This window comes from Sinohyriopsis cumingii, chromosome 5 (assembly GCF_028554795.1).
Source record: "Sinohyriopsis cumingii isolate HCF-2022 chromosome 5, ASM2855479v2, whole genome shotgun sequence".
NCBI lineage: Eukaryota > Metazoa > Mollusca > Bivalvia > Unionida > Unionidae > Sinohyriopsis > Sinohyriopsis cumingii.
In genome coordinates, this window is record NC_142965.1 from 136,549,940 (window position 1) to 136,622,028 (window position 72,089).

General features: G+C 36.0%; 1 protein-coding gene across 5 annotated transcripts; it reads right to left on the reverse strand.

Annotated features, from left to right (window-relative positions):
* Window positions 1–40,748: 40,748 nt before the first annotated feature.
* Window positions 40,749–54,006, reverse strand: LOC149800312 (heat shock 70 kDa protein 12A-like). Of its 5 annotated transcripts, none has more exons than XM_089959900.1 (6): window positions 53,782–54,006; window positions 45,560–45,600; window positions 44,991–45,240; window positions 43,600–43,824; window positions 42,490–42,640; window positions 40,749–42,198 (listed from the first exon to the last, which is right to left on the reverse strand). In XM_089959900.1, exons 3-6 carry the CDS (start codon window positions 45,162–45,164, stop codon window positions 41,135–41,137), a joined length of 1,614 nt encoding a protein of 537 aa, XP_089816026.1. In that variant the 5' UTR covers window positions 45,165–45,240; window positions 45,560–45,600; window positions 53,782–54,006; the 3' UTR covers window positions 40,749–41,134. The 5 variants fall into 5 exon arrangements, with proteins under 5 accessions (XP_089816026.1, XP_089816024.1, XP_089816025.1 ...); XM_089959898.1 differs by having other exon boundaries at window positions 44,991–45,302; XM_089959899.1 differs by lacking the exon at window positions 45,560–45,600 and having other exon boundaries at window positions 44,991–45,302.
* Window positions 54,007–72,089: the final 18,083 nt, after the last annotated feature.

Here is a 72,089-nt window from a genome sequence, read left to right on the forward strand (position 1 = left end):
TATGCATTCATGCATGGTCAGCACAATAAGTGGTTTTAGACTGGTTTATAGTAGGGCCTAATACTGGCATAGCCTAATACTCACCAGACTTGTTCATCTGAGACGACCCTTAATTTATATGGTATATTTCACTGGTTAGCTGTGTGGCTATAAAAAAAAAGATTTGGGTTAGAGCAGAGTGGTCCAAGTAAAGGGCAGGAGGTCATTTTTTGTGTGGCCCGAGTTTATACAAAAAGCCAGTTCAATAATTATGGTATAATTACTATATTACATTGTTACGACTCATTAATCTTAAACTAAGTAACATAAAAGAGCAATAACCAGCAAGTTTGTAAATTTCTCCAAATAATTTATTTCTCTATAATAAAAAGTGAAAAATTAAAATGAACTTACAGTCTTGTGAATTAAATCCCAAATAGTTCTAAAACTCTATCAAAAATCCATATATTTGAAGTTCCAATTGCATTACAATAGTGTACCAAATAGCTCTATAATTTTGAATGTGTTAGTGTGCCATTTGGCATGGATACAATTTATGTGTCTTTTGATGTATCACAATAATACAATAAAACAATTCCCTGTCTAAATTCACTATAATTCCAATACTGAATTAGTCCAAAAATAGTATTGAGCACTCTGTAATTCGTGTGAGAAGTGATTTGAATATATAAATCCACTTAAATTAAAATCTGAACACAGCAAAACTGATTTTGCTTCGGATGCGAAGACAAGAATGAATAATCCTAATGTATACAATATTATATACCCCTCCAATTTATCTAGGTCATTAATATCATTTCTTGGAAATACTCTGTCCACTTAATAGGAAATTTCTTAATCGGAATTTTCTAATTTCAGAATCAAGACAGTATAGATATAGGAAAGAAAGTAAACATATTTATAAGTGATAATTAGCTGAGTATACAAACTACAATCATTGAAAAATATTGGTTATATATCATGTTGTTTACAAAATAAATGTCAATAGTATGGTACACCAGAAACTTACTATAGAAAAAGATCCAGTACAAAATACAAATATATATATATATATATATATATATATATATATATATATATATATATATATATATATATATATATATATATATATATATATATATATATATATATATATATATATATATATATATATATATACATAACATATAATCACATATAAAAGCCAACGAGCGATACAATTTAACACCCATAACACATCCCCTCATAAAGAAAAATAACAATTTATAAAATAAAGCTTTCTTTAAAATTTTGTCAAATTTACATATGATTAAACATTACCTAAGACGAGGTCTTATGAATGACACAAAACTTGAAGCAATATAATAATTCTATACACGTTCAAGTGCCTCTGCAATCTAATTATCTTCTCTTTTGATGTGCCAGAAGTGAACATCTATTCCTGCAACATCAATCTCCACCTATTTAATACACTAATCTGAGAAGGAATTGAACTCATTAATATACACTTCAAACTGTTGTAGAGCCAACATGAAAGCCAAATGCTCATTCTCGGTTGTGGAATAATTTCTTTGATGCTCATTTAAAATTTTAGAAAAACGGAACACTGGATAATTTACACTATTTTTGTCTTTTTGAATCAATACTTTACAGACCTCAACATCAGCTGCGTCAACATACATTTTAAATGATTGGCTCAAATTCGAAGCTGAAAGAAATGTTGCACCCTTAAGCATGGCCTTTAACTTATCAAAATGCTCCTGACACTTTTCAGAGCAATGGAACTTAGTTTTCGTATTAAACAGATTAGTAACGTGTCTATCAGTCATGGGAAAAGAGAAGAATTTCCGATAATATCCAGCCATGCCCGAAAATCGCATAATCTATGTTTTACTGATAGGCACAGGAATTCAGAGATAACCTTAATCTTACGTTCTATAGGTTTCCTTTTACCGTGATCAACGATATATCCTAGAAATGTAAGAAAAGCACGGCAAAACTCCATTTTACTTAAAATAATTGTCCAATCTACATCACTGAGTGTATCAAAGAATTTTCGAATGGTTTCAAATGTTTTCTATAGGTGTCCTTGTAAACTATGAGGTAAGCGTAACTCTTATCTAAACAGATTCAGTCATGTTCATTATAAGCTGGAACGTACCAAGCAAATCTTTCATCCTAAACGCCATCTCTTGATTGTTGGTAAGTCCATCTGGAGTTACGAAGGTCGAAATTTCCTTTGTCCTATCCTTCAGTGGAATTTGCCAGAATTTCTTCAAAAGGTCAAATTTGGTGACATTGTTTACATTTCCCATTTTGTCAATAAAGTCATCGATTTTTGGCAATGGCAATTAATCTGTTTTGGTCATACTATTCACTTTGCTATAGTCAGTACACATGGGGAAAGTATTATCTAGTTATGGCACGAGACGATATGGTGAACTCCAGTCACTTTTACTTTGCTCAATGAAATAATTCTCTTGCAAATACAGAATTTCTTTTTCTAAACATTCATGTTTGATAAGATTCATCCTGTATGGAACCCGTTTTACTCATGTGTAATCTACAATTTCAACGTCAACGTATATTGTCTTTGGAACATCTCGAAACATGTGTTCATATTTAAATAATAAATGTTTCAAAATATTTCTATTCGTGTTGCTGAGGGTCCAGATTGTTCGATATTTCTGAATTCCGACGAATGATTACACCAAAAGTAACTACATTCCGATTGTGTCATTTAAATCTTCACAGTGTGGGACAAGTACAACTAAACTGACTAGATGATTAACATCCTCCTTGGACATCTTTATAGAGGTAAAGATGTTTTTTGTTTTCATCTCCCAGGAATGTTCATGATGTAACTTAAATCACTTTCTTGTCCTCTATGTAAGGACCTTGGTACATAACCTAAAATGGATTTTGAGGTATAAGCAAGAGAGATAGAACTCTATAACCAGGCTGAAAACTCATTTCCTTTATATTTTTTGTCATCCCTTTATTTCGTTTTTTGACTGAGCAAATTGAAGATAAGTTCTCACAACTTGACAATCCTTTGACAACTTATATTTGAAAAGGGAAAATAGCCAAGAAGATTAATTTCTGAATCTTAATTTGAAAGACGTTTCCGTTTCAACAACTTCAAAGGTGCGCGGATAGTATTGTCTAACTGTTTCCCTAACAGCAAACAACAGTAATGAACACTTTTGTCTCAGTCTTCTTCGGTCTCAAAAAAATATGGTCCAATCATATTTTACAAAGTTAAATAAAATCTTTCTTAAGCTCCCTAGCTTTAAATGTGATAAACAGAAGGCTTTAATTTTTAATTCTAAAATCCTAATTCACGTATAACGTACTGAAAATATTAGGCATAAATGTCGGCTCCTGATCAGATTGGACATACTTGGGAAGGTCAATTTGTGTAAATAATAACAATAACAAAAGCAAAACAAAACAAAGCAAGGCAAAATAAAAACAACATCAAAGCCTTTAATCTGGTTTTAGTTTTAGCATTTTTCAAAGGAATTTCCTCTGGGAATCTTGTGGACACACATTATGGTCAACAAGTATTGGTTATCTCACTTGGTCTTAGGCAAGGGATATACTCATTCTGCCATAATGTTACTAAATTGTTCGTCAAATGCAGGATAGTTCGAAAATGAGCCTTAGGTGTCTTTCGATTGGATTTTCCTACCAACTTACAAATGTGACAAGATATACTGTATTTACAAACTTTTTGGTAGATAAAAGTGATTTATAATCTTATAAATCGTATTGACCCTTAAATGACCAGCCAACGGAGTTTGATGGGCTAGACTAGGAATTCCCTTTCTATACGAATTGCGAACAACATTACGATAGCTCAATAATTACTCGTCATCAGCGAGTACCTCAGCTGGTCTGCATTTTCTCATTTGGATACTATTCGTCGCAAAATATCAGACCTGAACATTAGTGGTTTCCGGTTCGCAATGAACCTCATGAAGGAAACAGGAGATCTCAGGATCATATTCCTGTTCGACAGTGGACGATAGTCTTTTGTCACCCTGAATAGGATAAGGAGAATGAGTAGCAAAAATAGGATCACGGTGATAAAAACTTTTTGACTGATCCATACCAGGAGCAAAATTGACCTTATAAAATTCTGACCAATACATGTGTCAGCTAAAGAACTAATGTTCTGGCCAACATCATGGTTAGGAGCTTTCGTCGCCATAGCTCAAGTTATTTCACAAGCTGGGTATAATTCAGGGATTTTATTTTTAATAGGATCGATTTTCTGATCCAAACTAGGCTTGTCAGTTACTAATGGATTAACCACAATGTTATCTCCAGCTACGTCATGAATGTCTTCGATGGGTAATGGCGGCGCTTTTACGACTGGCTTGGGTCCTGAGACTAAGACTGATATTATATTTACACAAAGACAAGGAACAATGGCAAAGCCACAAACCAATTCCTGAAAAAGAAAATTTTCATTAGAAGAAGAATACTCAGAAAAAAGCAAGGTACCTGATAATAAAAGACTCAGAGAAGTTCACGTGTCCCTTAAATTTTGAATAGAAAAAGGATTGGCATAATCATTCATAAGTGATACAAAACCTATCAACACGAATGATTTATAATTCTCCGTAATAATATGCGACTGGGGTTTGCTTAATCGAACAAATGTATTGCTTTCAGTACATGACTGTGACCGTGACCTCATAAAAATAAGAGCATTCGGATTAGCTCTGTATTGATTGTGTTGCATATTTTTCTATTTTTAACAATCGGAAATAATGTGCCTTTTCATGTTGCAATAGGTGCACGTAGGAACAGACAAGGTTTTCTGATCAGTCTTGTCAGGAACGTGATTACTAAAATTTGCGCCAATTAGAGAGTTGGAAGTGCTCGCATGCGACTGAAATGGCTTTTTCCCAAGAAACAAATGAGTGGAAGAAATATTAACAAAAGAAACAGTGAGAGTCATGGAATAATAGTCTAATTTTAGACCTTTTATGTCATCATGGTAGGTCTTAATGTCACTGTGAAAGCAATTCTTGAGTTATGCAATTAATATGAGTTGTTTGAGATTATTGTAGCATTGTCCAACTTTCGTGGTAAAGAACCATCTATCAAATAGTATGTATTCATCTCTTCCAAATTCGACATTGTTATGCTTAACTTTCTTTTTGTACTGTTCCTAAACCATTGTCGATATGCCTTAGACATCAAATCATAACCCTTCGAGATAGATTACTTAACCATATCGAAATCAATACTTTATTGTATTGACAGTGAAGAATAGACTTCATAGCTTTGTCAATAAGTACATTTTGTAATAATAACGTACAATGTTATCTTGATCATTTCAAATCTTCATACTAATCTTTTCAAACCTCAAAACCTGTATAAAGGGGAGTGTTTTCATCTTTCCATCCCTAATTCTTTTAATGTAAACCGAAATTCCCTTCTTCCTTATCTCTTTCTCTCTGCATCTCTAATTCGCTCTTTTATTTTACTATTTGCCTTTGCATTAGTATTTACCGATCTTCTCTCTGTCTCTCAATCTTAACTTTATTTCGGTCTTGTATTTTAATTTCATTTCCATCTATTTAACGTCCGATACAGACTTACTAATCATACCTAAAGTGCTTTTATCCAAATAATTCTTTTCTACCAAATATTGGACCAAAATATTTTTATTTCTTCCTCTGTTAAAGACGCTTTCACCTCAAATAGATCATATCGTCTGGCAAACTGGAGCAATTTCTCATTTTTCAAGAAATGTATCGTTTCTTGGGTTGGATTTAAAGTAAAGTTCTCCACTTTAGATGACATTGTACAAGCGTGTTCGTTTCACTATTCATTTCTCAAATATTGAAACTAATACCTGGGTCTCAGTACGTTCAGAAAAAAAGTGAACTGAAATTTCAAAAACAATGTTTTCTTAAATATTTTAGAGAACTTCGTAAACCGTACACGACCCTCCGATCCTCGTTTTGGACTGTATGGTCAGTAGTTAAGTGGGATACCCTAGCGTCAATGGGACTTAGCATTAAAAAACACCCTGGGACACTCTAGCGTCAATGGGAAATTTAACATTACGGAAAACCCAGGGACACTTTAGCGTCAAGGGGAATTTAACATGGGAATAAATCGTGGGACTGTCTAGCGTCAAGGGGAATTTAACGTATGGAAATTGAACATGGTGGGTCTATATAGCGTCAAAGGGAATTGAACATGGTGGGATTGTCTAGCGACAATGATGGTAGAGGGTCAAACACAACAGAGACAGAGACATACATACACTAGTACAAGCGTGAGATTTATATATAAAGCATTACCAAGACCTGAAATCTTGCTGGAGTGTTCTAAAATTTGCATAATTGTAATGATGCTATAAATAGCTATAATCAAGGAAATGCTCAAGGACAAAATGGATGTGACTAAAAGTAACGCTAAAATGACGAAATTGTCCCAGAATTTAAAGGAAAATAAATATATCCCCGAAAATTAAGTTACAATGGTTTAGACTAAAATGGATAAAATTAGTAACTACTTACAATATCAACTTGTGTGATGATCGTGGATAAATACCTATGTATCTATGATCAGCTGAAATTCCTATGAAATCCCACTATCTATTTATAGCTCCAACTTGTGGGTTATTCCTTTGGAAAATCCCACTATCTTTTTATAGCCTCAGCTTGAGTGACGTTCCTGTTTATGAACTCTAGTATATATGTATAGCTACAAAATGTGGAAATCCCCAAGTCCATATTTATAGTCTCAAAATTTCCAGCGTCAGTGACGTCACTGTACTCAACACTAGGGGATAAATGGCAACAGTGTTGCAAGTGGCTGACCTGAATACGCGCTACTGTAGGTAGGTAGGTAGAGTGTATCTGATAGGGATAAAGTGGGGTTTATAGGGACAAACAGAGACCAATACACACACCTACACACACACAACGTACCCACGCAGACACACGCACACACACACGCACACAGACACACACACACACACAGAGGGAAGAGGAAAAAACAAACCCCAAATATACTATCAACACAGAAGGGAGATAATACAAACCCCAAATAAACTATCCACACAAACGTACGCGAACGCATACAAACCCCAAATATACTATCCACACAAACGTACGCAAACACATAAAAACCCCAAACATACTATCCACACAACGTCGCTAACGCATACAAACCCCAAATATACTATCCACACTCGGGAGGAAGAAGAAAAAACCAACCAAATATACGATCTACACAACGTACGCGAACACGCACACACACACACACACACACCACACACACACACACACACACACACACGCACACCACAGAGGGAAGAAGAAAACCATTATACACTATCCACACGGAGTGAAGAAATAACCCTTTATATATACTATCAACAGAGAGTGAAGAAAATAGCCCATTATATTCCATCAACACAGAGTGAAGAAGAAAAAGTTTTTTGAAAGCACCTAAGCCCTCACATGCAATGACCAACTCTGCCAAACACCTACACCCCACCCCCCACACCCAACACTACAAAGCCCATTTAACCCGTTATTTTATGGCATCAGTGTGTGATTTAGGAAACATCAAGACACAAAATGTTGGATGAATAGACTGACTATTGTTTACGGACTTGCATGCCTAAAGAGCGTGTGTGAAGGAAAACATCCTTCCATTTCAATTCTAACTAAAACATGATCCAAAGGGATAGACAGAGGTGAAAGAGTACAATTTCATAAAGTGTGAGTAAAAACAAAACACGCCATCCTTATTATACAATGTCAAGACCAAGAGACACTTACGTTTTCTTTCTGGTCTATTCTCTTTCAGAAGGTAGTATGAAATTTCACATCAGGGCCAACGCATCGGCTCACATTGTCAATTTTTCCATTTCCATGTCTTTACTGGCACAAGTTCTTCATCATCTTCAATTTCTTCTTCTTCTTCTGAATCCCTCTTCTCTGTTTCGTCTTGTTTCTGTTTCTTCTCTTTTCTCGTAGGGCACTCTGAATTCCAGTGTCCTTTCTCCTGACAACGATATTAGGTATCTTGACTTTTGTCTCTCTTTCTTAGGCGAAGCAGGTATTCTGGAGACAAATACCCATTTACCTTTGCAGATATAGCAAACTTCATTAGCACATACTTTCGTATGACTCTCATCAAATCAACGACCAAAAGAGTAAGTTCTGTTGCCACTTTCGCCTGTGAATTATGCTTTCGTATGACTTTTAGCAAATATTTGACCAGCAGGTCGATCTGTGCTGACTCTTCCATCTTCTTGATCGTTTGAGAGTGGAATGAATACTCTGACGCTAAGACACTCTCCTTATATATAGGGACCTGCTGCGTATGAAACCTAGTCAAATGTAATTTTGCAATAAGATGAAACGATTTCATTGAGGAAGTAAAAGGCAATGATGTACCGTATCGCCTCACACAAAACCTGAAGTGTTAGCTCAGATCCGTGTCAGCGATTTCGAAGACGACATAACTGAGCTTTCATAAATGCTCTCCAATTATGCCACAAAACCACGAGTCCTGATTCACGCCAAAATAAATTTCTTTCGGTCCATAAAAAATAGTATCACATCTGAGAAACGCAAAAACGAAGTTCCAGAAAACTGAGAACGACGGCTTACACCTACAACGTGAAATGTATGAGTTCAAGTAGTGCGTAAAACTTAGTCAAATTAAATTTTTATAGTCAAGACGAAACGATCTCTTTTCGAAGAAGAAAGCAGACACCAAGAGACAATGGCGATCCGTGTCACACAACACTTTTCAAAATGTATATGATCAGAGGTTTGTTCTAGTGATCTGCACTGTTAAATTAAATGTTGATATATTTTGCAATAAGACGGACACAATTTCCATGAGATCGCCCATGGAACCATTGTTCGTGCATTAGTTTAATTTTTTAAAATTTTTTTTATATAAGTCGCCTATAGGATAGACCCAGTAAAGCATGGCCATTCTCGTCACTGTGTGAATAGCTACTCAAGTCAATTTGAAGTGAACGCGGTAAGAAAATAAGTATAGCCAATGAAATGGCTTACAACGGGTGATGCATTGTTTTGTTCTAGGACTGTGTGGCATAATAATCCCTATGTTCTTGCGTTGTTACCATTACAGTGCAGACAGACTGAAATGTGAACTTACAAGCCCTCTTTGTGTGTGTTGTACCATTTCTTCTTACCACATCAAAATACTGAGCGTCACAGTATTGGTTCGCGTTTTCAAGCTGACCATTTTTGTATATCTCACTTAAACATTTTAACATAAACACTCACACTCACATCGGTAGAGTCAGAACAGACGTGTTACAGTATTGAGTGGCATGTTATCTTTTTTTTTTCAAACTAATAAATTTGGGGTTTGTATGAAGTAAAGAACCGAAAGTACAGTGAAACTCAAGGATGATGACCCAATCTGTCTGTCTATTGATGCATGTATTTACTTAAGAAGAAATATGACCTCTAAAACACAAAGAGATACGGCAAGCATGATTAGAATGAACATAACGATGTTTTCCTTCACGCCCGTGTAATTTAGAGTTTCAATCCTCTTTGAAGACAAACTTGGTCTCCTTTTGTAGGGCTTGAAATAATAAAAAACCTAAAAAAGTCTTAAGCACTTTGCTATAGATAATTTCATCAACAGACTAAACAACATAAATACCGTTACAACACTAGAAAGCCTTAAATCTTCTATCAAAAAGAAATGCATCAAAAAATTAAAGATTAACGATAACTAACCAATCAAAACGAATTTAACAAAGGCAGTGACATGTGAAGAAATGTCTCTCACTTTGGAAAGGTAGGCGAATGTACTCTGTCATGCACCATCAACTTGAAAAAAAAATTATAAACAGAGAGAAACCTGAATTCAAAATTCAGTTGTTTTATTCTTCAAAATTATTTCGTTTCTTTTTTTCTTTTTTTTGGAACAAATCTAAGCACTAATATAGAGTGGAAAAGGGAAAATGCACATACAAGCTTTGATATTTCTGAAAAAATGAGGGGATATTCCTAACGTTCATAACCACCTATGGACTTGGACTTGTCTGTGACTTATCCACAAAACAAGATGTACATATTTCTGGTCAGGCTGCAAGTGTGTGCGTGTTTTTGAAAATGGTAAAAATTGGATATACAATTTTCTCGTGACACTTATAACGTGAAGAGTCTGTGCAAGTGTCAAAAGCCAAAGTTATATAAGTTTTGTATTTTGTACGGCTTGTAAAGATTTCCACTTTAGAAAATGTGAAGTATCACAAGTCATTATCACAAACAGAAGTGGAACATAGGGGCTTGCAAGAAAGAAAATAACCCAGACAGTTGGTGTCATCAAGAGTGCTAGAGACGGTACCCGAACTTGCTTGCTTGCTTACTTGAATTAAAGTGATTTTCGCTCTAATAGAGCATATATCACTGGTTTAATAACGCACCGCGTGATTTTTAATTACTCCTGGGGAAGGAAAGAGAGCCTCATCCCCCAGGCTTTTATGTACTCACAGACTACTTTTAAATTTAGCCACTCAGGTGTAGGACTAACTAGTCCTTAACAACCTGACTGAAAGGTTTTAAACATGAGTGGGAATAGCCTCACCACACACTCATTTTTCTGTCCGAGCGTGGTAAAGGAGGAAAAAAGTGCTCAAAAAGACAGCCATGGGTGTTAAGTACTCAACAAAACGCTAGCTCATACTTATTTCAAATCAAGTCCCGTTTTTGCTAATAGACAGTAAAAGGTACCAATAATGTGTTAACCACTTGTGTAATTAGTTCAAATCTAACGAGTCTGTTAAATTTCCTACTTCCTAACATATCTGTCTAATATTAGTACTTAGTGTACATAAAAATAGCCATACTGATCTTATTTAAATTATTATGTCTAAGAGACATATACCAGTTTGGTCACTGCTAGGTTTAAAAAGTTAAGTTTGTTGCGGTGTTCCAATGGGTCAAGTTTGTTTCGAGAATAGTTTAGTCAAGGAGGGATACCAAGCCAAATATGGTTCCCTATTTAATAAAAAGCAATCTTTTGGAGCCCTAAAAAATGCTGTTTTTTTCTGTTAGAAGGTAACACGTCTCTCTTTTGCTTTCACGTTCTTTCCCGCACTCCTAGTCTCATGATTCTTGACATCAGGAAATGCGTAGCCATGATGGGCGGCAATGTAAGCAGCGGCTTCTACCACTTGACTGAGGGGGTATCCAGTGTAGGTTTCTCTGCAGAATTGGGGAAGAACTCTGACCCTAGTCCCCATTGAGAAGGTCTTGGTTTAAAGGTGAGATTTGTAGGCAACGTATTGTATGGCTCTAATAAACTGCCCTGCTTTGTTGACGTCATACAATGCTTGATCTAGTCCCATTTCGGTGTACTTCTCAACGAGGGTCAGCGTCCCCCTCCTCCTCAACCGCCTCAATTTCCTCTTCTGGTTCTGATGCTAATTCTTTAGTTGAGGTAGATAGTTTCAAATCCGCTGCTATGGTGTCTGTCGCTGTTATTGTTGTTGTGGTTGTTCTTTCAGCTGAGATTGCTTGTAGTATCGAAGTGAAAAAAGAACGTTCTTGTTGTTGTTGTTGTAGGGTTTAACGCCATTTTTCAGCACGCGATAGGCTATACATGGCGGCCAGCATTAATGGTGGAGGAAGAACCCGGGAAAAACCCGGAAAGAACCACCGACCCACGAGAAGCTACTGGCAAGCTTTCTCACATACCCACATTAGCCGAATCCGAGACTCGAACCCACGCAGACAAAGGTGAGATGACAGTGATCCGTAACGGAGAGCGCTTTAGACCACTCGGCCACTCGGGGCCACAGAAAAGAACGTAGTGCCTCCGATAATTACATTTGAGTTTGCCATACCGTTTGTCTAACATAATTGGCCCTTTGTTTTGCCACCACTCTTTCCGGGGCAGGTTGTTTGTTAGGTATAGTCGGCTGTTGACTAGATGTTATTTGTGTTCTCGAGGTGGGTGGAGTGCTAACTGGCTAGGTCTGCATTTCTTGCTCCCGCTACTGTTGCGTATATTTCTTCCCTCCACACCGAGTTCTGGGCCTAATTCTTTTAATTTCGTTGTACCCGAACTTACATTATCCATATTATCACCAACAAAAAAACCGCACAAACCTAAAAGAAACACTCACTCACTTTTTTACAGAACATTACTATTTTTAAAATTTTGATAAGCGACGGAAACGAACAACTTAGAGTCTCACTTTCTAACCAAGATAAAGAAATCATGTGCTGATAGACTCACTTCTGTATTTTTTCTTCTAACCGACTAACATATCAAAAGCAATGGAATGTTATTTCTTTTCGAGAGTATGGGGTAGCCCTGAATTTTTTTTTTGGAACTTGGAGCTATGGCGATCGCTTAGGTTATAAGATGGCGGCCTCCTCTGACGACAGGCTTTCTCACAGGATAAGGTCTGCTTCTTCGGAAAAGAGAAGAAGAACTCTTTGGTGTCGATACAACTGTTGACAAAGCCTCTGTCAGGTTCATGCTGCTGCTGTTGCTGCTCTCTCTGCTGTTTATGAAGTCTGTACTTCTGCATCCATTCTTCTTTCTCCTTCTTGAATTCCTCCTTGAAGAGCTCTTCTTTCAGGTCTTCAGTGACTTTCAACATTATGATATTGTCTATCTCTTCAGGTCTCGGTATCAGACTTGTCATGACCCTATGCAAATTCACATAGGCTTCGTTCAACTTGGTTAATCTTGAGCACATCTTCGTAGGAAGATAAGTTGACAATGGATGGGCAGACTGGAGACTGCCCCGTTTTTATGGTCAAAGCGCGGACGTGAAGGAAAACATTACTACACGGTTTTCGAGCCGGAACGTTCAAATAGTGTTATGGGAGGGATAGAGAGAAGTCAAAGAGCATGAATCAAGATTCCTATAGCCAAACCAACCACAAAGGCATTTTTTTCTTCAAAACACAACATTTTTTTATTCATACTAGCAAACAACTCTAACATTTTTAACAATAATCCAACACTATAACATCAAACATTTTTTTCAAATACCAAACATTTTTTCAACTAAGACATTATTTTGGATAGGGCTGACAACGTTGTGAATGAAATTGTGATTTCCACTGTTGGAAGTCATTAGGCCATTGATGGACACTACGTTTCCTAGTTAGAGACAAAAGATAAGCATACTGGTCACAAAACCATCGATGTACTTTCACATCGTTTCTAGAAGAAGAACGAGGATCAAAATGAGTCACTAAATGTTCTAAAGAATAGCCCAGGCTGCAATGATGCAGAAAATAGACACAGTACTGTCCACACACCAAGGAATATGTGCCTTGTAATTTCACATTATTGAATCGTGTGGTCTGAGCATTTCTTCTCATAAAGTCAATGATATCGTCTTCCAAAGGGGGCAGTCCATAGGAATCAAAATATTCCACACATCCTTCTTGAGGAAAGTAGACGGCTACCCAGTGGGTTCCTGGGAGATGACTGTCGTCCGTGTTGATCACGTAAGCTTGATGGTTTTGAGGTGTGCAATGAGGGAGTTCATCTTTATCACAGACGACAGGATTCCAAGAAGCAGTGTACAAACTGTGGTTCAAAAGGTAATAAAGTCCTCATGTATCCATTTTTTGTTTTTTTTCTTCTTCACAGGTAATGATAAGTGATCAATTCGATCCTGACTTTTTGCTTGAAAATGTCTGACAAGTAACCGTTTCTTCGCCTTGTCTCCCAACTCTGATCCAACAGAGCTTCGATGCGATGGATCTCTTGAGTTGTTAATGGAGGACAATAATGTTCACACAAGCTTTTATACCACTGTTGTAACACGTCTTCTTCCGAGATGAGACTCCAAGCTTCGTCCAGATATTCGTCCAATTTTTCTTCTTGACTCAGCATCAGGCATTTATCGTGTTGAATTTGACTGGGATGATCGTTATGACATCCATAGCAATCTTTCCTGATCAATTCCTTAATTTTTTTTCTGTCAAGACTATAGCATAACAGGAAACTAAATGTGATTCTTGTTCTGGCCATCTAGACTTCATCATGATGACTTGTCTTGGGGTTCTCCTTCCTCAGGATCTTCACATTCCATGTCCAAAGAATCCCTACTATACAAACATTGATAAAAGTCTTCCATGACTTCTAATAGTCTAGAATGACTTCTCTCAAACTGTTGGTTTATATCGTATTGTCCAATTCAGCATACAGGATGACGTTTACCGTATTATCTGCGCGTAGATTTTCTGCAAACTGAAATTCCACACGCATCTGGCCGGATTTTATACGGTGAAAATGTCCCTCCTCGCTGTCTTGACTTACAATTCGTTAGAGAACCGTTTTCGAAAATGGAGTTTCACTGTAACTTTCCCTTTGGAGAATGGAATATTTTGTCCCAGATCTCCTTTTATAGCAATGTTGACAGTGTCTAAATACGACTTACTGACGGGCAAATAGGGAGGATGTACAAATTCACGGTGTACGTGATAGGTGTTTGCACCTACCTGGTCATTGTTTGTGGTACTATCAACTTTGAAAGGAATGACACGCAGTAACGGAACAGAGGTGTGTCCCACCACGTTGTACTCCACCACATCGGAATACACAAAGATCAAATTAAGTCCTTGGTTCAGTTCTACGGGTTTCCAAAAGCTCTGTAAAAATCCATATTACTTTTGATCTTGGGGCTCATATTGTTTGCGACCATTTCTGCATGTCCACCCAAAATTTCAAACAAACTACCATTGAACCTGAGGGACAATGTGTCCGTATCTTGAAATTTGATCACGAGACGATGAGCCACTTTATGGTACTCAATCTTCACACTTTTTTTGGCTCTGTTCAGTGCTTTGCCAAAGGCTAAGTTGAACCTGTCCGCAATAGTGTCCACCAAATGTTCACCACTAAAATAATAACCTCAAGGAATTTTCAAGGTGTAGATAATGAAGGCTGGATCGCTGGCTGGTCTTGTGTCCCCTAAAAACCCGATTTTGTTGATTTCTTCCTCCAATTGGGCATTCAGGATTTCCACCTCGAAAGTGTTTTGTTTTTCGGTGATGTGGCTAAATTTAAAAGTAGTCTGTGAGTACATAAAAGTCTGGGAGATGAGGCTCTCTTTCCTTCCCCAGGAGTAATTAAAAATCACGCGGTGCGTTATTAAACCAGTGATATATGCTCCATTAGAGCGAAAATCACTTTAATTCAAGTAAGCAAGCAAGCAAGTTCGGGTACCGTCTCTAGCACTCTTGATGACACCAACTGTCTGGGTTATTTTCTTTCTTGCAAGCCCCTATGTTCCACTTCTGTTTGTGATAATAACTTGTGATACTTCACATTTTCTAAAGTGGAAATCTTTACAAGCCGTACAAAATACAAAACTTATATAACTTTGGCTTTTGACACTTGCACAGACTCTTCACGTTATAAGTGTCACGAGAAAATTGTATATCCAATTTTTACCATTTTCAAAAACACGCACACACTTGCAGCTTGACCAGAAATATGTACATCTTGTTTTGTGGATAAGTCACAGACAAGTCCAAGTCCATAGGTGGTTATGAACGTTAGGAATATCCCCTCATTTTTTCAGAAATATCAAAGCTTGTATGTGCATTTTCCCTTTTCCACTCTATATTAGTGCTTAGATTTGTTCCAAAAAAAAGAAAAAAGAAACGAAATAATTTTGAAGAATAAAACAACTGAATTTTGAATTCAGGTTTCTCTCTGTTTATAATTTTTTTTCAAGTTGATGGTGCATGACAGAGTACATTCGCCTACCTTTCCAAAGTGAGAGACATTTCTTCACATGTCACTGCCTTTGTTAAATTCGTTTTGATTGGTTAGTTATCGTTAATCTTTAATTTTTTGATGCATTTCTTTTTGATAGAAGATTTAAGGCTTTCTAGTGTTGTAACGGTATTTATGTTATTTAGTCTGTTGATGAAATTATCTATAGCAAAGTGCTTAAGATTTTTTTAGGTTTTTTATTATTTCAAGCCCTACAAAAGGAGACCAAGTTTGTCTTCAAAGAGGATTGAAACTCTAAATTACACGGGCGTGAAGGAAAACATCGTTATGTTCATTCTAATCATGCTTGCCGTATCTCTTTGTGTTTTAGAGGTCATATTTCTTCTTAAGTAAATACACGCATCAATAGACAGACAGATTGGGTCATCATCCTTGAGTTTCACTGTACTTTCGGTTCTTTACTTCATACAAACCCCAAATTTATTAGTTTGAAAAACAAAAAAGATAACATGCCCCTCAATACTGTAACACGTCTGTTCTGACTCTACCGATGTGAGTGTGAGTGTTTATGTTAAAATGTTTAAGTGAGATATAAAAATAGGTCAGCTTGAAAACGCGAACCAATACTGTGACGCTCAGTATTTTGATGTGGTAAGAAGAAATGGTACAACACACACAAAGAGGGCTTGTAAGTTCACATTTCAGTCTGTCTGCACTGTAATGGTAACAACGCAAGAACATAGGGATTATTATGCCACACAGTCCTAGAACAAAACAATGCATCACCCGTTGTAAGCCATTTCATTGGCTATACTTATTTTCTTACCGCGTTCACTTCGAATTGACTTGAGTAGCTATTCACACAGTGACGAGAATGGCCATGCTTTACTGGGTCTATCCTATAGGCGATTTATATAAAAAAAAAATTTTAAAAATTAAACTAATGCACGAACAATTTTTCCATGGGCGATCTCATGGAAATTGTGTCCGTCTTATTGCAAAATATATCAACATTTAATTTAACAGTGCAGATCACTAGAACAAACCTCTGATCATATACATTTTGAAAAGTGTTGTGTGACACGGATCGCCATTGTCGCTTGGTGTCTGCTTTCTTCTTCGAAAAGAGATCGTTTCGTCTTGACTATAAAAATTTAATTTGACTACGTTTTACGCACTACTTGAACTCATGCATTTCACGTTGTAGGTGTAAGCCGTCGTTCTCAGTTTTCTGGAACTTCGTTTTTGCGTTTCTCAGATGTGATACTATTTTTTATGGACCGAACGAAATTTCTTTTGGCGTGAATCAGGACTCGTGGTTTTGTGGCATAATTGGAGACCATTGATGAAAGCTCAGTTATGTCGTCTTCGAAATCGCTGACACGGATCTGAGCTAACACTTCAGGTTTTGTGTGAGGCTATACGGTACATCATTGCCTTTTACTTCCTCAATGAAATCGTTTCATCTTATTGCAAAATTACATTTGACTAGGTTTCATACGCAGCAGGTCCCTGTATATAAGGAGAGTGTCTTAGCGTCAGAGTATTCATTCCACTCTCAAACGATCAAGAAGATGGAAGAGTCAGCACAGATCGACCTGCTGGTCAAATATTTGCTAAAAGTCATACGAAAGCATAATTCACAGGCGAAAGTGGCAACAGAACTTACTCTTTTGGTCGTTGATTTGATGAGAGTCATACGAAAGTGTGTGCTAATGAAGTTTGCTATATCTGCAAAGGTAAATGGGTATTTGTCTCCAGAATACCTGCTTCGCCTAAGAAAGAGAGACAAAAGTCAAGATACCTAATATCGTTGTCAGGAGAAAGGACACTGGAATTCAGAGTGCCCTACGAGAAAAGAGAAGAAACAGAAACAAGACGAAACAGAGAAGAGGGATTCAGAAGAAGAAGAAGAAATTGAAGATGATGAAGAACTTGTGCCAGTAAAGACATGGAAATGGAAAAATTGACAATGTGAGCCGATGCGTTGGCCCTGATGTGAAATTTCATACTACCTTCTAAAAGAGAATAGACCAGAAAGAAAACGTAAGTGTCTCTTGGTCTTGACATTGTATAATAAGGATGGCGTGTTTTGTTTTTACTCACACTTTATGAAATTGTGCTCTTTCACATCTCTCTATCCCTTTGGATCATGTTTTAGTTAGAATTGAAATGGAAGGATGTTTTCCTTCACGCACGCTCTTTAGGCATGCAAGTCCGTAAACAATAGTCAGTCTATTCATCCATCATTTTGTGTCTTGATGTTTCCTAAATCACACACTGATGCCATAAAATAACGGGTTAAATGGGTTTTGTAGTGTTGGGAGTGGGGGTGGGGTGTAGGTGTTTGGCAGAGTTGGTCATTGCATGTGAGGGCTTAGGTGCTTTCAAAAAAACTTTTTCTTCTTCACTCTGTGTTGATGGAATATAATGGGTTATTTTCTTCACTCTCTGTTGATAGTATATATAAAGGGTTATTTCTTCACTCCGTGTGGATAGTGTATAATGGTTTTCTTCTTCCCTCTGTGGTGTGCGTGTGTGTGTGTGTGTATGTGTGTGTGTGTGTGTGTGTGTGTGTGTGTGTGTGTGTGTGTGTGTGTGTGTGTGTGTGTGTTCGCGTACGTTGTGTAGATCGTATATTTGGTTGTTTTTTTCTTCTTCCTCCCGAGTGTGGATAGTATATTTGGGGTTTCTATGCGTTAGCGACGTTGTGTGGATAGTATATTTGGGGTTTTTATGCGTTTGCGTACGTTTGTGTGGATAGTATATTTGGGGTTTGCATGCGTTCGCGTACGTTTGTGTGGATAGTTTATTTGGGGTTTGTGTTATCTCCCTTCTGTGTTGATAGTATATTTGGGGTTTGTTTATTCCTCTTCCCTCTGTGTGTGTGTGTGTGTGTGTGTGTGTGTGTGTGTGTGTGTGTGTGTGTGTGTGTGTGTGTGCGTGTGTCTGCGCGCGTACGTTGTGTGTGTGTGTATGTGTGTATTGGTCTCTGTTTGTCCCTATAAAACTCACTTTATCCCTATCAGATACACTCTACCTACCTACCTACAGTAGCGCGTATTCAGGTCAGCCACTTGCATCACTGTTGCCATTTATCCCCTAGTGTTCAGTACAGTGACGTCACTGACGCTGGAAATTTTGTGACTATAAATATGGACTTGGGGATTTCCACAGGTTGTAGCTATACATATATACTAGAGTTCATAAACAGGAACGTCACTCAAGCTGAGGCTATAAAAGGATAGTGGGATTTTCCAAAGGAATAACCCACAAGTTGGAGCTATAAATAGATAGTGGGATTTCATAGGAATGTCAGCTGATTATAGATACATAGGTATTTATCCACGATCGTCACACAAGTTGATATTGGAAGTAGTTACTAATTTTATCCATTTTATAGTGTGTGTGTGTGTGTGTGTGTGTGTGTGTGTGTGTGTGAGTGTTCGCGTACGTTGTGTAGATCGTATATTTGGTTGTTTTTTTTCTTCTTCCTCCCGAGTGTGGATAGTATATTTGGGGTTTGTATGCGTTAGCGACGTTGTGTGGATAGTATATTTGGGGTTTGTATGCGTTCGCGTACGTTTGTGTGGATAGTTTATTTGGGGTTTGTATTATCTCCCTTCTGTGTTGATAGTATATTTGGGGTTTGTTTTTTTCCTCTTCCCTGTGTGTGTGTGTGTGTGTGTCTGTGTGTGTGTGTGTATTGGTCTCTGTTTGTCCCTATAAAACTCACTTTATCCCTATCAGATACACTCTACCTACCTACCTACAGTAGCGCGTATTCAGGTCAGCCACTTGCAACACTGTTGCCATTTATCCCCTAGTGTTCAGTACAGTGACGTCACTGACGCTGGAAATTTTGTGACTATAAATATGGACTTGGGGATTTCCACAGGTTGTAGCTATACATATATACTAGAGTTCATAAACAGGAACGTCACTCAAGCTGAGGCTATAAAAAGATAGTGGGATTTTCCAAAGGAATAACCCACAAGTTGGAGCTATAAATAGATAGTGGGATTTCATAGGAATGTCAGCTGATTATAGATACATAGGTATTTATCCACGATCGTCACACAAGTTGATATTGGAAGTAGTTACTAATTTTATCCATTTTATAGTGTGTGTGTGTGTGTGTGTGTGTGTGTGTGTGTGTGTGTGTTCGCGTACGTTGTGTAGATCGTATATTTGGTTGTTTTTTTTCTTCTTCCTCCCGAGTGTGGATAGTATATTTGGGGTTTGTATGCGTTAGCGACGTTGTGTGGATAGTATATTTGGGGTTTGTATGCGTTCGCGTACGTTTGTGTGGATAGTTTATTTGGGGTTTGTATTATCTCCCTTCTGTGTTGATAGTATATTTGGGGTTTGTTTTTTTCCTCTTCCCTGTGTGTGTGTGTGTGTGTGTCTGTGTGTGTGTGTATTGGTCTCTGTTTGTCCCTATAAAACTCACTTTATCCCTATCAGATACACTCTACCTACCTACCTACAGTAGCGCGTATTCAGGTCAGCCACTTGCAACACTGTTGCCATTTATCCCCTAGTGTTCAGTACAGTGACGTCACTGACGCTGGAAATTTTGAGACTATAAATATGGACTTGGGGATTTCCACATTTTGTAGCTATACATATATGCTAGAGTTCATAAACAGGAACGTCACTCAAGCTGAGGCTATAAAAAGATAGTGGGATTTTCCAAAGGAATAACCCACAAGTTGGAGCTATAAATGGATAGTGGGATTTCATAGGAATTTCAGCTGATCATAGATACATAGGTATTTATCCACGATCGTCACACAAGTTGATATTGTAAGTAGTTACTAATTTTATCCATTTTAGTCTAAACCATTGTAACTTAATTTTCGGGGATATATTTATTTTCCTTTAAATTCTGGGACAATTTCGTCATTTTAGCGTTACTTTTAGTCACATCCATTTTGTCCTTGAGCATTTCCTTGATTATAGCTATTTATAGCATCATTACAATTATGCAAATTTTAGAACACTCCAGCAAGATTTCAGGTCTTGGTAATGCTTTATATATAAATCTCACGCTTGTACTAGTGTATGTATGTCTCTGTCTCTGTTGTGTTTGACCCTCTACCATCATTGTCCCTAGACAATCCCACCATGTTCAATTCCCCTTGACGCTATACAGACCCACCATGTTCAATTTCCATACGTTAAATTCCCCTTGACGCTAGACAGTCCCACGATTTATTCCCATGTTCAATTCCCCTTGACGCTAGACAGTCCCACGATTTATTCCCATGTTAAATTCCCCTTGACGCTAGAGTGTCCCAGGGTTTTCCGTAATGTTAAATTTCCCATTGACGCTAGAGTGTCCCAGGGTGTTTTTTAATGCTAAGTACCATTGACGCTAGGGTATCCCACTTAACTACTATGGTCTTAAACTTTGTAAAGGAAAAGAGCGAAAACAAACACGTTTTTGAAAAATTCAATAAATAATTTTTATCTTTAGAATACAAAATAAACAATTTAAAAACATCCAGCAGTAATGCGAATGAAATCCCAAATAATCCGAAATATCCTAATTCCAGTCCTAACGAATAAAGTTCTATTTTGATTCTAGTGATGTACAATAGGATAATGATAATAATAATAATAATAATAATAATAATAATAATAATCGTCACGGAATTGTGTACGAGTTATATCAATATGTATATGTTGTCAAAAATGTACTCGGGTTTCGTTGCCGCGTACAGAGTCATCCGAGGGTGGTATATTTTTTCGGCTCTAGTTATTACCAAAAAGTGAGCGAAACTCAGACCATATATATATATATATATATATATATATATATATATATATATATATATATATATATATATATATATATATATATATATATATATATAATATATATAGTCTGTCAAGGCGAACAATTAATAGAACTAAAATACCCAAACCTAAATTGGACATTAATATGGAAAAACTTTGCAGGAAAAAAATCATCCTCTATACAAGGTAGACTATTTTTATACCTACACGAAAGCTGGATGAAAGGTGAGACTGCTTCTGTTAGACATGTAATAAATGCGGTACCACAATGTAGACTATGTAACAAGCATATAGATTCAAAAGGACACCTGATAATACGATGTCCTAAAAATTATGCAGGAAAACAACTTTTAAAAAATAAAATCCTAACTAAATACGGAACAGTAAATGATTCACAATTTTTATTTACAAATAACATCAACGACAAGAAAATATATAACGAATTAATACTATATATCAATTCCATTATGAAAACGAGAAGGGAAGATTTTTTAACTTAAAATCTCAGAAATTATGATCTTAACCTAACACTAATATTTGAATTTTTTGTTTTGGCACACCTAAGAAGATCCATGTACGACAGTATATACTATTATATATCTATTTATTCATCTTTCTAATGCAACAAAATAACAATTAAAAGAACATATTCAACACATATATACCTACTGTCTTCCAACCTACTACCTAGACTAAAATGCTTCTAAAACTCCAACAAAGTAAAATAAGAACAACTCGAATGGAATTTTATCGTATAAGCCAGTCCGTACAAAAACACAAAGGGATAAAAACATGCAAACAATATAGCAATAAATACATAGCACATACTGTACACCATTGATCCATTGGCCTGGATCACTTGTATAATTAACTCCAAAAACCAGCCTAGGTTGAGGAGAAATGATGCATTAGTTAGGCAGGTGTAGAAACCCTAGATCAAAATCTTTCAAAATGAAATTTCTAAAATAAATAAAACAAACAGACACAGTATGGAGGGAAAAACAAATAAACATAAAAACCTTTTAACTTTCAGAACTAGGGGGTCCGTCAAATGAGGTTAATTCTGAGACGGACCACACAAATAAACCCTTTACGGGAGCAAATCTCCAGCTGTAGAGGTAATGAAATTTAAGTATTCTTTATTATTATTCGGTTTATGACAGAATTTTTTCATGCTTTAGATGTTTTAGAATTTATTATAAATTCTACAGAGTCAATACCTAGGTTATACAACGCCATATTATAAATACTATAGTCTGGTTTGAGTTAGCTAGTTGTTGTGACTGAACAGGCAAATTGAAATTTAATTATATGCTGCATACATTGAATGGGTAACGAATTCATGTGCGCCGCGCATGCGCAACATATATCAATGCAGAAATACTTAACCGTGTCATATTTACTACACGGTTTAGTTGTTATGATTTTAGCTGCCTTATGACACGCCTTGTATATGGTTTGATGTGGAGTCACCAGCTGTAGAGCTGCTTATACACGCCTGCCATGACTTATACATCGTTTGATGTGGAGTCACAGAACTCTGTGTGGTTTCGTGTGACGTATACGCTGTGTTATGGTCACGTTGGATCGGAAGAGTGTACTGGTTTTCTCGATGCGAGAGACCAAGGCTTTGCGACCATCGGGTCTGTGTTCAATGTGGGGGCTCTCGATGGATCCTTCAACAGACTGTGAGGGGTGGACCATCCGTGGGTGCTTCTCTGGCCATTGACTAGAGCGAGTGGAACGGGAGTTACATCTTGGACGTCAAATGGGCGCCACGATAGTTATATATATGTTCCATGTTCCCAGCAAGTAAAGGACACAACATACATGTTACAAGGCGAGATCAAACATGTGTTTGTCATTAAATCTATTCAAGGATGACAATAGATTTTTCATTGAATTTTGTGTCCAAAGTGCAGTCGATCGTTTAGCTCTTGACGACATTACAAGTACTAACATATTTCCGTTCAGTACAATCCAAGACATTCAAGTCTCGATGGTGAAAGATTTAAGGTGTGCTTAATTAGCCTGATGCACTATAATAATGAAGTAGGTTCAGTGTGTATGTCTCAAAGAAAAGAAAACAAACATTTTTAAACCACTCCCAGATATCTCGTATGACAAAGTTTCATCTATCTTGCATAATAATCATATACATATTGAATTGCTTTTAGCATGGAATTCTCAGTGACAACTTCACCATGATAGCAATCGTCATTTGATATCTCTGAATCGTTTTCATGAGTACAAACAATTTTATTAGTTGTACAGTTTGTTTACCTTAACATTTACCTTTCAAACCTATCCATATATTAGCATAGGTAAGCGTCTATTGTTTCAAATATGTATATCCCATATTAGTACAATGTTGCAGAATCTCTGAAACTTTGTCATCATTTGAAGTTTTCGCCAGCTGTTCAATAGATAGTCCAATATATTTAACGCTACTTACAATCTTAACTGTACCTTTAACTGTTACCTTTATTCATTTTTCATGAAGTCATCGTCTGAATAAACCTTGCTGAATATGTCTTGTTTTTGTTCGATATGAAGTTTGCCTGTTGATGTGGATAATATTTAATCATTGTCTGGATTATGGATTGACGGCCATTACCTGAATGAACAATATCATTTATTCTGAAGCTTCATAATAATGATTGCATTCGTTGTGTGTTAAACCTTTATCATAGCCGAGTAATTTATTTATGTTAACTTTATCTTGTATTTCAGAGATCAGACACATAAATTTCATAAATCAGAATGTTGTTTCTCGTCCTCAGTACACCCCAAAGGTGTTACGGTCTTTGTTCCAAATATTTGGTACACTAATTTTGTAGTTTTCGCCAAACACGTTGGCACAATGTATAACTCTGTAAACTACCAGGATTGGTTTGTGACTCTTGTGGACGGAATAAAATACAAACAGAGCTTGAGTTTTGTTTTTGTCATTGTCTGTGCCGCTGGCACAAGTTGTATATGATTCGAATGTTCAATGCACACATTTTGCACCTTCGGTATCGTACCTTGGGGACATTGCGGTTCTATAATAGCTTTTAAATGATGTTAATAGTTAAAGAAGATTACAACAATGCCATTATTTCTATCAAGTTATCTACACTGTATCAGACTTTCGGTAACTGAAATTCTCCTCTGTGTGTCTAACATTCAAGCTCTATGTACAAATATGTTTCAGACCTTAAAATATATCCTATTTTGAAAGCTCTTGTATTCAAATATAGTGAATCGTTCCATTTGTGGGGGTGGTTGCATTTGCACCATCATATTGAAATGCAATTTACATGTCGACTCTTATGTACTGTGTGCTTAAATGTTATCCATAATTGCAGATTGTACACCAAAATAATGGTCATTTATAAACAACATGTTTACATAGCTATTGTCCATGATTGCATGCTATAGTCAGGTTCTTTGTCAGCTTAGAATGCTCTAGAAACAAACATATGTTAAATTTGATGGAAGATTCCTTAAATATGACTCACATCGAGTTCAAGTAAGTATGTGTACCTATTGGGGACCTCGTAAACAAATAAATCATTCCTGTTTTTTTTTTAAGATCAATCTCTATAAACTATTTGTTATCAAGTCTTGCAGTTATGTTCAGATATAATCCTAGAGGAAGTATTTTGAACACATTATGTGTAGACATTGCGAACTCATTAAAAACATTTAGGATTGTATCATTGCGATACATCAGGATATTCATGACAATAGGAAATCATTCGGTACAGTGTAGACTTTTGGACTTATGATATGACATTTAGGACTATCTGGGATTTAATTCACAATCTGTAAGTATCTTTAAATCATCTTGACTTTGTAATTAGATAAATAAATTATTGTTAATGTTACTAAATGTTTTGGTTTCACTTCTTCTGTTAGATAGTTACGACCTAGAGTAGTAGCACGACATACATTACTCAACCGGAGTTATTTTAACAGGTTCGATTTATTTTGTCTCCAGAGTGGTCTCTTCCCATTCCTACCGCTCCGGAGGCCTAAGTGGTTATAGCGTACACATCCCATGCGAGATGTTGCGGGTTCGAACCCGGCCAAGTCATACATAAGACTTGTACAAATGATAATAGCAGCTTCCTCGCTAACGCTCAGCGGTAAAAGGATAGTGTTATTACTGGCCGGCCTGGTGTCAGAATCATGTGACTGGGTGGTACATGATGTTAAAATCTGCGGCATGATATTTGCCACAATTCAGGCATCATAGCGTTATGACTAAAATTGTTTAAAATTGAAAATACATTCTTACTATTCCTGTATTTGATACAATTTGCCAATTATATGAAACACGTTTTCAATTTTCCCCATCGTTTCTATAATCGTGGATGTATGTCAAACAATCATTGAATTAATCTAAATTGTATGGTGGTTGCATATCTACATACCCATTTGGTGTATTCAAAACGGTTTATGTCTCTGAAAAAGAACACTTCATCATATATGTTTGCAAAATCCCGTTTGAGGTGTATGACACCAATTTGAATTTGTAATTCTTCTATTAGATCAAGCAAACAAATCCAATCAAAGACCTGAACGAATATTTTTAATAGAGTGAAATTAAGTGTCAACAATGTACATATAAAAACATTTATTCTCAATGAAGAACCGGATAAAAGACTTCTGGACTGATATTAAACACTCTTATACGTGTAAACCACAATATTTGTTTACTAACCTGTGACGATAGCCTCTATACTAGCGCACGTAAAGCCGTATTCCGAATGGTCAAACACACTTATAAACAGCTATATTAATTTATTGTACGCATTAGCTTCAGAACAATACAATAAAATCATAAGTTGGGCTTCTTGTTTACTCAGTGCAATATATTTTCAAATAGTAGAGATAGAACATCTACAATAAATACAAAAAGTACTGCATGTAACGACATTATAATCTAAAGTAATTGTACAATGTTTACAATGGCTCAGATCAAAATGTCAGTTTGCACATCGTGTGCAATTACAATATCATATAAATACTTTTCAGACCAGAACCCAGAGTAAAATAATGAGTTTAGTCAATAATGCTTTTGCAGCAGCCGAAAGCAATTAATCTGGCATTCATCGGTTGCATTCATGAAATTTATATTCGGCTGGTCCTGGCAGGGATACAAACCTGACGGATCTATCTACATGGAAATCACTACCAGACAACACTGCGTTTCATTGCACAATGGTATAGTAATTTTCAATTTTCTCCGTAATTGTCTAGTCTCGTAAAGAGCTTTGTATCTATAGCTGGAATTTTAAAATGCAAACGAAGAAAAAATAGGATTGTCTTAGAAATGTTGTCATTTGCGAAGGATGGGTGTTTCAAAGAAATTGTGTTATCCATGGAGTATTGTCGTACATACATATGTAATTCAATACAGTCCCCTGTTCTAACGCTACAAGGTTGTAAATTAATTATGAAAGGTAATTTGCTATTTTGTGCAGGTCAGTCACGTGTTTATACATGATATTCTTGATATCCTCTGTTCGGTAATCTTGGAAACGAAGCACATATTAAAAAGTACGCGAAACTATGATCGAATAAAGTGTTCAACATAACAAGTGTTGTCTTAGTAAACTTCATGCCCAGCTCCAGACTTACTAAATATTTTCTCATATTCCGCTATAACTTTGTTGTCTCATAGCAAACTTTAAAATAAAGGTATGCTTAAAGCCATTCGTTAATTTATAGCAAATGTTCATCTCAAAACAATACCATTTCAAATAGCTCAGAGTCATCTCAAATGTTGAGTGATAGCTCTCGTGTAGACGTTGAAGATGTTGTTTTGAAGCTGTGCGTTACAGTTGCCGAAACTAAATCGAGGGAATCGTATACTCTAGTGTGTCTACTGCGTTTATCAGAGACGAAGTTAATTCCGGCGAAACAGTGATGAAAAAAAACATATGTTTATGTAAAGATTGACGCGCTGTCACAACCACCACGTGTAATAACTTCATTTCGAGGATACAAATGCAACCATAACAAGCGGTCAAGTTACATTCACGAAATTAGATTGTTTTGATAAATATAAATCTCACACCCAATGTAAAACAGAGGTGTTAATGACCCAAAATGTGTAACTGATTTACGGGCAGTAAAAGTCGAGGAAAGTCCAGTAGTGTATTGGCCTGATTGCAACACCTAATATAGTATTTTTCGATTGTGGGCGCACACAGGGGAAAGCTTAACTTTATATAGTATTAAGACAACAGTACTCTTATTGTGGGCGCACACAGGGGAAAGCTTAACTTTATATAGTATTAAGACAACAGTACTCTTATTTAAAACTAAATGTGCGAATATTTTGATTTTACTAATTCGTGTGTATTTGTATCTGATACATGCCAATACGATATTCCACATCCCGATTTTCCCATATGTAGTTCCCAGTTTAACTGTTTGTGCATTTATTTCATAATAAATAGTGCACTATGTCGCTTCATTGAGTCATCATTGCCAAATTTGTATAATGTATTTGCCCACATCGTTAATGGCTTGCATGTTAAAGCCTTCGTATGTGAATTACATTTTCATGTTGCATACTTAATTTTCAAGACCTAATCAATGGATGTCAATTGAGCTGCATGACTATAATAAAGTGCATTGAATATGTTAGAAATGACGGGTGCATCAAATAGCAAGATTAGTTTTTTCTTAAACAAATCAACATACTAAAAGTCTGAGTAGCCTAGAACGTAAAACGAAACGAAAGTCATATTGGTTATCTAACACTAATGTGTCCTATAATATTGATAAGTATCTGTACCAAAAAAAATCACAACCTTGTAACGGTGCAGAAAGACAATTAAAGCGCGATCAAATTTGGGAAAATGGTTCCAAATACAACTATCATAGACGATGCACAATCATACTAGTGGATGCACAACACTAATATTTCGTCTGAAATTTGAGTCTTCAGAAGCTTTATTTTAGCTAAAATGTGCGGTTTTAACGGTAGGTTTGACAATGACTTGATAAGGATAGAAATAGGTCAATACTAGTTACATGTAAATGGTAAAATTTTCAAAGCATATGGCCAGACCGACCTAGGTGATTATAGCGATGTTTGCAATATTTTCTATATTTGTTGACGGTTAGGTTTAAATAAGATGGGAATCTGTATGCATGCGAGAGGAGATTCATATCGTACTTAATTCCAATATACAGTGATTAGACTCTCCCCTAGTGTGAATAATTCGTTTATTTTTTATTTTTGTATTTTGAATACTAAGACAGACAACGAAACAGAAAAGCGGGTTTTGCTTAATATAATTATTATAGAAATTTTGAACCTGATTCTTCGTCGAGGCTGCTTTATGGTAAACATTAACACAATACCTTGCACGTGATTTCCTTAGCCTTGATATAATATGTCTTACAATCTGAAACTTATAATCCGCTGTGTGTTAAAATCCCATGACTGTGGTTACATTTTGTTGTTTACTGGTGACAACTGATAGCTCATATCAGTACAATCTTCTGTATTAACGTAAATTGTAATGTCATCATGTGTCAAAACTGATGGCATGCAAAAACAGAAATAATTAGTTGTCTGCACTTCATCCTGTGAAGGTAACGAATGTCATAGTATAAATTACATCTGGAGATCCCAGCACTTCATTTCGCCCTAGAAAGGCCAGTGGGTGGGGGTCAATTCAGGCAAGTGATTGTATGTATAATTTGAATCACCTCAGTAAAACAAATGAATTCTATCTAGGATAGAACAAATACATCAAGCTATAGGAAGGCTACCCTACGTTTGACAGGTTAGTGCTAGCAGATGTCATTTTGTAGCATTGCAAATTTCATATAATTTTTACGATCAATTGTGGTTTTTAAATTTCAGTAAATCTATATACTATGAAGTTGTTGTGAAGGAGAATTTATTATTATTATTCAAATTATAATCAATTGTACTTTCTGTATTTCTATAGCAAGATTTTCACTGACGGATAGTCACATAGTCCTCCGTGTACAGTGCCTATGCTAGTGATCTTACATTATTCGAGTAGGTTATTTCCCAAACTGTTACCGTTTTGTGGACATGATTAGCACGTGGACTTAAAAAGGTCAGTAGTATTTACCTCGTATAGTGTTATGAAAGTTGTGTCATTTCTATTTAATCTGCCCATAAACTGGTAATACTGTTAAGATCACCCGTTACAATAATGGCTCCCTTATGCCGGTAATGATCGACTTCCGTTTGTAGTTTACTAAATCGAAATTAAGAAGATTATGCATCGGTGTTTTCTCATGCATAATATAAAAAAGCTAATAAAAACATCACCATCAAAACAAAAATAACCCTTTTCTAATATGAACCAAACAATGAAAAAAAATGAATTCGTGCTACTTCAACCAGATTTTATATCACATATCAAACAACACCTCCAGTAAATCATCACGAATGCAACACGTCCTCTTACATTCAAATGTGACCGTCACAGCGATATCCGCAAGTGACAATTATGTTGTGATCTCCAACTTGCGGAATGCTTTTTGCAACATTGCAATAAATTACACGTAGACCTGGTATGCAATATAACGTTAATTACGTATTTCATATCAAATCATGTAAAAGAGATAAGATAAAAAATTTGAAATGTATGCATATCCTACCCACATAAGAGTTAGTGGTCATGGAAGTGTGTCCATTTTATTTGGTCAATCTAGCACCGTCAGTTTTAAACATTGGTATTTAATATAATTAAAGTGTGTGTGAGTTGGCTGATTTGGATTTTTAACGTAGCTTTAACAATGTTTCAGTCATATCGCTACGATGTCTGCAGTGTGGCAGTCGGTTTATAGTGATGTCTAGCACTGAGGCATCACGCCGCAGACAAGTAGCATGATGTCCCACCCAGTCACATTATCCGGACACCAGGCCGATCAGTCCTAACATTAACCTGTTAATGCTGAGCGCCAAGCGAGACAGCTGTTAGTACCATTTTTGTAAGTCTTTTGTGCGACTCGGCCAGGGATCGAACCCACGACCTCCAGCATCCGAGGCGGACGCTCTATCCACTAGACCACTGGAGCGGTTCAATTATAATTAAAGTAAAGTTTATCCTAATCGTTCACGAATGTGATCAATGATAATTAGGGAAGAATCCAAAAAGTGTACTCGGTAGATGAAAATTTTAGCGAGTTCCATGGTTGTATGTGAACAAAAAACAAATTAATTAGCTCCGAGGCTTGATCAAGGATGAGCAAGAATATTAAATTAACAGAACAGTAACAATGTATGATTTTTCGAAGCTGTTTTTTTCTTCTTGAAATTAACATTTTTTTAAAACTATGAAACAGCCATAACACTAAAAATAAGATAAAATAAGATAATCTAAGATAATGTCGACATGGTTTGGGACAAAAGTTCAAAATAAACTCCAATGAGCATTTCACCGACATTATATAAGACAAATAAAGATGTACAACAAACATGATTAGCAAGACATGCGAAAACATCATGACATATAACACGCATTATTAAGATACGCGCAAGCGAAGAATTTTAAAAGTCAGTAAGCAAACGTGAATTTAGTGTCTGGGATAAAATAAAAACACAACTTAGGATTATTTATTTTCAAAAATAAATCAATATAACAAATATGGTTTGTAATAATTGAAACTTAAAATACATAAATAAATGCAGAAGCATCTAGTTTGGACTAGAAAAAGAACCACGATTACCCCTGAGGTAAACATAACTGAGCTAACAGTAGGGCACTTTATAAGTACATAAGACAAGGACAGATAAACAATAAACGCTGACACAAAATTAGCTGTCAGCATTGAGGGGGATGGTGGTTGAGTAAATATTATTTACAGATATTACATTTTCAGTCTTCGCCATTCCAGGGTCAATTAAACGTCTAAATCAATCGAAGTTCGGTTGCTCTCTAAAGTGGTTTGGTAGCTCATTCCAAGGAGTGGCAGTTGCATGTCTCAAGGATTTCTGGCTAAATGTTGATGTTTTAATTCTTGGGACATCTACAACATTTGAAAAACTAAAATTATATTGAATGTCTTTAATTCTTATTAAATAGTCTAAATATATGGAAGCATGCTCATTCCGTATTTTAAAAAGTCTCTAGAGTCATAGCCCGAAGTCTGTATACTTAGTGAGTTGGCATGTTTGGCATAATTAAACGTCTATGGCAGCTGCTTGTGAAATCATCATACACAGAGATCAAAGCACACTCTTGTATTTTTTGGAAGTTTAGTACTGTTTGTGTCATTGCTAAATACCGGGTTTGAGGACAGAAATTTTATTTGGAGAGGATAAATGTATACAAGATTGTTGATTTGTTCGCTTATGACCGATACGTTTCAAAACAGTTACCTTGAATCTTTCCAATATAAATGATGTGCATGTGAATTTACTTGCAGTTGATAGTCAATAGCGAGTCCAAGCAGTTTACCAATGTATTCACAATGTATGACAGCACTGCTTTTTTTAATTACAGGCTTCATACTGCATTATTTTACCCACAAATATTGCTTGAATCCCTTTTGGGTTTTCTTGTATTTGTTAGTAGTGTACCAGTTAATCAGAATATTTGACTCTGCTTCAAGTGTGTTAATGAGTATAAAAATCAATATGTTTGCTTGTGCACATGTAATGTGTGTTGATCCTATTGGAGAAATGTTTCTAATTGATTATTCAGATTTTGGTAATCTCGACAATAAAGATAATTAATACTGAAGAGTGAAACACTGCCCGCGAGAAAGGCGTGCATTGCCAATTCAATGATACAAATATTCAACTGTTTAAAAGCCCCCAGCCCCACCCCGTTGCAAATCTCCAAATCGACGTCCATTCCTTTCTTAGTTTTCATAGGTCCCTTGGTAATTCGCGTCCATAATTATGCTGCAATTTCTGTTTTTGGACCCCATGGCTCTATAGATATAGAGAGAGATGCACGGATAGTAACTTTTGAATTACTCAGGGGCAAGGTCACAACAGGGAGGATTTAAATCAATGACCTCTATTCATGTATAATTATTGTATCACTACTGAGGAAGCAGCAAAGGATATTTTCATCTCTGAGGACACATCAAAGACTATCAGTGTCCCATTTTTGTATCAAGGATTTCGCATAGTAGTCCCAACAAAATATTGTTCTGAAAGTTTACACAAACCCACAACTTTCATACAGTAGTCAACTCTATAGCCCAAATACCAAAGTTATGTATATTTACAAAGGTCATGCAATAGGCATAGGATGGTATAACGACAAGCGCGATTTGGTATGGCCCTGCATCCTTTATACATTCTGCGTTGTGCATAATTTGTTGTCCATTCCTCCCATTAATAATTGCTTCTTGCAACTGGATGCTATATATCTTGTTAACATACACTTGAATGTATAGCTGTAAAAGTTACGATTAGTCATTCACATTTTATTTTAGATTCAAGGAGGTAGTGCCTTAAAACAAAATAATTGATTCAAAATGTACAATAATTTCATGTCTAATTGTTTTCAATTTTTTGCTACAAAACCTGTCATTACAATTCAGATCTATACGCATACAAATAATGACTTTGTTCTATATAACACTTTTAACGTTAGAATTAATGACCTGTACTTATTTCACAAGGATAAATCATGATGTCCATCCACCAGGATGGCAGTGGCGTGAACTTTCTTTGCTCATATTGGCAACTTGCACATTTGAACAATTACCCGCAACAACCAAAAAACAAATTTTAAATATAGGCACTATTTAAATAGTATACGGTAGATGAATTTACTGCAAAATATATATCGGTTATTTCTAATAAATTCAAGTTGATAACATTCAATATCTTCTTCACTACTAAAATGAGAATACACCTTTCTCCCTGCATATATGATATGAGCATTATCCCCGACAGGTAGATTAGGGTTAATACTGAATTCTTCATTCTTGGCTAAAACAACGACGAATTATCATCGTTATACTGGCACTGTCCACCTGAAGGATGCAAAACAAAAATAGAAGGAAACGAGAAAGTCTAGGTACAATTAAAATATCAGATCAAATGGACATTTAATTTAAATTAAAATCATTAGAAACAAGTTAGTACTTAAAAGCTCCATGGCATGATTTGATAGAGGAGCTAACGGTTGACCACTTTGTTAGATAGAAGGAAAATGTTTTTAAAAAAATGTAATACATATATCATAGTAAGAAATCTGAGGCTGGGTTAGGGTGTAGGGGGCTATTATACACAGATATTACATTTGCAGTCTTTACCATTTCATAGTCTAAATTAAAATTGCATTGGTCACTAAAGGAATATGGTAATTCTTTATACATAATGGAAGTTTATGTCTAAACTATTTTTGCCATCTGCTAAGGTTTTAATTCTTCGGACATCTAAAATATTTAGATATCTCAAATTGGATTAATGTGTTCAAAACATAATTTGGAACACACTAAGGTCTACAGGGCCATTGTACGTGCTAACTGCTGCAAGTGTCATTCGAGGCTAATTGTTACGCCAAAATGTTCTCATCTGAAACAATACAATTTGGGTCTTGATCATTTATGTTAATATGGATTTATCCCTTAGGTCATCCTTTTGTTTATCTTTTGTGTTATAAATGACTTATTGTTCATACTGTTAAAAGTTACTTAACATGCCAATTAAATGTCGATGTTTTTTTTTATATTTCGTTCTTTAACGTTCTCCAGACTATAGTAAGAGGTTTGAATCACTGTCGACAGACTGATGCTTCTCGAGTGATGGCATGCTACACAGATTTAGGGAGGCGACCCTTTAGAGACTATTGCCATAACATGTTCTGGCTACTTCCCATGGACCACTAGATTTGTTGCCCATACAAACTTGGAAGCAGTCTGAATAATTTTGCCTTCTGGCATCGACTGGTCCACAATTGCTTCTTGTGCCTTGCGTATGGATGGCAACATTTAACGTTGAAATACCATTCTGAAATTTCTATCTGGCACTCATTTTGTAGCATTGCTAGCCCACTTTATGACTTTAGAAGGGAGCTATAAGGGCTATAGTTCTTTCAGTTGATTCAATGCCAGTAAATATCTTGCCAAACTATTTCGGAATATGTTTTGAATTCAACTAGCACAATTATAGTTGCTGATGAAAATAACATTATTTTATACATAACCTTGAAATATCAGATTATTTTATACATAACCTTGAAATATCAGAGGTTCGCAACAATGAATTTAAGGACACGATGAGGGTGGAATGGAGTTGTACACACTAACACCACTTCTGATTAGCATCAATATATATATTTTGCAAATAGAAAATACATTAATATATGCTACTAATGCTTATCTTATTGTTATAAATTACTGGTATGTATCACAGTTTTATTCGTTGAATATTTTAGTCTGCAATCCAGAAAACAACAGAAAAACAAATGACACAATATAAAAAATGACTAAGAAATATAAAATATGTGTATTAAAATGAAACATAGAATATGCAAAAGAAAATTATATAAAATTGGAAACTGACAGCAAATATCACAAGAAAGCATGCAGGAAAAATCAGGGTAATGAAAACCGAGATGAATTGTAACAAATGCAGAGGTAAGATTAAGTAACAATGTAATGACAAATTAAAAAATCGAAATCAAAACAGAGCACTGTAACGAATACTTAAGAAAATGTAAATAGAAAGATACTACAAAGACAGTTTTTCGATTAATTAGAATGACAAGTTGCGACAATGTCAGCTTAAACGGACAAAATCATATCTGGCTCAACCTTGAAAATACTGGAAGTCTGCAGATTTATACAGCAGGTGGCTAACCTTTAAAAGGCCTGAATATGTATGTCAGGATGAACATCACATTTAAAAAAGTCATCTCATGTGAAATCGTTTGATATCCCCTTTTAGAAGACAAAGACAATTTCCACTGGTCGAATACACGAATACCAGATACATGGTAACGGGGAAACATTTGAAAACAAGACAAAATACCGTCCAGTGAACAGATTGAAGATCAGTAAGAAAAGGATAAAACATTCAAGATGGCTATCATCTTCACTGATACGATTTTGGAGAGTATTGCCTAATGTATTTTTCCTATACAACTTCATTGTACAGTCAACAGCTATTTCTGTCAAGTCAAATATCATAAATAGTACGGTTAAAGGCAGAAATACATCAACAACAATCAATAGGTACTCATTTTATATTTCAATAATTTTTCAACTTATTTTAGTTACACATTCCATTATATTTTCTCTTTGTCATCTACATCTATATACGTTACCAAGCGAACACTGAAACACTGGCTTAAATACAAAATAATAAATAAATCTAAAACTCCAATGAATGTAATGGACTCATCTTCAATTCGTTGGAAAAATATTCCAAATTGTCAAAGAATTTTCAGATCGGTTACTTCATGGCGTAAATTACATCGCTAAATGAGTTGTCGATCTATGAGGTTGATAAATATTTCATAAGTCTTTTTAACCCTTATCTCATCCATGTTTTCTAACCCTTTTTCAGTCACACATTTGTCTGTTTGCATGATCAATTTGATAGGTACTGCTTCAGAAACTGTTTTAAATTTTGTTTTAAGATACATGGATCTCTGTCTTGGACAAATCCCAATATTTTTCCAACTTTGATTTCTCAATTTCTTTCATTCTTAAAAGCAATAAACAAACAAGAATGGCTAATGGTGTTGAAGATTTTAGAGCGAAAGTAAATTTTTATGGTTACAATTAATAACGTAATGAACTATGGACGGTACATCCGTGACGACAACAAGACTTGATTATTATGTAAATGTTATTTTGGTTATAAACATCGATATATAGAAAATATCGATACTACAAAACAAACTATCAAGGAACATTGACAATTTGCGAGACTGTCGAAAAATCGTGCGTACAAAGTTGATCTAGACTCAGGAAGAAAATATGCGATATGCATGCACAGACATAGCTACCGTGAAGTACGGAGAGAAACGGTAACCGAATATATATATATATATATATATATATATATATATATATATATATATATATATATATATATATATATATAGAGAGAGAGAGAGAGAGAGAGAGAGAGAGAGAGAGAGAGAGAGACAGACAGACAGACAGACAGACAGAGAGACAGACAGACAGACAGACAGACAGAGACGGAGAGAATGAAAGAGAATCGGTAATCTAATTGATCTGAAGAGCACAATCATGGCCTAATACTTTTATCACTTGGTACAATAGTTCATGAATAAGAGCATGAATATGTAGCATGCACCCAACAAGATTCAACTTTCTAACTTTCACCAAATAAAAGGAAATTGTGATGAGACTAAATAGGAATACAATGATAGATCAGTAACTCCTCTCTCACCAGGTGCTTACCTTCAGGCTCGACGTTCCGCTGATTCACTGTCGCGGAAGAGGATGCTGCACCCCAGTCGACTCAAACAAACCAACGGGCTAAGCCCCAAGATAATTGTGGATCGTCCGCCGTAGATCTTAATAAAAAAATGATCCTATCCTTTCAATTCCAAAAGTACACACTTTTTAGTTTGTTTTTTTTTTTCTGTTCAGTTTTTTTAACCTTCGAATTCTCTACATCCTTGTGTACGTCATCCTGTTAGTTAACTCATGCTCGTATACGTGCACTCTATTTTTCTATCCGTTCAAGTCTCCCAAAACGTTAAGTAATAATTAGTATTGCCTGTCTGATTTTGGAAATTTTCCCAAGTTAAGTTTGGAAAGTAGAACTTTGTAGAGGCTATTTTTTTGGTTTTAAATTGTGACTGTTTCTAGTTTGGAATGTACGAGTTCACAGGTGTCAGATTTTAATTAACCGAAGAGATAAGCGCATAATTCTGACAAGTTTTAGTTTCATTGCTCGCTTCATGAGTCATGTATTATACTGCATAAGCTTTGTTGACATGTCTTATTTACTAGTTTTCTTTTGAGTGAAACACCTCCACACTGATGGGTTGAGTGTTGAGTTAAGCATTCGAACTTTTGTTTCACGTATGTCCAAGGATGTTGAAAATGATCAATGTTTCCTTTCCCAGCAATGAATTGACTCGTTCATTCTAAACTCATTTCCTTCATCAGACAGTCTCTTTTCAGACTTTCAGGGTTTGCAGACTTCTGTACAAGCTTGCTGTTTTACTCTCTGAACCCAATGTTTATTTTGAGCTTGATACGCTTGCATGGCAACAATATATATTTGCCCACCCCCGGTTATTCGCCTGAGAATCATCTCTCTCTCTCTCTCTCTACATATATATATATATATATATATATATATATATATATATATATATATATATATATATACACTTGTTTTTTCGATTGTACGTATGTCAATTCTTTCAATTTTTGATATCTAACTCTTTTTGTCTCGCATTTAATGTGTTCTCACTATTGATATATTGTGCAAGCAACTGCACGTTCACAGATATGGAATAGGATCTTCAAATACGTTATCTTGCTCTCGTTCTGCAGCGTCTACAACATTAACCATTGTCTTTTTGCGAGTTCCACATGCCAACTGAACATACATAAACAACCGACACTTTTGCCAACATTCTGCATCATTTTCAAGAAGAAAAAAATCAAAATGATTTAAGATTGATGTGAAATGTTTTAAATGTATGTGATTGATTTAATAAACGAGATAATCATACATGCATTTATATAATGTCATAAAGACAATTAGGTATGCTAACTATGATTACCTTTCTTAGACACTTACGTAAGTGACTCTAACTTAACTTAGTAGTATGTGTACCAAACGAATATTAGCCTCAGTATTGGAAAACAGTTATTCACACACATATCTAAATTGGTAAATACCTACACAATTCTAATCAGGGATTGGAATGTACCTTGTACATACACTATCCTTCATACACACAACAGGAAACAAATAGACATATTGTGTTCAAAGTAAAGCGTTAATAGAAGACTTGCATCTTACTGAAGGCGGAAGTCTGATCACAAATACCATATACATGGAGGGGTTCTGTTAAATAAGAAGCTAGCTTGGATTATGTTTTAGTATCATTTGATCATCAAATATTTTATGAAACTGATATTCGTCTTTGTTACAAATCAGGTCATTGCCCCATCTCTTTGTCACTCAGACTAGGTTATGGCAATAAACAAGTCTTTTGACTAATGATGAATAAGTGAATACTTTAACGAGCTGTATCCTTAGGACAACTGAGCAGTGTTATTTACGTGAATACTAAACTATAGACGCCGTACAATTTTATGTTGATAGTCTGTGATTGTGGGAAACTCTCAGAGTTACACTATCTTATTCTTCTTTCAATAATAAATAAAAAGATCAACATGAAAAGTAGACGGAGGACAAATGTAGCACCTAGTATGACAGAATACAGTCTGATAATATATATGATGAAGTCACACTTATAAAAACAACATTAAGAAGTATTAGGGAAGACAAATCAAAGGAAGAATAATGAAGACAAATGCTAAGTGGGAAGTATACTCCCCAGAAATATATTAGTATAGATATATTAAAAATAATTGGAGGAGATAAAATACTCTCAGGAAATAAGCCGCGTGTGTGTGTATTAAGGTTTTGTAATATTTGTAATTATTACGCATGATTGTAAATTGTAGTGATTATCTATAGCTGGATTTTGCGTATGCACACAGGTTCTAGTTTAGGATATTCAAGAAAGTAAAATTGCATAAGATCTATAGATAGATGCATGCGCACGTGTTGATAGTTACTGATAATAAAATTATAAGTAAAACTGTTTATGAATTTCGGGTTTTCCCCCATTGGAAAGGTTGGTCAGGAGGTATTGTAGCAGAAGTACGGTAATTTCTGTTTGGTGGGTTAAACCACGTGACTTCTGCGATATTGGGAATTTGCCATTTGTCGCGTAGTGGCGGTGATATGTGTGTTTTAGCCTTCTCGCCTGTATATATGTACTCAAACTGAGCAGTTTAACCAACCAACAGGAACATACTGGCAGATTTCTCACATAACCACATTGGCCAAGCCCGAGACTAGAACCCAGGCAGACAGAGGTGAGATGGCAGTGATTGACAAAGGAGAACGCTTGAGACCACTTGGCCACTCTGGCCCCCTCAAAGAGTCGTAACTATACATATTTTGTTAAGCCATGCCTACCTGCACTACGCTTTTGGACATACTAGTCAATGACGATCATATTTAGAATGAAGAATCGCTCAAACTCAGACTCATTACGTAACATTTTAATTATGAACCAAATACTGGACCTTTTGTCAAGTTTTTTTAAATATGTTTGCTAGTACTACAAGAACAGCGCACTTTAAATGAATAAATAAGCATCGCCTACTTACGTATCTTGCTGTGGGGATATGACGGTATGGTGAATGTACTAATGTAAAATATGAAATATGTATACGGCTATAATATGGAAATTTGAAATTGTTTTTTGCAGAATCATACAAAATACAAGGAGAAGTAACGAAAATGGAGGAACGCAATAACTGAATCTACTATATATATATATATATATATATATATATATATATATATATATATATATATATATATATATATATATATATAACAATTTTAAGGACAGTGCACTGTTTCGTGAGACAACGTCCTGGACAATGATTTTTGCAAGAACTTGACTCTTAGGGCATTCAGTATAGATAAGCAATAATAAAATGGTGTTCGTAAACTGAGAAAATGTCACACCCTCTATTCTGGACCACAGTTAGTTATGAGTCGCACGTGTCGTTTGAAAATTAAATTCTATGCAACAGTCAAGGCACGGAGTGCACGTGTTTATATGCCACAATATACACATGGGTTCTATTTATTTACATGATGATGTCTATATGGACCTATGCATCCGTGATGTATCTTCAAAATTATAGCATTCTGTTAGACCATTCTTTTGACCAACACGTACTGTTGTCCTCCCTTGTGCTCAGGCATAACTATTGCTTTAGAGTAAGGAAATCCACTTTTAAATCACTTAATTGCACACAGTATTCCATTTTAGCAGATTTTCAGGACGTCCAAAGCTAAATTGTAAAAGTATAGATATTAAAATGTTTGTCTTCTCCAAATTTAATTATTGAGTTTGGAAAACACATCATATTTAGGAAGAAGAGCACATAAAAGAAACATTGACCTTTATTGTTTATTTATAGCCAGCCAGTTTTATATAAAACAAAACAAATTGCAACAATTTAGGAATAACACAAACTATATGAATTTCGTTCATATGGATGAGAAAGCGTTCGAGTGCGAAGCCCCAATAACTGATCGTTAACAACGCCTTGTAAAAATGTTCCTGGATATTTCCCTTTGACGCAACCACGTTTATTATTTCAGTTTGACGTATTGCTGTAAGAAGACAAACTAACACTTAACTAACATTTAATGTAACAATATAACGAATGTCAACATGTGTGGCTCCTTTGTTCAATAAACCGTCAGTATATATCGATCTTTGATTTTTTTTTTATTTTTAAATCTGTATGTTATTTTGTTACTTATTCATGCAGGTAATTCCTTTATTTAAAATGCCAAATTTCCTATGATATTTCTCTACCCAAGAAAATTGACAGTGGCCTTCGTCACTTTTCCTGTTCTTTCCTCTCTTGCTCTAACGTCGATTTCGGTACCTCCAAAAGTCATGGAGAAAATAACACTTCTCTGGTCCCTTGGCACACTTTTATCGAGAATTTTAATACTGACGTATCCAAGCTTCACACATCCGTCATCTGTGACGTACATTGGGGATTTCTTGGTTGAGGCATATATTGAAAATCCAATACTACTCTGTTTTTCTGTCCTCGGTATGTAAGATTTTTCTTCAGTAGTCATGTTTAATGTGACAGTTTGGCCTATTTCAACGTACTCATCAAATATGTCATTACAATGTGGTCCATCATCGCATTCTACTCGCTTCCTGATGTCATGCCTTTCTTTGTCGAACGGAACTGTTTTGTCAACCCCATATGTATATTTGCAGACACGCTGTAAAATCGAAGATGGACAATGGCCAAAAACTACTGCCCCCTTCAAGACAACTAAATCTGCTTCATGTGGTATGACAACGTTCATGTTTGGAAAGCTGGAACGAATGGCATTTTGAAGCATCTTGGACTCAGAAAACCCTCCCACCATGAGAATGCTGGATACGCTGGAGACAATTTTGTCTTTCATCAGCTCCTTCAGATGGGATACAGTACCTTGAATGGCATTAGAGAAAAGACTTTTCACTACTGTGGCATTTATACGAAGCTTGTCACCTGTCATGGACAATTCGTTGGCATATTTTGTCTGTCTAATAGCTGTGCTAAGATCTTCACCAGATTCATCCTCAAATATTTCTTTCAGAGAGGATGGTAAATGGACTGTAACTTTCTTATCAGTGTCTGGCGCAAACACTCTCTTCTTTATCTCAAAGTCATTGAACATGTTCAGATAGTCCTCTTTGTTCTCAAGCTGGAAACGCTGGAAGACTGGATTTCCAACCAGGCTAATTAAAAATTGCTTATAAGCTTCGTCTACTTGCGTTCCTCCCCATGCTCCGCCACTGGCTTTTTGAAGTTCTTTCAGTTTTCCGTCAGATAAAACTTCGTGAACAGTAATATCTATAGTTCCACCTGCGGAAGATGCATTAAGATTCATCACTATAAAGTGTGCATTACATATTTACTATCTGCAATAAAGCATTCTCATCATCTGTTTATTGGTTACAATTATTCGCTATACTATTATGTCAAACGTATTCATCTTCTCACCAGTCGTTTACAAATGCATAACAAATTATATATTTTATACAGCTTACTATGAAAATTAGGTTTCAAATCTATGTTCGATATATAATGTTGTGTATGTACCAAATATAGATTGCGATTAAATATTAGTAACAAAAAATAAAGTGATTAATTAACCTCCAGCGTCCAGCACCATGTATACTGAGCCAGGCTTGAAATAAGCCATTCCTCCTCCTTCGACCATCTTCTCTACTGGGAGAAGGCGGCAGAAAATGGACGCTGCTTCTGGTTCAAGTGCTATCATCAGCTTTTCGTTTTTAATCCCAGCCTGAGAAAGATATTTATTAAGGTATAAAAAAAACAAAAAATCTATGTTCATAGCATTGTTCTCCCAGATGGAAATGTTTGATCAATAGCCCATTACTTTCACAAGAATTAATAAACTAATACGTGGAGAAAATGCTAGCCTCTGCAGTAAATAAAATAGATATTCAGAATACATTTCAGACGAAAATCTTGTCTGAGTGATTTTATAACGGATTTTCCTGGTTTTAGGGACAGACCTGCATAACGGAGTATGTATGTTTGTCGAAACTTTGTTTATCTACAATTCTTGATAATATGCTATATCTTTATATTTTTTCAGATGGGTGGTCTGAGATTAATTCATCAGATCTTTCTTTGATAGGGCCACACCATGGAGCTTCACTGCTTTAATTAAAGGCACATAAGATCACTAAGCGCACAAATTTGCCAAAGACGGATCGGGGTGTGTGGACAAGACATTGGGAATACCGTCCCACGGAATCTCGCCTACTCTTTTCTTGATCCACCATGCTAACGATGGTTTTGGATCCGCCTGTGACAGTATCTGCATTAAAACAAAATTGACTATTCTCATCAGTCTAATAATATGAAGACATTCAAAAATATTTGTTCTTCGTTTAATATATTATCGTGTCATTCCACATATTAATATCAACTGTTGTCATAAAAATGTACTTTTGATGAAAACTCGGAACAATTAATTCAAGCATTTAACAGGAGTTAAAATTGTGTGACGTTAAGATATCGAATCCAGATTATGGAAAATACAGGTGTATAGACATACATGTGAATATCGCGGTAATAAGTACGCTTTTATAGATACGTCATAAAATTACAATGTCATAAATTATTGGAAGTTTATGACAACGGTCAAATGGAATCAGTACGTTAGAAACATAGTTCTAAAATAGTCATCTACTATACATAGAGTTCAGACTAAGACGTGTTTGTTAAAGCAACCTCAACAGCCGCCTCCCTCATGAACTGTTTGGCGGCATCAGTCCAGATCGCTGGCGCGGTCAGGACCCACATTATATCATCTTCTGTGAAGTGCCCACTGTACAGTCGATCTTTGCTATTATTCAACATGTCTTCTTTCAGGTAACGAATCACAAGGGAGAAGACGGTCTTTGCTGACAAAGACTTCTGCGTTTCGTCCTCCAGATCTATGTTTCTATTCAATCCCTGTGAAGAAGACATATTTGTTTAGATACATTATGAAATAAATGCTGCATAAATACCGCTAGGAGATCGATGTAATGTGTTATCTTTTTACTTAATATAAGCACGATTTATAAAGATCTGGTCTGATTATCCATGCAACTAGTAGCCAATTAGTTCCAAACTATTGGAGGACGTCAATCACCTTGCCACATTGATACGAAATGTGCAACAGACATAAACAATTACGCATAGTGCAAGTACGTGGGTTTTGCTACTATGTGCGGCAAAATCATAAGAAGGAACAATGTTCTAATTCTCCAAAGATTGGAACAGAGACAGGTATATCCCCATATAATGATATGGAGAAAAAAGTGCATATAACAATTAGCAATAGGCTTGCCTCATAGCAAATAGAGTAGTAAAGTGGACCCAGTTAATTACAATTGAAGATATTGCTACTGACAGTAATGGACTTTAAAAAACCAATGATTTGATTAAGCATATTTATGGAGCATATTGCCTAATAACTGAAACCCATAAATAGCCTAACAATAAGAAGGAAAAGGTGACAAGAAGTTACTTCATATGAATTATTCTAATCAGCCTGTAGTTGCATCATGTTATTTATTCTAACGGTTTATATAACCCTTATAAACTTTCATCTTTATAAATAGCATTGCAGTTCATGATAATAATCTTTGAGATAACTATGTGAAAGGTAGTTAGAAAATTGTTTATTATTATCATTATTATTATTGCTCCTTGACAAAGGATAGTTCAGTTTTAGGAACAGTCTTGGAACTGTTACCTGTTGCACGTTGTCCAGTGTACGCCCGTCCCCATCGGTTTGTCATTATCCTAAAGGCGCTATATGTCAATACATTTCTATAAGAATTTGCATATTTTCAAATATTTGAATATGTCGGACCTATTGGTAATGAGAAACATCTATCATATTTATGAGTTGACCTTACATATGAGAGATTAAGATTGTAAGGAAACTTAAACTGTATCATCGCAATCTTTGTCGTTATTATTATTACTAGTAATAGTAGTAGTTGCATTAGTAATAGTAGTGGTGGTGGTTGTAAACTTATTGACGATTTCTTATTGGCTCCGTTGTTTTTGTCGTTATTGCTGGTCAAATATATTATGTTGTGTTGATAGTGATAGTGGGGTCTTCATACCATTTTTTCATGCAGCATCATTTTAAAGCGACGGAAGTAATACCATCGTTTGTGTTCATTGTTGTCATCAGAGGCTAGCTCCGTGTACTTGGCTTCAGCTTCATAACCGAAGGAATGAAAAGTCCTCCCATCCGGTTCTATCAAAACTGTTGTTGGGGCCTTCATCGATATCATACGTCCCGAATTCCATTGCCTTGCGCTAATCTTCGTGGGATCTCGGTCGTACTCGTGTTTGAACGAGAAAGCCCAGCTGGAATAAGTAGTTCCGAAATCTATTGCGCCGACTAAAAGATTTGTTTGTGATGCCTGCGTCTAGAAGAAAATACAGATGATTGTTGTCGCTCTAGGTTCACGTACAAATCGTGTTATCTTATTTCGAAACATAACATATGTATGCATATTTTTACCCTGTCCTAGCGGTTTATTATGTACACTGTAGAAAATATTTCCTCGTAAATTTAGCAATAATTTCATAAGTCATCTTTTACGGGCCCTAAAGCACAAGGCTATATCTTACTGTTTGAAAAAACAAATTCTACTTTTACCTTTACCTTACATTTAACATTTACCTTATCTGTCTTTTTACGACAGCATGAACGAAACCAAAAACCTGCAAGATAAAATAAGAGAAGATTATTTCAAACATCGACACGGCAAATATTACAACGCAACAAAAAGTCAACGAATCTTTTCCAAAGCAGATAAAATCAAATTACTTGGAGAATGAATGAACGTTTTGAAAATAATCTCACTGTCGTGAGCTAAATGTAGATATTTGTCCTCATTTTAAAAATTAATTCCAAAAGAACGGGAGGAGTACCATTTCACATTTTGAAACGCGAGTCACCAGAACAAAATTTAGTTCAAACATTTATTGAATAAGACCCTGGATTTTTATATATAACACTTGTCACGTGTGTCCCTAATTTCCGTGACTTTCTTCGGGGAAAAGATCCCCGCCTACGTTTTGTATGAATGTAAATCTAGCTTCACTCCGAAGTTCAAGTAGATAGATTGAGGTTTAGTTAAAAATAAATGACTAGTTAAATTATCATTATGTGTACCTTTAAGTCTAAAAGCACATCAGTAATAACTAGAAGAACATGTTGAAAGAACTGTTACCTTCATCAATGAGTATTAAATAAATAAATAAATAAATATTTTTTTCAAGAAAACTTTAGCATTGACAAATGTCTGTTACTATCTTTTGCTTTGAATTATCAGCTTCATATTGTTTACATGCATAATGTTTATTATTGAAACTCGTATGGAAGTCTGTTTTGAGCTTATTTGCAGTGTGGTTGTTTTGTTGTCCGAAAGTCCCTTCCCCATAAAATACATTGCTAACAACATCGTCAGAGCCACTTTAATAATAATAATAATAATAATAATAACAATGATATACTTTTATTCTCGATGAACTAAAGAACTAAAGCGTAATCACATACAGGTTCGATATGCATGGTACAATATTCTGATAACGTACAATATAATCCTTACACAGCATAAAATAAATACATAAACATATCAGTTTGGTATGATACCAAAGATTTATTAATAAACAGACAATGAACTACGGTCCTGAAATTAATCACTGAGGAGCTCCTGCAGTAACATCGTGTGGGTGACTTAAAACACCATTTAAACAAATGATTTGATTAGCAACACGAGCTATGAGAAAATATTGATAAATTTGAACATCTATAGATTTATAATTCCTGTATTATAATATTATTACCGACTAGGTCAAATCATTTTCTTAAACTTAAAAATTACGTTAGGACTTTGTGATGCACGAACATCCCACACTTCCGTCAGTCTTTCAAATTGGTGAATGCTTACTCGAATATTTAAAAATGTTCACCGTAAGTGGAAAAATATATATAACTAATGATATATATTGTTGTCCATATTTAAAGCATAAATTGCATTTACGTGTTTTAGTAGATAACAACCATTTTGACTAAGCAAATTCACAAAATAGATGTTAATATGTCCGACTGAGCTTTATTTTCTCATTGTTCTATATTTTAAATGTCACGTAATAATATGAAAGTGTTGTATAAATAATGTACCTATATCGTGACAAACTGTTCAATTTAGTGGAACTTATAGCTATTTTGGTCACTTGTATGCAAACTTTTTACATTTGCTCTATTCATAAACTTTTGATTTTGTCTCCAAGGAGGTGCAAGGAGGTGTGGATTTCAAAAGTGTATGGCTGAACCTTAATACATTTTATAACCAAAACCAAAATGAAATGAGCACAATTGAACAAACATTCAATGAAAATATATTAAAATTAAGCAACCATAAACGATCTGGAACTGAAAATGAACATATAGTAACCAGAAATAATGTCAAAATGATATAAACAAAATAGTGTTATTCAAATCAGAAATTTAAGTGTAACACTTATTTGAGAATACTTATAGTACTATTATGAGTTATTGCAAAGCAGCAAGTCTAAATAATTCATTATGGTAATTTAGATGACTATGAAGTATGTTTTTCAATATTTAAAGGGAGCAGTGGGAGATGTATGATTTTGAGGATTATTTGGCAATTCAAACTGACATAATATGAACCCTTCTGGTCATGTTCGGTTGGGCACTCGCAGTGCCCAACTGAATGATGCGAAATACGTTTTATTTAGCGAAAATACGTTTTATTTAGCGAAAGCTTTTTGCAATCTGTTAGAAACTTGTCGGCGACAAAGTTTCCCCCTCCACCACTAACTTTTCAAGAATGTCTTATCATTATAGAACGTGCATTTAATGATGCACATTTTAACATTATCGCATGATGTCCATGATCCACGCCCAGCACCTATGTTGTGCGGAATATATTACTACAAGGTAGTATATCCTATTCAATTTCTTTACATCTGATAAGATTGCAAATAAGAACAGTGATGTAAGAAGAATGCGCGAGATGAGAATTTACACATCACACAATAAGGTTTCTTCTCACTAGAATGTTCACAAATTGCGAACAAATAGGTTCTCTTTCAGAAATTTTAAAGGATTCCAGCCAAACGAAACGCTTTGGTTAATTATCAAATGTCTGAGCATTATTGTATTCCTGGCGAGATTCAACTCTTCGTTGTCCTGGCCAAAGTGATATCACTGTGATGTTATTTAAAGATCACGAGTACTCATGACTATAATTATTGCTGGATGCAGTGAATATTTCTACTTGAAAAAGAAATAATCTGAAGTAGAAAGGGTGGTATAGGATCACAAATATTTACCTACTATCGTGCATCACACGAAAATCTGTGAGATCTCTTTGGTGTTGAATACAAGAGAAAAGGACACCATCACTTAAATAAACAAGCACCAGAATTTATCAAAATCGATTTAAAGCTAAGGCTTACTGTATCTAATAGCTGCGCCAAAGTTCAACCATTCCTAATGGAGATTCCTTTTGTCATGTTCTGCCCGAGCCAGGCTAAGTCAATCAGTGTTGCCGAACAATATAGTTCATTCCAAATGTGTTGTAACCATCTAATATTTCAGGAACGTTATCAAACAAACTACATGTGCTCCTCAAGTTAAAGATTTTCGTTCTGAACCTCAGAGCTATTATGCGTTTTGTTTTCTCTAATTGAACTTGTGACAAGTCAATACACTAATATGAACTTTATATGATCACAAATGCACGTATACATCTGGGACCAACACACGTAAGTGTCCATCATTTGTTATGTTCTTGGAGACCAATCAACACTATTTTGGTCAGCATCCCGAGTTTCGCAAATCCTAAAAATGGATGATCTGGTTTAAATATGTGGCAAGAAATAATGTTAAATAGGAGCTACAATTAACCCGAACTGTATATCATATGCATGTGTACGAGCGCCCGTACCTCCATAGGTAACCAGCAGCGGTAAAGACTTGAAATTGTAGGAAGTAAAGACTTGAAATGAAAGCATAATTAAACACGACATGGTAAATTGCGTATGTATGAAGCTGTGCATGAACGGTACGGAAAACTGATATATAAAGTACTAACCAAGTAAAGAAGACAACATTACACACAGCATACCTTCCCTCGTCCATATGCAAGTATAATGCTCCTATCACTAACAATTATGATTGCAGTTAAGAAACGATTGAAGCATGTCCAAAATGCAAATGCAGAAAATGTAGAAAATGCAATCAGGTTTAATAGAGAGAACTGAAAGGTTAACGCAAACTTAAAGTAACACCAGTGTCGATTAATAACAATGGCAAACCGGCCGGGGTAGTAGAGGCAAAAAAACTGGTCTAATCCTATTACGAAGCTGAAGATGTTTCAGGTCTTATATTGGGGATGGGAAATTTTAGCCTTGAAAACGCTTCCAAGGGCAACATGGGACTAACTATTTTCACCCAAATGCTCCCATGGAAACAGAGACCCTAATTATTTTCTTACCCCACAAGAAGCAACGGTTATGTTTAACACTACTAACAGCTAGCGCAATGGCGTGAATAATTGTATTTCTCTTCGTCCTAAATGTCATCAAATTAGGCAAACCTACAACTAGCGAGAGTAAACACTCGTACATTCTAGTGTTATTTAAATTAGCATGTTTGCTAAATTATAGCAAAAGTAAATTTACAGAGCATTATATGTACTATAATTTGCTAACCACTATTTGATGAAAACAAAGGTTATACGCAAATGTTCCAAAACTAATTACATACAAACAGTTAATATTGTCAATGTGTAAGGGTTGAGAGATATAAGTGATTATAGCGGTATTTGTGATACCTCATCTATTTGTTAATGGTCGGGTTTGAGTCAGCTATGAATTAGTTCGCTTACCAGATGACATCTACGTCGTACATAATTCTACTACACATTGCTTAGACCCCCTGCTAGTGTGAGAAATACTGATTAATTTTAGATCGTATTTTCCATGCTAAGATGGACCATTAAACAAGTAAGCACGTTTCGTACAGGAAATGTTAAAAAGCGTCTTCTTTCGTAGAGACATTTTTTGGTAAAAATGAATTTAATACCTTGCATGTGATTTCCTAAGCCGTGATATATTATTAGGAATCTGAATCTTATAATCCACAAAACCCAGGACTGAAGTGCTATATTTTTCTATTAATTGGGGACAATTCGTTCGTCATGTAAGAACGTCAGTCGTGGTATGGTCATGTGTCAAAACTGGTTACATGCAACCATAGACACGTTAGTTTATTGCACTTCATCATCTGTAGGTAACTACTAGCAAAGTCTAAATTACAGCTAGAGTTTCCAGGGAACTTCAACAGTCTAGTGATACAATGAGCGAAGATCTTAAAACAAACAGAAACTGACTACTGGGGATGCAATAACCCATCGACGATACAGACGCTGCAACGCAACAATACCTAAATTTGAAAATCTGTAAGCATTTGAAGAGCGATATCACGGCTTAGGCTATCAACACCAGATTTTCAGAAAAACGTCATGCGTTTAGTCATCATTGTAGTCCGGAACACAATCTATACCCTACTCGTCCCAGAGGTAACATTAGACTTATTGCTGATTCACCCGGATTTTATTTATTTGTCTTTCTTTTGTCGTGTACGTATCTACAATTTCATTGATGTAGCTATTTATTTGATTATTAGCACAAAGTCAAATCATCGGTAGATGCTGATGATAAAAGTTTGAATGCCAATATATATTTGCAAAGAATGTTTCTGTTGAAGCGCTATTAACCGAGTGACCGAGTGGTCTAACGCGCTCTCCGTTACGGATCACTGCCATCTCACCTCTGTCTGCGTGGGTTCCAGTCTCTGATTCAGCCAATGTGGGTATGTGAGAAGGCTTGCCAGTAGCTTCTCGTGAGTCGGTGGTTCTTTCCGGGTTTTCACAGGTTCTTTCTCCACCATTAATACTGGCCGCCACGTATAGCCTATCGTGTACTGAAAAACGGCGTTAAACCATACCACAACTACAACAACAATTAACCGTCTAAGGCATTTGTACTTAGATATCCCAATTGTATACATTGCTGACGCGATGCGTTCAGAATGTATTTCAGGTTGTGTCAGAAGACACTGTCCTGTGCCAGACGGCAGAGCTTGTCAAAATCGATGCTGATATTACACCGCTTGTCGACGAATATATACGTGAAAACGATGTCAATAATAGTGATCAGCAAGATGAGTTTTCCGGGGTCCTTCATCCGCCACTTATTTTGCTTACCTTGTAGAGCCTATCTTATGCTGAGCAATGGTGTTAAAAACCACACTACAAAACAAACAAGAATATAAGAACTGTGAGAGACCTGACCGACATAGTTATTGATTTGACCTAAGCGATATGCCGTGGCTTATGAATGAGATTCCTATAACTTAGTGTAAATGTACTTTACTCTAGTGCTAGCCAGCCACTGAATTGATATATCTATAAAAAAAACATAAATATCGTAACCAAAAGGACTAAACTAGAAACTATAAATGTCAACTCTACTTATTATTGTAATATATCAGCCTGGAATTTCTTTGTTTATTATGATGTTGAGTAGAAGCTCATAACTACCGCAAACGTTGTTTGTAATTGGGTAGTTTATATATTTCACATCAAGCTTTAAAACACGCATGTTTATCTTTTAAAAAACACGCATGTTTATCGTTTAAAAATGTACAATTTAAAATGTTTCTACTGTTTATATGCGTATAAATAATACATGGGATGAACTGACACATTAGAAGAAAAATAGATATATGAGTTGATGGATGAATGTAAAAAAGGATAGATGTATAATAGATAGATAGACAGATATAGATAGAGAGAGATATCTATAGATAGACCATGTAACTGTTTGACATGCCTCGTTCTTAAATGTAGGCTTTCCAGAAAGGAACACATTAAGATAATTGGTTATATCCCCTCCTTCATGTAAATAAACTATTGTACCTTTACTTATTTTGTGATAAGACCCTCAACAAGTTGAAAGAAATTCAAAGATTAAAGACAATATTCAGATTGTCTCTTCCAAAACATACGGAGCATGAATAAGTCCCGTTGGTAGACATGCCATTTGCTCCTTGAAGCCATATTATTGTTAAACATATTCATGAAAAGCGAGGAAGTTATTCCGGTAGTAATGAATGAAAAGAAAGGCTTCAAATGTCTAAAAGCACGCTTAACACTAACCTAAATGATGTCATTTAATCAAACCGATTAGGAACTGCATTTTGTCCATATATTCACCCGCCAGGCTTAATTAACTGGCGACACCTATAATAATGTACCGTACCTTGCAGAGTCTTGTGTTTGTTTCATTTCGTCTTCGTTACTTGTTTCTTAATACAACATGGTTCACTTAGTAAGTCAGGTTTTTGTTGAAATATGTTAGCAAAAGACCTATAGAAATGTAGATATCTTATTTCCTAATGTACAAAATGAAACGATCAATAACGTAACCGGACATATTTGTTAGATATTTGCATGGAATAGTTTTGAAGGATCTACGCGTTTGCTTTCCAATTTGAAACTGTGTATATTTAAACTAGAATGCAACAAATCAAACGTTGTGTTAATAAACATGGAGTTTAAAGATCAACCTGATTTGTAATAATGTGTATATACATTCTCATCTTCGGCCTTTTTTGCTATGTAATGTCACATTTGATGTAAAACTCAATTATACAAACTTTATTGAAAGAATTAACTGAAAAGTCACATTAAACTAATCCTCCTAATCAATAATGTGGAAATATACAGTTTATGTGAAACTGGGCTTTACTTATTCAATAACAGTCATATGCACGCTTGATCGTGTACGCTTTTACCGATTTTGAATGCTCTCACTGGTGGTACTCTAACATAGGACGTTTTCGCGTGTAAACTGTGAAGCTTCAGTTAAAGAGAGCTTCGCCGAATCTTGTTTGTAACTGCCGGCGACATCTAAGACATTGTTTAACTAAAAACAGACTGTTACTTTTATCCTATCTTAATTTATATTTAGTACATACGATCTTACTATAATACAAAAACGATAAACGAAACTGAAATACGGGCTAAAATGTGGAACTAATTCAAGTTATGTTTCACATTTGTTCTGCAACAAACTTATATTCATCAAAATCTATTGAACTATTAGAAATCTATTACATACGCACATTTATGAATTCACTATTTCCTTCGTTTACCGTAGCGTACAATACTATTTTACGAAACCTGATCAGTCTTGTAGACGACGTATATCTACAATTTTATCTAATGTATTGTATCTTATATTCAGTGCCGTATTAAGGTCTTCCAGGGCCCTAAGTACTGACAAAATTATCGTGTCCCCCGAAATGTTCATATATAATTCTTTATATTTTCTTATCAACAGTTAATTTAAATTTTTTTCTTGTGCCTCTGTTGAGTTGGTGTCCTAAGCGCATGCTTATTGTGCTTAATGTGTAATTCGGCCCTGCGTATATGCACAAACATAAATGCTCCCAATGTCCTTATATTGCATGTGTAAGGTAGATAACTCTATTAGGAATCTTACTAGTGAAAGATCTTTAGTGATGTGCGAACTAACATAGTCGCTATTGATGTGGGATTAACGCAGTGACTGAGCACAATACATGCTAGACACGGTGCCAGTATAACTGGTGGAGGAAGAGACCCGGAAAAGAAATCACAGCAATCTATTCTATACTGACCAGGCCCGATATTCTTACCCATGCAGACAGATGTGAAATGACAGCGATCACTAATGAGCGCTAAAGACCACTTACCCAGCCAGAATTCCGAGAATGAACAGTGAAACTATAATCTTTTAACATAATTTATCATTGCTTACCTGTTTGTTCCTCCATCATTAAGCTTGTGTGTTCTTCTCGTTTCGACTTTTCTTCTAAATGATCTATGCAATTACTTTTGCTTCGACACAAATCATACCATATTGTACGTCGAGGGCATACCGCATACAAGCGTGCTTGCAGCTATCCGGAGATCTTTGGACCGGTTTTATCATTAAACATCGTGTGTAATGTCGGACGTACCCATCTCAGAATAAAGGGATGGCATGTATGTACGGAACTGACCGTCAATGAATCTTACTTAGTGAAGTTTGCTTTACAATGTTTAATCGACATGTACATTCGTCATATGAGATTATTACACGTCAATGTAAGATAAAACTAGTTATATCTTCTTTTTCCTTTAGCCATGTATCTAGATGGTTGGAGAGCTAATTTAGCTACTAACAACAGCCGGCCACTACGGTGAACCTTTATTGGAGAGCTATTCAAATAAAATTAACCTACAAGATTGCGAAGCTAGGAGGGGAAGTTTTAAGGATAATTACTATCAGAAATTGTCGAAACTGTAATTGAAGCGGATGAAATAAAATCTTCACAGTCCTTACAATCTAATAAAAGTTTAAAAAACTAAGTACATTTTTTTTAAAGGAACTGTCTGTCGTTGCAAACGATTTGTATGAATGATTGTAAGCTAGTGTAAACTAGTGAAATAAATATTCATTCGAATAACTGGTAATGCACCGGTATAGTGTCAAAAAAGTCATTGCCCTGAAACTGGACGAAGACAAAAAATGATGAAAATGAAGAATATACTTGACATCACTTCAAATTTGGCACATACTGGATAATAATAACGAACAAGTTCCATAATCATAGACGTTGGCTCAGAATGCATAATATATTTTTAAGTAAATGCATTTGATCAGACCTTGTCAGTGCGAAATCTCGATATAGGCGTTATACAGCTGAAATGTTATAAAGTCTTACTCAAAATGTAAAATAGAACCACTGGAAATGACGATGACTGACCATTTTAAAAATTGTATTTATCAGTTTAAATCATTATAAAGCAATTGATATCATCCCACTGGCTATTAGATCAAAATTAATATACTAGTTGGAAGGACAAACTTTGTTTTTTGGGACCGTTAAATGTAACTTAAAACAGGAGATTACAGACAATACTGATCCAAGTAAAAGAAATAGATGTTGTTTATGACTACTAAAAATGAAATCTTTAGAAAGGAACATTGTTCATCCTATGTGCATTAACACTTTTCTCGTATGTAGCTCGATTTAACCTGTTTACATTAATATTTGTCTCTGACGTAACCCAATTCATTATGTGTTAATTAACATTTATCTCTGATGTAATTCAATTAATCCTGTGTACATTAGCATGTATATCTGATATAAGAATTGCACATATACACTCAGAATGAACGTTTCAACACGTGTGTAACATTTATGTGTGGTCAGTAGTAGAGGGGTACTCTTTATAGCACGATAGAAACGAAAGTTCTTGCACATCGTTATATACCGAAAGGAAAAGATTTATATTCTTAAAAGCCTAGAGTACCATTTAATACTCACTTCTCTCTCTCTCTCTCGATCGATCGATCGATCGATCGATCGATCGATATCAGTTGCCTGCAACTTTATCATTATTATACTGTAGCATACATAGCATGACACATTTCGTTCTTATTCAATACATTTTGTGTTGCTGTGAAGAAAGATAGGCTTAATAAATGTGCTAATCTGGACTTTGTCAATTCAAAATATTCACTTGCACTTTAAGGTATTATTTTACTAAACATCTTTCTATATGAGATCATGGCATTTGCGAGTACATTAAACTTCCTTTGGCTGTTGTTTTAGAACACACACAGCTTTTTTCTAAGAAGCATATATCACGGATTAGGGTATACCGGCAGATCAGTTTGCTTTTGTCATTATGAATTTTACCAGGCTAGCATATAAACAGATGAATTTTCAGCACTATGAAGACATTATTAAAATGGAGATCTAATGATCAGTAAATGCTGGTCCAAGTACTACAAATATCATTCGAAACGTATGGTTAATAATAGTAAATCTGCAGAACATGAGCTGCAACTTTTTGTATGACCGGTTGTTATTGTTGTTCGCAATTTAAAGTTCGAAGATGATCATGACATTACTAACTGCTTTGTCCTATGTAAACGCTGGAGTGGCTGATGAAACTAATTTGTGCTGTGAAGGAGATGCCTCTTTGGGTCTTTTGATGTACAGAGGAGGTGCTGTAGTTTCTACATTTAGCCTGCTCGCGCTTTTCCGATGCCTCTCTAGTTCTCCTCGGCTCAAAGTTTGCAGTACGATTATGGATGAGACTGCGACAGGTGAAACAGTCCTGTATAAGATCAACCCCAAACTCAGGCTGAATCCAGTAGCGTTGCAAGGAGGGTCTGATAGGGTATCTGGCTAGTTTATTTTAAGCACTTCATGATCGCTTTCCCACCCACAGCATGCCTAAAAGGTCTTGTTTTCTTTGGAAGCTGCTTGTATGTTATCAGTGTAACGTGTCATACCCAGCTCAACTATGATTTCGTCAGCAGGGTGTGGACGCTTGGAATGACTGCCCGTGTGAGAACCTCATTGTTTAGGACGTTGCCCTGCCAACATATTCTAGTCCGTTTTCTTCGACAGCCCGTGTGAAAATGTTTCAACATCTTTGAATGGTGTATATGTACTGTCCAATATTCTCATGCATAAAGCAGAATCGTGTTACGACTATGTAGTCGTATACTGGAGCGAATTCCAACAAGCTTTGTAAACTTCATCAAATATCTTAATTACCTCGAATAAAAAGAGAAATTTTAAAAGTACAGTATTGGGAGTTTCATTCCAAATGGTCCTAACAAGTTTTATCACAAGGACAGAGCTCCAAATAAATTCCAGTATTGTTCCAAAAGAATTCCAATAATGTGCTGATGTGCCAGCAGACGAGAATATGCTAACGTGGCAAAAGGCCTAATTTATATCAAGTATATATTCCAAAACGACAGTGAATGAATTCACAACAATAGGGCTGATTTCAGTTCAGATGTTAAGGTAGGTATCGGTAATTTAGAAGCAAGAAACATTAATACAAAAATCAAACGGAATCAATATGTAGGTCACTTTCCTTTCAAAAACATTTAAGTTGTCGACAAGTTTAGAAATTTCCAAGTGAAAAGGTAATATTCTGTACTGGGATACAAGTAAATATGTTTATCTCCATTAATATTAATCGGAACATATAATCTATAATCATAAATAAATATTAGTTATATATTATGTTGTTTGAAAATCTAATGTCACTAATCAGGTAGACAATTAACTTGATTTTTGACAGAGTTCGAATTCAATAAATAAATAAATATATATATATATATATATATATATATATATATATATATATATATATATATATATATATATATATATATATATATATATATATTCCACGACCACGAAGTTATCAATATTTCGGTGCTAATTTGCCAATTTAGCTTTCCCAGCATAGCAGGGGTGGTTAACTATTGACCGATGCATACACACACGGTAGAATTACAAATCATTTTTAGTTGGTCAGTTAACTGGGCGTATGTTTCAGTGAGAAATTTTTCGACCGATATATAAGATCGTGGTTGCAACAATCAGCATATATTTTCATGACTGGAGTTTAACCTGCGCGTGGTCGATCTCGATGATGCAATCGTACATACAGTCAGATGGCTGGAATGCAGTAATTGAACCAAGATAAAAGTTTGTCATCGGGTTATTTGTCCATGTAGCGCATGGCTGCGACACGAACAGCGCTGTTATAGAATTTCCATGAGAAACGTCACATATAAACTTTTATTTTTACTGCCAGATTACGTCCACTTACCAGTGCGAGCATGTGATTAAATGTGCGCAACGGGTTGCGAAAAAGAAGTCATTAGAATATGTATATAGAACATAACATATAGTTATAGCCACGATATTGTCAATATATTATCTAACATGGAGAATTTTAGCAATATGGTTACGTACAATATGTTACACTAGAAGCGCAGTCGAAGCCAGCAAAAATCTGCTCGCATGGCAGTCATAAAAATAATGAAATTTGTGTCAGTCAGCGATATACACATATTCCAATAACTGATCATTGATAATTGTAATTGTCTCGTGGTGTTCAACAGCGTTAACGCACACACTTGGAGAAACATCCATGCGTTCCGTTGATTACAATATGGCCAGGATACTCTTTACACGTGCAGAGGTGTTGATCGTACATTTGCTTGTAACATTGATCAAGAAACGATTAGTAACTTCACAACACGAAATTTTATTTAAGGAAGGTGTTCACTTTACGGGAGTAATATCTTCAGCTGTAGATGTACGTGAAATCTAAAACTGTATACTCTTTTCGCTATCACTATTTTGTGATACAGTGATCTGATACACTGGATGTTCAAATTAATATTTATAATGCAGCAGATAGTCTTATATCATATAACCCCATGTTATTAGATGAACATAAGTCTGCTTTCAGATTAGCTGTTTCATAACTGAACAGACTAATTTAATTTATTTAAACGTTTCATGTATTAAAGGATGCGAACTTTTTCTAGTTCTTCAAGTTCTGTAAAGGTCTTCTTTATGCATACAGATTAACATACGAACCTGGTTATTATGACAATAAGCTTGTGTAGTTCCGGTAAAATGATTTATTAAGTGATAATCAACTAAACGTGCGCGCATGCCTAGCATACATCATTGCATTTATATATGAAAGTATTGCTTGTACAAGTCTTTAGTCGTTATACTTGCAGCTGTTTAGGAAGTCTGTGTTTGGATATCTGCATTTGGGATGTCTGGGGGTGTGACCATGTGACTAGATGTGACCATATGTCTGAATTGGGATGGCTGATGTTTGACTGTCTGTAGAGTTGCTTGACTGCGTGGATGTCTGGATTTCTAGGTTTGATATTTGCCGAAAAATAAATAACTTGGATGCAGATTTTTAAGACTCATTATTTTTTAATAACATGTGTGCTGCCGTAGCTAATGACGTTGGAAGATAGTGGTTGTCTCATGCTGAGAGTAGTGTTATGTGCCACTTGGTGGCATTAGATAATTGTTAACACGAGAATCTTACTTGGCAGAATAAAGGTAATTTAACATGGGAACGCCGATAAGGGAAATTTAAAATCAGTGATGTTATATGATTGATATGGACAAAGGTTTATAGGAAACATGAGGTTGTATAGGGACTAAATAAACATAGACATACTCAAATAAATAAACAAATACTTTTACAACATAAAGAAAACAAACAAGTTGGCAATGAGTATACCTTTTCGAGGAAATTTAGTTGTTTTGAAACTGGTTGGGTTTCTTTGTTTTAATTTCTCTCGTCCCTCCCTGTCTTCTAAAAAATTTCCTCAAGATTTGTCACTAAATTCATTTTCTTCTTTATTTCCTCTCGAATTCAGTATATATACTCAAATAGTTTCCGATTCTCCTTTTATATTATCTTCTTATCAAACAGGGCCTTGGTCTTCTCAATTTCCTCGCTGAGGACGTCCTAGAGCAGGTTATTTCCTCTCTTTAGGGCAGTCACTTCCATTCTTATTCAACAAAGACTATACCATCGAGCCTTGATTTGCTCCGGGAGTTGCTCTACATTCACTATATTATTTACTACTTCCTGCAACTTTTCAAACTGACCAACTTCTTTGACTCGGCGTCTGCCTATTTACGGATTCTTCAATCGAGAATATGTTCGATGTTGTACTCATCGACTTCTTTTGTCTGTCTTTATGTGTAACTCCGGCAAGTATAACATTCATCTAAACACGTATCCGTTCATATCTTCCGATTTATAAATGTGATGATGACGACAACGCGCTGTCCAGTGAACGAAATAATTAAGTTGTCCATTTCGAGAAATAAACTTTGTCGAAGCTATGTTTGGCTGTTCCAATGCTCACACAAACAATCTTATTTCAACAGTTCACATATATTGGGAACAATAGGGACGTACCAAACAGTCACTCAAAACGACCACTTTGTTGTCGGGGGTCACTTCTTTGGGGCATTTCCATTGCTCTGATGGTAAGAGTGGTTGTAACCTTTGACCAGGCATTATAAGATACCGATGTACTCGAGGAAGTTATGATGGGTTAAATATTTCCACGTGCGTTCTTTTAACGTTCCACGATTTCAACTTTGGGTTAGAGGTGAAAACCCTGATGTATCTTTTCTTCAATTCTCTTTAAAAAACTTGGTTCAGGAACTATGTGCCTTTGTCTGTTTGTCATCAGAGAGGGTGACGACCGCTTTCTTTCAACACCAGTTTTAAAGTTCGCATTATTTCGAAGCTCGTTTTTAAAGTTAAAAGCACGAGCCAGGCAAATTTAGAAAAGACGTCGATGACACAAAACAAGTATTTGTAGCTGAGGTATAGGTTTGTCGTATGAGTGGCTAGAGCAGCATCGTCTGCGAAGAGCATGTCCCTGATGGTTACTTCACGCACTTTGCTCTTTGCCTTCAGTCGTGCGAGGTTGAACAGTCTGCCGTCTGATCGTGTGTGCAGGTAAATCCATTCTGTGGACGTCCCAAAGGCGTGCTTGAGCAGGACTGCGAAGAAGATGCCGAAGAGCGTGGGGGCAAGGACACAGCCCTGTTTAACTCCACTGCGGATGTCAAAGGGGTCGGATGTTGAGCCATCGTACTGCACTGTGCCTTTCATGTGATCGTGGAAGGAGTGGATCATGCTTAGCAGCTTTGGAGGGCAACCAATTTTTGCCAGGATAGTGAAGAGTCCGTCTCTGCTGACCAGATCGAATGCCTTGGTGAGGTCTATAAAGGCCAGGAAGAGGGGTCTGTTTTGTTCTCTGCATTTTACCTGCGACTCTGGGTAAACTCTGTCAGCAAACGTATGCAGCCTGTTCAGGATAACGCGAGCGAAAACTTTACCCACGATGTTGAGAAGTGATTTGCCCCTGTAGTTGTTGCAGTCGCTTCTGTCGCCCTTGTTCTTGTACAGGATTATGATGTTAGCGTCTCTCATGTCCTGAGGCACTGCACCTTCGTCCCAGCACTGGCAGAGGAGGTCGTGCAGGTGTGTGAGCAGCACGCTACATCCGCACCTAATGAGTTCTGCTGTGATCCATCCTTTCTTGGGGCTTTACCTAGGGACAGTTTCTCTAAGGCCTTCTTGAGTTCGTCTAAGTAGGTTTCTCGTCCAGTTCGGCAATGAGAGGAAGGTTTTCAGTGGCGATGATGGCATCATTGGTCACGTGGTTCTCTTTGGAGTACAGTTCGGAGTAGTATCCCACCCAACGCTCCATCTGCTTGCCCTTGTTGCGGATGGTATCGCTTGTGGTAGACTTCAGTGGTGCTGTCAGTTTCTTCGTGGGACCCATTGCTTTCTTTATGCCATCGTACATGCCTCTGATGTTTCCAATCTGACTGGATACTCTGACAGAACTGAAGCCAGTATTTATTGGCACACTGCCGTGCTAATCACTGCACTTTGCTTGTGGTAGACCTGTATGCTAGTAGTGTCTTCTCGCAAGCGAGATCGCTTGTATTGCAGGTGAGCACTGCGACGCTCTTCTATGGCTGGCATGAGTGTGGCAGAGTTAGCCTCAAACCAGTCATTGTTCTTTGATTGCTTCTTACCAAAGATCCGAGTGGCTGTGCTGTATACAGTCTCTCTGATGTGATCGCATGTTTCTTTGGCACTGCCGTTGGGGGGTTCTGAGTCAAACGTCTTGGAAAGAGCATAGGTGAATTGCTCAGCCTGGTCTGGATATGATGTCTTGCTCACATCAGTGCGTGGTTGACCCTCTTGCCTAGAGCGGTGGATCTTCTTTGGCTGAAACTTTATTTTCAGCACACCAGCTTGCGGTCGGTGTCGCAGTCAGCACTGTGAAAGGTACGGATAAGAAGCACACCCTTCATGGCTGACCATCTTGTAATGATCAAGTCCATTTGGTGCCAGTGTTTAGAGACATTGCGCTGTGGCCTTGTATGAAAAAATGAATTGGTGATGCTGAGCTCGTGGTTCGAGCACATCTCTAGAAGGCCCTGCCCATTCTCATTCATCTTCCCAACGCCAAACTTGCCAAGACAGGAGGGCCAAGAGTCATGATCGGCACCCACTCTAGCGTTGAAGTCGCCCAGCAAAATCAAGTTATCTTCCTTGGGAATTTTGTCGATGAGCGAGTTTAACTCACCATAAAACTCATCCTTGGTATATCTGGAGGATCTTAGTGTGGGAGCGTAAACGCTGATCAGGTTGACAGGCCCGATTGTGGTGTGGAGGCGGAGGGATAACAGTCTTCCATTTCCTTGTTGGCAGGGTTCTATCATCCGAGTAGAGTGTTCCGGACAGCGAATCCAACACCAAACTCTCTGGCTTCATCTGCGCTCTTTCCTTGCCGGACGAATGTGTAGTTCTTTTCTCTGAGGGACCCAGAATCTGGTGTCTCAGGTGAGGTGATGTCGGCCTGGGGCCTTGCAAGTTCGTCGTTCATGACTGAAGTCTTACGAACATCACTAATTGTCTGGAAATCATCTGATAGCCCAGTCAGCATGGTCCGGACATTCCAGGTACCTATCTTGAGGATTGAAGTCTTCTTTTTTATTTTTACTTTGTTTTTTCTTGGTGCAGTAGTTGCAGTCCGCTTGTCAGGTACTCGCGTACCTTAAGCCTTACCGCACCCAGCAAGGCAAGCGAACTGTGGCGGGACAGCACCTTATTGGCTGGGGGCTGCTCAGTTTGAGGTGGGCGGTAGCTGTCCAGTGAAACATGTTGGTCTCTCACACCGTCAGAAGCAACCCCTGGCGTCTGGCTCTACGTCAATCGAGCGGTGACTTACAACCGGTAAACTGCTGATTCCCGTGTTGTGTCGACGCTGTGGAGTGTCCTCTCCAGGGCGCAAGCCTGGGCAGGGTGACATGGAAAATCAACTGTTGTCCATGCAGCTGATCCACTCTCTCCACGCAGCTGATGGGTCCAAAGGAAAGGACATGCCGATACGTCATGGCACCAGCTGCGTCGCTGGCGTTGCCGAGATGACACTGAAATCAATGCCAAGTCGCCTTAGGGACTTCGTCTCCGGATTTTTATGCTGAGGTTTCCTCCCTTAGCCTTTCCCATGAGAGTGTATAGTCGCAAGGCAGCGAAGCTTTGGAATCGGAGTTTACCTTCTCCTAGATAAGCGACCACCCAAGGTTAACGAGTCTCATCTGCCCGAAGCATCTGGTTTTGAGGCGTCAGAAGCTCGCCTGTCATTTCTTCTAAAGTCAGTTTAAACAGGTTCCGCCACTCGTGAAGGCCTGGAGCTGGATTTGGTTGTCAAAGGCTCTATCAGACGCAAGCCATTGGGAGATTTCCAAGGGAAGTGGGTGCTTCTCTCCCACATCCGCCCTCTGCGATTACAACCCTTGAAACCCATATATATATATATATATATATATATATATATATATATATATATATATATATATATATATATATATATATATATATATATATATATATATATATATATAATTTGGGCTTGAAGCCTAATGGAGTTCAAATATGCGCTCAACATGGCACTGAACACGTTTTGAATGTACGGCGCTATCAAAGGCTATCCAACTGGAGAACAAAGCGAATGATACCTTTACACGACAAGTGTCTAAGGTTAGACACTGACGGCAGTTACACGACTCGACGTGGCACTGAAAAACTATAACATTCAAAGGATTGCCATCTGGTAAAACATCGTAATTGGTCCCGTTATAAGCTTGAGGCTTATTCTGCTACGTGCACATGGAGATAACTATATAAATAAAATCAAAGATTGTTTAGCACCAGACACGAACAGTGTTAATACAGCGAAATACAAAATATAATACACATTCACATTGTTTCGGCTTGCACAAAATTAAAAAGCGCTATACTTTCTAGAAAACACACAATTTAAACAAAATTGGTGGGACCTCAGTTGATTATTTTCCAATGATTAAAATCTAAAGCAATGTATATAACGTATTGTTTAATTAATACCGTACTGACATGGCCTATCATATATACATTTTTGGATGAGAATAGCGGCTGTAAAGCATCATGCAATACTTAAACTGAATCCATGAACATTGAGAGCTTCATTTTTACCCCTAGAATGATAAATGTCACCCTTTTCAGAGGACTCCTGCATTGCGTCAGTTGAACTTTCAGTAAAAAATAAAGTTCGATTTATCAGCAAGTTAAACCCAATATACCTGGACTCTCGTTTGGATATGAAAAATATATTAGAGCATGGATAAATAAATGGATGTGTGTATCAGATTAAAGTTCGATGGTTGATAAAGTCATGTTACAATAGATCAGGCAATTTCATAAGTGTCACTCATTATTTTACAATGATATCAATATCAATACAATAATTCAATGCATTAGTTGTATAATTGTTAGCAAATAATGTCCTTTACAATATGAAGAAACGCGGCTCATATTCATAATTTGTCCGTTTATAATGTCATACGTTTGTTAAAGGATTTCTTCTGTAGTATACAAATACATATTGGTGAACATGATATAATAGCATTGTTCTTGTTTTAATAAAGCCAGTGTCAAGAACAATACCACACCATCTTTAATTTAACTCTACTGACTATCATTTGCAAAATGCCCGTTTGTCTATCCGTTATCGCAGCTCATCCTAAACTACATGAAAGAAAGTCACGAAACGTAGCGAAGAGTTTCATTCTGAGGTCTGGTTGGCGCTGTAAGAATAGTGTGACAATTGCACTTCCATCGTGCTTGCCATTGTGACCATTGTACATCAATTGTGCTTGTCATGCTCGTCATTGTGCAATTATGTTTATCATCTTGCTTCCAAAATAATATTTATAAGGAGTTGTCGCTTTCTCTTAAACTCGTCCAGACCATATAGTTGGCTCCAAATGAGAATGTTACCAAGTTGATACCCTAAATATTCATCATATCAATCATGTTAAAAATATTTGTATTGCATCTCCTCCTTTACCTATAGGTTGTATCACCGTGGATGTTCCCCAAAACAGTTGTACAATATGTTGTTTTTCTTGAAGTAAAAACGATGCTTCTCTGATATGTAATATAGCCACCATGTTAGGCGTCTTGAATACATTATTCACATTGCCTTGCCTAAAGAGACGGTGGCCATATCAAGAAAGGATATTCACCAACAATCCCCTTACAAATGCCAGTGTTAGACATGACTATAAACTGCCACAATGCAGACATCGTAGCAATATGACTAGAAAAATGTTAAAGCTAGGATAAAAATCCAAAATCACACACACCTTACGACGTGCAGTTGTTCAAAAATGAAAATAGTTCTGCCATCACATACAGCCACCGTCACTGCTATTTGAAAAGCCTTTTATTACTTCTCCTCAGTGGATGGTCGTATTAACATAGAGTTTTCATCTTAGAACTTGTTATGATATTTAGAAGGTCCATAATGAAACTATCGCTTAGCTGAGGACCACAATGGTTATCATCGTGAAAAGTTGTCTTAAAACGATGATCACCCTATCGGCATTGGGATTTTAGTGAAAGACGATTGGCATGATATGTTACGTAAAAAGAATCATTTGCAACTATGTCAGAATGGTCAGCTTGAAAATTTGCATGATGCTTTTTCTCCTGAAAACTGATTTTATTGATTTGCAATGTTTTCCAACCCAATTCATAACACTTTATTTAATGAAGTGTGTAATTAAAAACGCAAACAATTTTGAATATAGTTTAATCAATCCTTGCTTGTGGATATATTCAATAAAATATTTATCATGTATACCTCTTCCGTTTTCATACGCCTTTTTGAACATTCGTGTATTATGTTAAGGCGTAGTCTAACCATTAGTCTATTAAAATTAGCTAGTCTAGCCCATACAACTGCAACAGTTTGAGAGTTTCATGGAACATTGCATACATATTGTTACGTATATTTGATTTAATTTATATTTGATCTAACTAAATGTGTTTGTTTGTTAGTGTTTTTCGTTTATTTTTTTTCTTTCTTTTTTTTGTTTGTCTTTTTTCTCCATTACATGCTTTTGCAATATAATCTGATTTACTGTATTTGAAATTTACCAGAAATTCATTTTCCAGAAACTCAGCTAAGTTTGACCTGAATGTGTTTCGTAAACATCTAATAATAAAAGCTTTGCATCGAAATACGACCTAGTTCCTGACCTTGATTCAGAACGCAGAGTGAGTTGAAGTAAACAACTTTTTAAAAAATCTCAACGTAAAAGATAGTAAAATGAAATCGAGTCCATTTGAATATATCCAGGAGTAGCCATGCCACTTTTTTCACGATCAAGTCCATTGCAATGGAAATCGTGACTTATATATTTATATAAAGTATACGTTATCAACTACATTTGACTTGTAATGCTTTTTGTCCTTCCAAATATGAACAATTACTAGATGGTATACGATAACATAGCCCATTACATTATCGATTAAATCATATTATCAAACATCAGTATGTAAATCGAAAATAACTGAAAGTGCACCAGTATGATACAACTGAACCCCACAAACAGCTTTCTAATAGCACTTGTGTGAACATCCGTGGCACGTGGGGAAAATAACAGTGTTGAAGAGATTCCAGACTGCATAAACGATAACACACGTAATGTTTCCGACAGTGACAGTTGAGCACAGACATCCACAATTTGAACAGTTATATTGCAAACTTTGCCAGTCGTGACTCTTGAACGCTAAATAACGTCGTTGGCTTTGCTCTTACGAACTAACCTAAAGCAAATAAAATATCGACATTATATATATATATATATATATATATATATATATATATATATATATATATATATATATATATATATATATATATATATAAGAGGTTTAAGAGGTTAGTGTTAGGACTGGCCGTTATGCTGGTCAGGATAATGTGACTGGCTAGGACATGATGCTAAATGTCTGCGGCATTATGTCCCTGTGCTGGACATCACAATATACTGCCACACTGCCTATATCATAAGAATATGACTGGAACATTGTTCAAGCTACATTAAAATCCAAATTACATACACACACATACACATACACATACATATACACACTCCACGTACATAGCATATATTGCTCTAGTTAGAGTTAGAGTGGAAATGTCCAAATAGTATGATGTTAGGTAGGTATAATAATTAGGCATCGTGACACTTTTTGTTCCAGTTAAACAGTTTATCTGTTAGCACACGTCGTGTCGCAAATTCAATACCGTGTTTTGCAACTGGTCTTGAAATATAATTATCACGCAAATATGTCACGATTCCTTCTGACAGAGGACAAGTAGTCAAAATTATATGTATCGCGACAATCTGCAATTGAATTAAACAAGACGATACTTAAAATAGTTATCACGTACGCGGTTTAACAATACAAAATATTGTTCAAAGACGTAAACGAAAACCTAAAATGGTGTTTACACCGTCTGCGGAAAAGTCATTTCCTATTGTAGTGGGCTAGTAGAAAATTGCAATGAAATGAAGATAACAAGGCTGGTCAGTTATATAAGCACTAATATTATTAGCTAATACAATTAACTTGTATCAACGCATTATTGATAATACACGACAACCAGTACTAATAAACACAGCTTAAAAGTCTAGGTCAGGCTGGAATGTAATCTTTGTTCTTGATATTGACTAGTGATTTTCGATGAACTTGGAGGATGCGCTAGCGATGGCATTTGTGTCATCTGGACCATTTATTTTAAAGTAAGCTGATTAGGCTTCATTTCAAAACCTGCCAAAAGATCAGCTTAAGTCAGATGTCGTGATGATGTCTCTTAGTAAGGCAATTATAGCGTATCGATATATAGCTTTGATGTAAACTCTGAACAAACTCTACAGCTGATAAGGACATGCTTATTCTCCCTACTACACACTCCTCATTAATCTGTGAATCAACGTTCGATCTAAAATATACAGATTTTATCACAAGTATAAATCGAGTATATGCTTTCTGTAAAGCGAATTTCGTATTTTGGATGATCTCACGAGTACGCATTTGAAACATCAGGATGAATCATTTTTGTTAATGATAAAACCAACATGACGAACTGTTTCCCAAATTCTGTCAGACGTTCAAAACATAAAATTCATTGCATATAACTGAGAAAAGCAAGTTTAAAAAGTAAAATAATTGTTGTGATGGACATTAATTAGCATGTACATATTGTCTTTGTTTTCCCTACATTCAATGCATGTCTTTGTTTTCTCTGTATGTCTTCGATCAGAATTCAAAATGAAAGGAAAGGAGCTATGGGCTTGTAATATGGTAAGAATCATTATTTATGAACACCTTTCAGCAGTGAGTCCTTATGCTATATTTAAGTGTGACTTACATAAATTTTGCATTTCTGTAATGAAAAAGCTAATTTGATTCAGAAAATTACATATTTATAAAAGAAAAGGTATGTAAATGTGTAAACTGCACTCCTGTGACGTATTGATTGCTTATGATATTTGATTAATGTTCCAAAAGAAAATTAACCTATTCATTACCACACAAATATCTTCATGTAGTGCTAAGGGTAGTCGCAGTCTTGGTGTGGTCTCAATGATGCAATTGCATACATTTTCAGTACGAATTGTTAGCATATCATACCATCATTAGGACGAACTCTGGAGGGGGCGGAGGGGCTGACAGAACGGTGTCCGGAATAATGACGTAACGGAGTGGGCTACAAAATGTTTACTCTGTAATTAACATATCATATACTCAATTTAATGCGTGGTTTCGATATGGTACTGGTTTTCACAATTACATTAAACCAAATTAAGATAACGTATCAATCCGAGACGAGGTTTGCACAAAGGTGCAAACTTTAGTAACAGCAACAAAGTAATATCTGATACTCACTATCTGCAAGTGCCCGTTCCTTCCTGGTTGCATATACATATACCTGCAAACCTGACACATGCACAACATTGATATCAGTAGATCCTTGTATCGAAGATAATCTTAGGCACAGTTAGTACTAGGGTCAAACTCAATGTTACCTACAATATCTATACAATGTGAACAGAACTTGCCGATATGACTCCATCGTTCTTGCACTGAACACCGTGTCTATTTCTCGTACATGCCATATCAAAGTAGATATCCGCAGCTAATAATGTGTTTATTATGGCCACCTTTAGCTCTCTTTCTCCGAAATCAAAATTGTATCACGCTCTCTTCCATATATTATTTTCAATTTTACATCAAGGCTAGGTGATATGGTATTATTTTGTCTATTTGATTGTTTGATTGTTTTCTATCAAACAAAAAGAGCACAGTTGTGTGATAATACATATGTTCGCATACGCATAAAAGGTGATATAGTTAAGATGATAACACAGCTGTCCCGGACGTTTCATGTGCTGTTATGGAAGGAAAGTATGCAAATGACCCTAGCCAATCTTCAGAACGAAACTATAATCAATCCATGTTACTACTATCGCCACTTAAACTAACAGACAATAAGACACCATGTTAGTGGGGGAATGTAATGGGAATGTAATGGGAATGTAAATTAATTATGATTTCGATATTAGGCTGCGCAAAATCAATACTTTTTCATAACTTCACTTTTCATCGCAAAGGAATGATTCTTGTTAACACAAAGATGAATGTAAGCATTTAGTTTGATAGCTTTTCACAACATCACTTAATATATATTTTCCAAATCTTGCTAAGGGAAAACTAATATAATAGCAAATCTAAATAAAATATTACATCTAAAAACAATTTTTCTTTCAATTTATGATCACTATTTTATCATCTTTTACATACGTACTAACACAGTTTAAAAGCGTTTTGAAGGATTCTTTAGAATTACATTGATTTTGTATACATTACATTTCTAATATATCTACTTACAGTTGTTTATAGTGATACAAATAGAATAATAATAACGCAGAGGAGCCATTCTTGAATTGTACTGATCGGAATCAGCAAGGCAATATTCCACAGCTCACGTACGTGAAGATGTATGCTGCCTGAAAAATAAAAATATATTAATTCACTATTTTCTTCAACGGCAAATCCACCTAAATTAATATAGGTAATCGAACTATCAAACATTTAGCAACATTGTATATTCACTAATGAACAATATTTTTAATATAAAGGATATATGCGGGGGTTAATTATCATATCTCTCTCAATCATTTAATATATTTAGTCACCCGACTTCCTCGTTGCTTCATGATTTGTGACCGCAACGAGAAGCAGGCTGCCTCATAGTTGGGTGTAAGGTTTTGTAATGTCGACTATCTTACAGGTTATGTCCCCTTGACCTCTAACCATATGGGATGTACATTAATATGTTTGAAGTCAAGTTATATTGCTTGTTAATGCAAACATGAATATACAGGAATGCGGGGTGGGGGAGGTCTGAAAAGGGATGTATCATTACTTGGCAGCAGACTGTTTGACGGTATCGTGATTCAAAGTCATAGTATGATCAAAGTCATCATAATAATTTCGTTGAGTGACAGGGTCCCCAGGAACCTATTCAATATTCGCACTTGGCGGTAGGTCATATTAGGGTATCGTAAAACCAGATCAAAGCTGTCTTTAGCGATACATGATTGCTACACCCAAACGAATGACTGATTTGCCTAATCAGTTGCTATTACGTTTTTGATTATAATATATGGTATTAAATACGCTCGGGTGTACATGCTCATCAGAATGAAGTAAATGAATACATACAAAAGATAGATCATTTGAAGGCATCCAACGTAAGGATGAATGTCTTGAAACCCTAATAATTCGAAGTCCCCTATTATATAGAGCCACGGAGAAACATCGAGGTGATTAAACTGAACTGTTTTTGTTTTCAGATTTATCTTGAATTATTACAATTTATAGATTGAACAATTGAAGTAATAAGCACACTTAACTCCTCCTCCCCCCCACCCCCCCCCACCCCCCGTTAACTGGCTAATCTCTAAAATATAATTTCAAGCTTTGAACAAATATTGGGGAAAAACGTCAATTGAAATAGACCATGTAGTTAGTTCCCTATTTACATTATCCTACCGTATAATTAGCACGATCAGCTAGCGAATGTATGTCAAGCGAAGAACAGTGTGATGCACAAGTCTTAATAGATGCCAATAATATCCCTTATAGAAGCATATAGAATACCATAATGTCATGAGACTATATCAAAGATTAAATTCAGCAACATAGCTGTGGTAGTGTAGGGTTCTATGGAAAATTTTAGACGGATATGAAGTGAACATAAAACCAAAGAGAGATACATATATTAATGTTAAATTTTCACCTGCATAGAGTTTTCTTGAAGAGGCAGCCGGTTCGTTTTAAGGTTTTACCTGTATATTGTACTTATTCGATAGCAGGTGTGCCAGACATTTCATGTAACGTTCCCAAGACGGATGAGTTGTTAAAGCACGTGTTTCTTAATATGAACGAAATGAAGAAACGGGAACAAATATATTCACATATGCTTTCTACCTTTGACCCTTGAAGAGGATATAAACTAGTGTGAAACTAAGAAGGGTACACGTACCAAGCGTTCTCGTGCTCTCCGCACCTGGTGAAGCAGTAGAAACGTTTCAAAATGGTTTGTCCACTTTCTTTCATTGTGAAAGAAACCATATTTCATATTAAATGCTAAATCAATCGTCAGTTGATATTGATCCACTTGTGCAAACAAAGTGTAGACAAATTTAACCTACCATTATAGTTACAAAGACTTCTGTATTATCCATCTAGTAATATGCTTTAACACGATTTTTGAAGAGAATCGTGCGATTCCATACTCTACCATCTAATAATAACTATTGAAGACACTCTAACTAATGTTTATTGACTCGATACTTGTGAAAAGGTTGTATTTTATGTATCCCCCCTCAATTTGATGATGGAATTAATGACTCGTTTTATTCTTACTCCTGCACCTAGCCTGCATTTGTAGATAGACCGGAACATACATTGTCTCAAATCATTGTAGACTCACAAATACAAGAGCAGAAAGGATGTGGCAACATGTGCAATATTCGAGTACTGTCACATGATATATATATATATATATATATATATATATATATATATATATATATATATATATATATATATATATATATATATATATATATATATGACTGAATATCTCTTTCTGGAGCAGTTTCTGTCTGAATCTCCTGTAGTATGGAAATTCGATAGGTCGCAACCTGATTATTCTTAGAGATTTCAACTTTCACTTTGACTGTCCGGGAAACCCAAGCACATAAAAACTCC

Coding starts and splice junctions, on each gene's coding strand:
- LOC149800312 (XM_089959898.1), bottom strand. Junction 45,303..45,559: donor GTCGTAAAAAGACAGATAAG/GTAAATGTTAAA, acceptor ATTTTCTTCTAG/ACGCAGGCATCACAAACAAA. Junction 42,641..43,599: donor TGAGGGAGGCGGCTGTTGAG/GTTGCTTTAACA, acceptor TATCTTTCTCAG/GCTGGGATTAAAAACGAAAA.